The following is a 72,089-nucleotide window of genomic DNA, read 5'->3' as shown; positions in this document are numbered from 1 at the left end:
ATACGTAAATAATTTTTGTTATTTAGATTTTATCTAAAATATTCTAACTAAAATACATAGTTAAATATTTTTGTTTTCTATTTTTATCTAAAAAAATTAAAGTATAAAAACATCATTTTATTACTTTTAAATTTTTACTTGATGTAATTTTTAAGATTTATATTCATTTATATTATACAAATATATTTATTTTTATGAAAAAATATGATGTCTTATTACAAAAAATGTGTTATTATAGAAGTAATAGTATGCTAATGTTTTATTTTAAAAATATAAGTACGCGATTTTGAGTTAAAGATAAAAATATGTTTTGATTTTGATTTTATAATATAAGTACTATAAATTTTATATTGGTCCGATATAAAATTTTGACATTTAATTTTAAAAAATTATTTAGTTTTATCAAAATTTGAGTATATTCATTAATAAGATTTAGGGTTTTTTTGTTTTTTTAATGAAAAAAAAAACACGTTTGACCACTTATTGTTGCGCCGTGCAGCACACACGCAATACTTGACCCTTCGCAGCTATTTGTTTTTCAGAATACTTCTGATTTAAAAAATCGTTGCACGTGTGTTGCGTGACACAACACTGTACATTTGCTTCAAAACTATTTGCATCTTACTTTAACTTACTGCTGTAGTCTGCAGACGTTTAAAAACAAACAGATTTTTTATTACATAATGCAGTCGTTTGGTACACCTCTTCTGCTACAAAGGGTGACAAAGGTAGTTCGCAGACTTCATGCGTTTTTCCTTCGAAAAAACTAACACCTTAAACTTTTCAAATCAAAATTAAAAAAATATATGTTAGATAATAATTAACCACGTTGATACAGATGCGAAATTAATTAACGACATAAATAATATGACATTAATTTCATTTAACTCAATTCATTTAATGGAAAATAAAAAAAAAATTATATTTTGATAAAACGAATTATAAACGGAATTAATGTCATGTTACATTTAATTCAAATTATAAAAATATATAAATATTTTTGTTTTCCATTAAATACAATAAATTAAACGGAATTAATATCATATTATTCATTTGGTTAATTATTTTAGCATGTGTTGTAGCGTAGTTAACTATTAGCTAAAAGACACTTTTTAATTTTGTTTTGAAAATTTTATATCTTATTGAAGAATATATTCAAAATTTGAGAAAAGTAAATAATTTTTTAAAATTAAATATCAAAAGTGTATATCGAATCAATATAAACTTAACGTACTTATATTATCAAACCAAAATCGAAACATATTTTTATCTTTAATTCAAAACCATATACTTATATTTTTAGAATAAAATAGCAGCATAATATTATTTCTATAATCAAATATTTTTTATAATAGCACATCGTATTTTTTTCATAAAAATAAATATATTTCTATAAAATAAATGAAGATAAATCTTAAAACTTACATCATGTTAAAATTAAAAAGTAGTAAAATGATGTTTTTATACTACAAATGTTTTAGGTAAAAATAGAAAACTAAAATATATAGCTATGTGTTGTAGTTTTGAATAATTTAGATAAAGTCTAGACAACAAAATTATTTATATACTAAATAAAATATATTTGCATGATTATTAAAATTTATGAGTTTTTATTTTTATTTATATAAATATTATATTTCATGTAAAAATAAATATATTTCATAAAAATAATTCATGTAAAACATTGTTGTAAAAAACTAATTTCTAAAATCCTAACTTTTATATATATATATATATATATATATATATATATATATATATATATATATATATATATATATAATAACAAATTTGTGAAAAAATAAGGAAATTTTGTAAAAGAATTTTGAATTAAAAAAAAAAGTAAAAAGGAAGGCCGAAAATGTAAAAAGAAAAAAAAAATAGAAACTAACATCATAATATTTCACAAATAGTGTTTGTGCAAAATTTTACAAATATTCTTTAGTTAAGTTTTATAAAATGACAGAATTAGTCATAATTTAAAATTATTTCAAGTAATTACAACAATAGTCAATATTGTATGGCATAATAGGCATGTATAATCCAACTTCAATAAAATGGACAAACTTGGTCCTTGTGTTATTTGGATAGCAGAAGGATCATCCCTAAGACATTAAATCTAGCTACAGACCCGTTAAATACAGTAAACTTTCCTCTTTTTTTACCTTTGTCTTTTTGTTTTTCGTATATTTTTTTATTAAAATGTCTTATAGTTACATAAATGATCCCTCTCACCTACATCCACCCCCATCATCTTTAGTTCAAAGATCCAGCAACCACCATTATTTCCGACACTCCCGCAAGAATGAAGAAATGTACATGGGTTCAAGGATATCATGGATGTCTTCTTTGTTTTCTTTGTTTTATTCTGAAAGTTCAACAACTAAAGTGCTAAGCTTGGCTTGTATCTCATTGATGTCAACTTGAACATCAACATACAAGAACACTTGTGCAACGACGATGTTCTTAGCAGAAGAAAGATCATCAGAGAAGTTTCGAAGCCATATAGAAGTTATACCCTCTTGATGCATGATATTCCTCAATGTTTTCATTGTATTTTGATGAAATATACCTTGACCCATGTATAAAACAATACGTCTAACATTGAGAATTAATAAAGCCAATTAGAAGATTGTTGATATGGAATTCATGAATTGTAAGAAGAATTGAAGAAAATGAAGACGATCAACAACTAATTTCCAGATGAATAACCAGTGAAGAACATCAACAACTGATTTCTAAAAAATCTATTTCAAAATCAAACTTCTTATGACATATTAAATCAACAATAACAATCGATTAATAAATTAAGGACGTAAAACCATATTCAATCGATTTTAGAAGCACATATTTGAGTGAAATTTGAAATATGACTCAAGAACCCAAAAAAAACTCAAGAGAAGAAAAACCCTAAAATTGTTGAAAAAGAAAAAGTTTGATCCAAAACTGAATCGAGCGATGATAATTAGATAAGAAGTTTAATCGATCGGTTGACAATAGACACCGCCACCACTATCCAACCCTCATATTCTCTCATTTTCTCCCCCATAGTCGCCGCCATTTCATCACCATCCACCGCCTGCATCATCTTCGACTACCGCCTCTAATAATCAGTTTCATTTTAGGAGATCTGAACCAAAACAATATCGTTTTTGTTTTTGTGGATGGAAAAACCACCACTACCATCTTTGTTCATATTCTCATTTAAATAAAGTTTAAGGAAAAGTTACATAAATGGTACTTATAGTTGAAGGAACTAACCACATAAAGTAAAATAAAAGAAAAAGAAAAAAAGGGTATAAATGTCATTTTATTGAAATTTAACGACACTTTTGATGTTGTGTGTCAGAAGGACCATTTCTATAGTATCCAAATAACACAAGGACCAAGTTTGTTCAATTTATTGAAGTTAGACTATACATGCCTATTATACCATACCACAGGGAACATTTTGTAATTTTTTGTTATTTCAACTTAATGGATCCAACTAACGGACATCCACGATAAGGAGCATTCGTAAGCAATGTTTGCTCAATAGGGACTATCCATGCAAAAAAAATCACGAGGACTATTTTAGGAACAAATGGAAAAACTTAAGGACCATCTATGAAATTTTGTCTAAAGTTACATAAATTTGTTTTTCTTTGTTCCCACTAGTTTCTTCCTAGCCTGATCTTAATAACATCCATGTTGTTTAAAAACAAGTTACATAAAGTCAAAGTTGAAGGATCGTTGTATATTAATAAAATTTTAACCTAATTTTAGTTTTTGTGATTAATATAAAAGTAATGTCCCCAAATTTCAAAAAAAAAAAAAAAAAAAAAAAACTCTTTTGTAAATAAGTAAACCATGCAAAACATCTTTATAAAGATCAAAGTAATAAATTGTTTTAAAAATCATCAAACCATAGTGTCAAAAATGTATCAAAATTGAGTCATAGAAAAACAATGTATCAAAATCATCATAACTAGTGGAAGTTAGAGACAACATAATCAACTACGATGTACGTACAATACAGTCAAGCTAGAACAATTCTAAAATTAGAGGAACTACCTATAAAACATTTAATTGACAATTGTAAGCATAATTCCACAAAATAACACATTCAACAATACAAATACAATAGATACAAACAAATGTACTTGACTTTAGTGTCGATCCACCTAATCAAAAGAAAACAAATAACTTTAGTACATATCTAGTCATCAACAACGACTAACTGCTCTAGTACAAGTGTAGACATGGGTATTCTAGGCTCTCGAATCTAGTGTCGATCCACCATCAACTCCTCAAACATGCACATCAACATATCATATAATCAAGCATTCAACATATACTAGATTATACTAGCACACTTGTATAATCAACACACTATAATATAACTACATCTTATCATGAAAAGTTTATATATTGTAACGCATAGGATAGTAAGATAACTTATCTAACTTGAAAGTTGAAGGAATCACAACTACACACGCACACTGGCAAGAAACCGAAGCATCCCAAAATACGACCCAAAAATTTTGTTTAACAATTACTAAAAACACTATGATAATATCATAAAATAAAACTCGTATGTCAATATCTCAAAACAGTAGCAAAGTGTTATGAAGAAACTGTATCAAAACTGTATCAAATCATATTTATGAAAAACTAAAAACACCTCCCAGGACAACAGAAGTTGTGGTGTATGCGATGCCATCAACCCGAGCTCTTCCATTTTCTTGCGGAAGTACCTGAAACCAAAACTGAAACTGTAAGCACGAAGCTTAGTGAGCTCCCCCAAACTACCACATACCATACAATACATATCAACACATACTAGGCCTTGCCCACTGCATCAGACCGAAGTCCGGAAACTGCATCGGACCGAAGTCCGGAACTAACCAGGGCCTAGCCCTCTGCATCGGACCGAAGTCCGGAACTACTGAGGCCTTGCCTCCTGCATCGGACCAAAGTCCGGAACTAACTGCATTGGAACGAAGTCCGGAACTAACTGCATCGGATCGAAGTCCGGAACTAACTGCATCGGACCGAAGTTCGGAACTAACTGCATCGGACCGAAGGCCGGAACTGCTGAACATAGCATAGCATAAACATATCAATTAGCAGAAACACGTAAACTGCATACTGCATCGGGCTATAACCCGGAACATATAACACATAAAATCCTATCTGAGCCACGAAGGCATCAAACATACTAAAATCTGCATCGGACCAAAGTCCGGAAACTACTAATAGCTAAACGGGCCGGCATTGTGGCCTTAGACCCGTTCCTACTGGAAGGAAACTCACCTCATGATCTGGCTGCTGAGTGTATGGCTCTGGAAGCTATCTGCTGCTGCTCCGGTATCTCCCCGGCTACAATTCCACAAATACACTCAATCAAATACTAATAACTGCATTGGGGTAAAATGACTATTTTACCCCTGCCTAAAGTCAACTCTCCTGGTCAAAGTCAACTCTCCTGGTCAAAGTCAACTTACAGTTGACCTGAATCGCCGAGTTGGGCCGCCAACTCGCCGAGTCCCTACTCTCATTTCTCAACCCTGCTCACTGCTACTCATCGAGTATGGCATAAACTCGACGAGTTCCCATTCGATGCTAAAACTCAGGCTATCTGCATCCGACTCGCCGAGTTGTATGAACAACTCGACGAGTTGTTCTTGAATCTAAGAAGATTATCTTAGACTCGCCGAGTTGTATGAACAACTCGTCGAGTCCCTCCATTACTGAGTCTAACCTCCGACTCACTGAGTCCATTATACTACTCACTGGTCCCCACTCAGAATCACTCAAAGGGGAAAGATTGGGGACTCGCGACTCGACTCGCCGAGTCCGAAGAACGACTCGCCGAGTCACATGCATGCAGTTACTAAAAACTCGATTCTGCTCAAAACCACTGCATACAATTTATAGATCTGAGTTTCTAAGGCTGGTTTACCACGTAAAGATTCCAACTTTATGTGTGCATATGCATGAAAAAAGATATAAAGGCTAAAAAGGCACTTAGAAGAGTAGATCTAGGGCTATCATGCAAAATGGCTCCATAAAGGTGATAGATCTACGTTTTTGGAACTGAAACATGGCTAGATCCGAAGGCTAATCAATCTAATGTGATCTCTCTACTATGAACAAGCTAAGGAATGGATAAAATGAGCTAAATATGCTTATAAAGGAGAATTAATCATAGAAACAGAAGGAATCCGATTATTACCTCAATAAACTTTGAAATGGGTGCAAGACCTTGGATCTTCTTCTTCTCCTTTGGATCTAGCCTCCTTCTTCTCTTCAAAACTTCAAGATTCACACAAGAAATGCTCAAATACTCAAGGGAATGGTTAGGTTTTGCTAAATGATGCTCTGAGGGTGAAGGAGACGAGTTTGGGGCTCATAAGATGGTTTAAATATGGTGCAAACCCGGGGATTTAGGGTTTCTACCTGGCAGGCGGACTCGCCGAGTCGCCGATATAAACGCTGCTCAAGATCCCGCCTCTTCTCGACGAGTCGGGCAATAGACTCGCCGAGTCCCTCTGCAAACTTCTAAATAAATAATATAAAAAATACATTCCATAGACGGGTCGTTATAACTCTCCCCCACTTGACTCAGACTTCGTCCTTGAAGTCTGCTACGGCTGAATTTGCAAATAACTCTGGGTAGTGCTCTCTCATCTCATCCTCAGCCTCCCACGTCCATTCAGACCCCTTCCGGTGCTCCCACTGCACCTTCACTAGCTGAATTACCTTGTTCCTCAAGGTCTTTGTCTTCCGGTCTAGAATCGCGACCGGTCTCTCAATATAATTTAGGCTGCTATTAACCTGAATATCTTCTAAGGGAACAACTGCTGACTCATCCACCAAACACTCCCTCAACTGAGACACATGGAAAGTGTTCTGGATCTGGCTAAGCTCTGCCGGAAGATCCAACCGATAAGCAACCCGACCCACCCGGGCCAAAACCCTGAAAGGACCAATGAACTTGGGGCCTAGCTTGCCCCTCTTCCGAAACCTGATGACACCCTTCCAAGGTGAGACCTTCAAAAGGACCATATCGCCTACCCGGAACTCTAAATCTGAACGCCTCCTGTCGGCGTAGCTCTTCTGCCGACTCTGCGCAGTCTGCAGTCTACTACGAACCTGCTGAATCAACTCGGTCATCTTGAGCACCACCTTCGTGCTCCCAATGACTCGCTGACCGACTTCGCCCCAACAAATCGGGGTCCTACACTTTCTCCTATAAAGCATCTCAAAGGGAGGTCGATTAATGCTCGCATGATAACTGTTGTTATACGAAAATTCCACTAACGGAAGATACGTATCCCAACTGCCACCGAAGTCTAGGACACATGCCCGAAGCATGTCCTCGAGAGTCTGAATCGTCCTCTCGCTCTGCCCATCCGTCTGGGGGTGGAAAGCGGTGCTGAAATGGAGACGAGTACCCATCTCGTCATGAAACCGCTTCCAGAATCTGGATGTAAAACGAACGTCTCGATCTGACACCACCGATACTGGCACTCCATGACATGCAACTACCTCCCGCACATAGATATCGGCTAACTTTTCCGCCGATATGCTCTACTGGATCAGTATGAAATGAACACTCTTCGTCAACCGATCTACTACTACCCAAATCGAATCTACCCCACATGCGGTCCTGGGAAGCTTGGTGATAAAATCCATGGTGATGTCCTCCCATTTCCACACGAGAATGTATAACGGCTGCATCTTTTGGCCTCTGGTGTTTTGCCTTGACCTTCCTGCAGGTCAGGCACCTCTCTACATACCAGGCAACATCCCGCTTCATGCAGGGCCACCAATACTCGGGTCGAAGATCTCTATACATCTTCGTCGCCCTTGGGTGGATAGAAAATCGAGACTTATGAGCCTCGTTCATCAACACCTACCGTACTCCGCCCCCGTACGGTACCCACACTCTCCCATGAAGGGTCAACAACCCCCAACTATCATAATCAAACGAAGCTACTCGGCCCACTATCCTCTCACACTTCTGCCTCTCCTCTTTGAGGCCCTCAACCTGAGCCTCCCTGATCCGTTCCAACAACAGAGTAATCACTGTCATCCTCAGACATAAGTCTCTGATAGGGGCTGCTATCACCTTTTGGCTCAAGGCTTCGGCCACTACGTTGGCCTTCCCTGGATGGTAAAGGATTTCACAATCATAATCCTTCAGCACATCCAACCACCTCCTCTGCCTCATGTTTAGACTCGGCTGATCCATAAGGTATCTCAAACTCTTGTGATCCGTGTAGATGGTACAACGGACCCCATAAAGGTAATGTCTCCAAATCTTGAGGGCAAACACCACTGCCCCCAGCTCTAAATTGTGGGTAGGATAGTTAGCCTCGTGAGGCTTCAACTGTCTCGAGGCGCAAGCTATCACATGCCCCAGCTGCATCAATACTGCTCCCATACCTGTGATTGAGGCATCACAGTAGACTACAAAATCCTCTATTCCCTCTGGCAGGGTAAGGATCGGAGCCTCGCACAACCTCTGCCTGAGGGTCTTAAATGCCGCCTGCTGCTCAGGCCCCCAACGAAACACCACCGACTTCTTAGTTAGTCGGGTGAGCGATACTACTATCTTGGAGAAATCCTGAATGAATCTTCTGCAGTACCCTGCCAAACCTAGGAAGCTCCGAATCTCGGATGGAGACTTCTGGACCTCCCACTACATCACAGCCTCTATCTTGGCCGGATCTACAAAGATACCCTTCTGGTTGATGAGGTGACCTAGGAACGGCACCTCACGCAACCAGAACTCGCACTTGGAGAACTTTGCGAAAAGTCTCTCCCTTCTCAAAACCTCTAGCACCTCCCTCAGGTGCTCCTCATGCTGCTCATGAGTCTTGGAATACACCAAGATATCATCTATGAATACTATCACAGACCGATCCAGCATCGGTCTACATACGCTATTCATGAGATCCATGAATGCGGCTGGAGCATTAGTGAGCCCAAAAGGCATCACCACGAACTCATAATGACCATAACGGGTCCTGAAAGCAGTCTTTTGGACATCTTCACCTCTAACTCGCATCTGATGATATCCGGAGCGTAAATCGATCTTAGAGAACCAAGATGCCCCCTGAATCTGATCAAACAAATCATCTATCCTTGGGAGGGGGTAACGGTTCTTCACCGTTACCTTATTCAACTCCCGGTAGTCAATGCACATACGGTGCGACCCATCCTTCTTCTTCACAAACAGGACCGGAGCTCCCCAAGGTGAACTACTCGGCCGAATAAAACCCTTGTCTAGCAACTCCTACAGCTGCGTAGATAACTCCTGCATCTCAGGGGGAGCTAGCCGGTATGGTGCCTTAGCTATCGGAGTCGCACCAGGAATTAGGTCGATCCCAAACTCGACATGTCTCTCAGGAGGCATCCCTGGCAAATCCTCTGGAAATACATCCGGGAAGTCTCGCACTACCGGAACATCATCAACTGCCGCCTTGCCCTTTTCCCGGGCATCCAAGACATAAGCTACATAACCGGCGTAACCCTGCTAAAAATAACGCCTCGCCCTCGCGGCTGAACAAAAAGTTGGTCCACGTTGTGGCCTCTCGCCCTGAATCACTAACTCTCCCCCACTAGGAGTGCGAACCCTCACTAGCTGCAACTCGCAATCAATCACTGCGCCGTTGGGACTCAACCAATCCATGCCCACTATAACCTTATTCCCTCGCAGGGGAATAGGGACCAAGTCCACTGAAAACTGCTCGTCGAACAACTGAAGAGAACATCCTCTATGCACCCTGGCGACCTTCACGGTCCTGTCATCTGCTATCTCGACCTCTAGTGGACAATCCAGCTCCCCTGGAGCTCTACTAAATCTCTTGCTAAGCGCTAGCAATACAAACGATCGTGTAGCCCCCGAATCAAATAATACTGTAGCAGAAATGTCGTTCACAGAGAACGACCCTATACAAAACATATAACCATAAGCAATAATAATAATAATAATATAGAGATGAAGGGAAGATACATACCCGTCACCACATCAGGAGTCGCTCGTGCCTCCTCTGCTGTCATCTGAAAAGCTCTACTCTTTGCCACTCGTGCCTCGGCTCAGCCCTGCCGGCCGTCTGTAATCCTCAAAGTAGCAGGGGCAGGTGCAACCACCTTCCCCGCTGCAACTAAACTCGGACACTGGGACTTTTTATGTCCCCTCTGATTGCACTGAAAGCAAATCAGGTCTGATGTTGCAATAACGGTAGCAGGGGCCATACAATCCCTGCTCAAATGCCCAGTCTGACCGCACTTGTAGCAGCCGGAACTCCCTGCCTTGCACACCCCATTGTGCAATCTCCTACACTTGCCACATTGACCGTGGCTCTACTGACTCCTGGATCTGTGATCTGAAACCTTAGGCTTTTTGCCCGAACTACATGTACCCGAAACCGCCTCCGGTTTCCTCTTCTTCTCCATCTCAAGGTCAATCTCCCTCTCCCGAGCCCTAGCAATCATGTCATCCAGCGTTTTACAGCTGGACCAGCTCATAAAATGGCGGATATCGCTTCACAGCATCTCATGATAACGAGCCTTCTTCATTTCCTCATCGGCTGCATACTGAGGAACGAGAAGAGCCCTCTCCCTAAATTTGGCGGTGATCTCCGCCACGGTCTCTATAGTCTGGGTGAGGTCCTGAAACTCTCTGGCTAACTGCTGCACCTCAATAACCGGTGAAAACTCCGCCCTGAATCTGGTGGAGAAATCAGCCTAAGTCATGGCATCTAGCGCTGCATCATCTCCAATGGTATGTCCGACCTCTTCCCACCAATCCCGTGCCCTGTCCTTCAGAAGACAGGACGCCAATCTAACCTTGTCCTCCTCAAGACACCTGCTCGTGCGGAAAGCGTTGGCTACATCCGCCAACCATCTAGTACTCGCTATGGGGTCCCGTGCCCCGTGGTAATTTGGAGCTCCACATGCCCTGAACTCCCTGAACGTAAGTGTGCGCGACCTCATCATGGCCGCCACCTCGGCACGGAAGGTGCCTAATCTCTCATCCATCAGCACTAGAATACCCTCCTTGATCGAACCGAAGATCACAGGAGTCTGCTCTAGTATGATACGAGTAATCTTAGAAGAAAGAAACTCTCTGGTCTGCTCATCCAACTGCCCGGCCTCCAGGCCTGATCCTGATCCCCCTCCGGCACCTGAACTGCCGACTGTTGGCCTCGAACGCAAAACTACCATTCTGAAACAAATCATAGCAACATCAGAAAACTGAAATATCTCAAGGGATCATTGATACCAATACTAGTTTCCTGGTCTTGTCTCATCCTTCCTTGATTCGAGTACGGATCCTATGCTTTCAGTAGTACGGGCCCATACTACCTTCCACATCTATCCGTACTTTCCTCAATAACTGCCTTGACTCCACCAAGTCACTTCTACTACTACTGATCTCTGCTACTCTCATCCTAGGCTTGCCCTAGGGAAATCTCTGACTCCATTCAAACCAGTCCTCAGTTGCTGAAGGCCTCCTTATAATACTAATTAGTCATCACTTGAATACCATCACATGTGATGAGGCTCAGATAATCCTTCGAGTAAAAGACTCATCCCTACAATGGTTAGACTCAAACAAGAGCTGCGCAATAGGGCCAAATCCATCACTCTGATATTATTCAACCCTGATCACATGTTATGTGACGTATTCACCTAATGGCTAACTCCCATCACTCAGAGTCCCTCAAAGCACGAAGCAAGCAGCATTCGGATACAGGAAATTACTCAAGCAAATCTATTCTCATAATGAGATACTGTACTAGCATACAATGCTAAGCTCATACTATTAGGCATAACCTAAACAGGCTATCCTACTACTGTCTACTCAATACTAGCATGCAAATCTTGTAAATCTGGAACACATAAAGTAGGAACATAAGGCATCCTCCTAGATCCTTAGTCCTATTCTAGCATGCAGTTCTACTGAAACTAAAACTGCCAACATAACGTAACTTGTATGGGTAATTTGGGAGTACTTACTTGAGCTCGGTTAATCGCATACGCCACACCATTTTCCCTTTATAAAAACTCTTCTTCTTTCTAAGTTCTTTTTCAAAAATCATTTTCAAAAACAATTTTCTTTTGAAAATCTTTACCGTTTCCTTAGTTTGAGTTCAGACACACCCGAAAGTGTATCCGAATCCCTCAAACCAAGGCTTTGATACCAACTTGAAACATCCCAAAATACGACCCAAAAAATTTGTTTAACAATTACTAAAAACACTATGATAATATCATAAAATAAAACTCGTACGTCAATATCTCAAAACAGTAGCAAAGTGTGATGATGAAACTGTATCAAATCACATTTATGATAAACTAAAAACATCTCCCAGGAACACTGAAGATGTGGTGTATGCGATGCCATCAACCCGAGCTCTTCCATTTGCTTGTGGAAATACCTGAAACCAAAACTGAAACTGTAAGCACGAAGCTTAGTGAGCTCCCCCAAACTACCACATACCATACAATACATATAAACATATACTGGGCCTTGCCCACTGCATCAGACTGAAGTTCGGAAACTGCATCGGACCGAAGTCCGAAACTAACCAGGGCCTTGCCCTCTGCATCAGATCGAAGTCCGGAACTACTGAGGCCTTGCCTCCTGCATCGGACCGAAGTCCGGAACTAACTGCATCGGATCGAAGTTCGGAACTAACTGCATCGGACCGAAGTCCGGAACTAACTGCATCGGACCGAAGGCCGGAACTGCTGAACATAGCATAGCATAAACATATCAATTAGCAGAAACACGTAAACTGCATACTGCATCGGGCTGTAACCCGGAACACATAACACATAAAATCCTGTCTGAGCCACGAAGGCATCAAACATACTAAAATCTGCATCGGACCGAAGTCCGGTAACTACTACTAGCTAAACGGGTCGGCATTGTGGCCTTAGACCCGTTCTTACTGGAAGGAAACTCACCTCGTGATCTGGCTGCTGAGTGTATGGCTCTGGAAGCTATCTGTTGCTGCTCCGGTATCTCCCCGGCTACAATTCCATAAATACACTCAATCAAATACTAATAACTGCATTGGGGTAAAATGAATCTTTTACCCTGGCTAAAGTCAACTCTCCTGGTCAAAGTCAACTTACAGTTGACCTGACTCACCGAGTTGGGCCGCCAACTCGCCAAGTCCCTACTCTCATTTCTCAACCCTGCTCATTGCTACTCGTCGAGTATGGCATAAACTCGACGACTTCCCATTCGATTCTAAAACTCAGGCTATCTGCATCCGACTCGCCGAGTTGTTCTTGAATCTAAGAAGATTGTCTTAGACTCGCCGAGTTGTATGAACAACTCGTCGAGTCCCTCCATTACTGAGTCTAACCTCCGACTCACTGAGTCCATTCTATTACTCACTGGTCCCCACTCGAAATCACTCAAAAGGGAAAGATCGGGGACTCGCGACTCGACTCGCCGAGTCCGAAGAACAACTCGTCGAGTCACATGCATGCAGTTACTAAAAACTCGATTCTTCTTAAAACCACTGCATACAATTTATAGATTTGAGTTTCTAAGGCTAGTTTACCACGTAAAGTTTCCAACTTTACGTGTGCATATGCATGAAAAAGGATATAAAGGCTAAAAAGGCACTTAGAAGAGTAGATCTAGGGCTATCATGCAAAATGGCTCCATAAAGGTAATAGATCTACGTTTTTGGAACTGAAACATGGCTAGATCCGAAGGCTAATCAATCTAATGTGATCTCTCTACTATGAACAAGCTAAGGAATGGATAAAATGGGCTAAATATGCTTATAAAGGAGAATCAATCATAGAAACAGAAGGAATCCGATTATTACCTCAATAAACTCTGAAATGGGTGCAAGACCTTGAATCTTCTTCTTCTCCTTTGGATATAGCCTCCTTCTTCTCTTCAAAACTTCAAGATTCACACAAGAAATGCTCAAATACTTAAGGGAATGGTTAGTGTTTGCTAAATGATGCTCTGAGGGTGAAGGAGACGAGTTTGGGGCTCATAAGATGGTCAAACTCGGGGATTTAGGGTTTCTACCTGGCAGGCGGACTCGCCGAGCCCCGAATATGGACTTGCTGAGTCGCCGATCTAAACGCTGCTCAAGATCCTGCCTCTACTCGACATGTTAGGCAATAGACTCGCCGAGTCCTTCTGCAAACTTCTAAATAAATAATATAAAAACAACATACCATAGACGGGTCGTTACAGAAACAGTCTCAGGAACCACTTAGATACCAATTAAAGGATAAACCTTAGTCTACAACTTATTCCTCAAACTTTGACAAAGTCAAATTAATTAAAGATCTGACGGTTAAATTCAACGATCAATGTCAAACAGGAGTGCGTCGTGACAAAGAGAAGGCACGTTGCACCTACTATACAAAAAATAGTCATGAAATCCCAATAATCATGTTACCTAAAGGCATGTCACACTTTATGGTTTAATAGCCTCCTTCTATTAAGCACTTAAATCTTTATTTTAGAAGCTCAAAAATTTAGATCTAGAATACTTCCATGACTTAATGGATATAATGTACAACTTTATCTATTCTCAAGGCTTAAACTCCTCTAAACTCTCACCTAAACTCAAAAATGAACATTACTCAAGAATTTCCTAATGGAAATGCATTAACAACAAACTTTCCTGAATCAAAACATCTAAAAGACAACAGAATCCAACCATAATGTTATGGAGTTCTTCAAACTCCAAGAACACCATAAGAATGGGCTAAAAGGGAACAAAACTGCACTCAAAAGTCAATATCTAATAAACAAATTGTAACATCCTAAAAATTATAAGGTAAAGTATTCATTTTTAATTCAACTAGAAACACCAATTATCTTATTTCCAATCATTCAAAAGTATTTCAGAATAAAAACATTTATCATAATACAATCCCAAAATCATATAGTTGCAGAAACATGGGTGGATGTGCTATGATCAAGCCGGACCTTTCCCTTTCAAATCGAAATTACCTAAACCCATAACTATAAAATTATAAGCACAAAGCTTAGTGAGTTCCCAAAGTACCATATACCAAAACATACAAGTGTCATGGGCTACCCATGATCTTTCCTTGCAATGTCGAGGGCAAAATCCTAATCATGCATGCAAGTGTCATAGGCTACCCCCATGGTCTTTCCTTGAAACATCGAGGGCCAAAGGAGTTATTGGACAAAGGTTTCATTAGACCTAGTTCATCACCCTGGGGATCTCCAGTATTATTTGTAAAGAAAAAGGACGGTAGTATGAGGATGTGCATCGATTACAGAGAGCTGAACAAGGCAACAATAAAGAATAGATATCCGTTGCCGAGGATTGATGATATGTTCGATCAACTACAAGGTTCGAGCTATTTTTTCGAAGATCGACCTAAGGTCAGGATATCATCAATTGAAGGTGAGAGACCAAGATATAGAGAAGGCTACATTCAGAACACGATATGGACACTACAAGTTTTTGGTTATGTCGTTTGCACTAACCAATGCTCCAGTAGCATTCATGGATTTAATGAACAGAGTTTGTAACCCATTCCTTGATAAATCTATGATAGTGTTCATAGATGACATTCTTATTTACTCGAAAAGCCAAGAGGATCATGGTAGACACTTGCAAGAAGTGTTAGAAGTCTTGAAGAAGGAGAATTTGTATGCTAAGTTCTCCAAATGTGATTTTTGGATTGGAAAAGTCCAATTTTTGGGTCACGTGGTCAACCAAGAAGGGATAATGGTTGATCCAACAAAGATCGAAGTTGTGATGAAGTGGGAACAACCGAAAGTCCCACGGAGATTCGAAGCTTTCTAGAATTAGCTGGATATTAGCGAAGGTTTATCCAATGCTTTTCTTCGATCGCTACTCCATTAACAGCTTTGACCCACAAAGGAGATGCCTATGCTTGGAGTGATAAGAACAGAGAAGCATTCGAGCTACTAAAGAAGAAGCTATGTGAGACACCGATTTTATCTCTACCCGGTGGAGTTGAAGACTTCGCTGTTTATAGTGATGCGTTTGGGGTTGGTTTGGGTTGTGTTTTGACCCAAAGAGATAAGGTGATCGCATATGCATCTCGACAATTGAAAGAGCATGAAAAGAACTACCTCACTCACGATTTGGAGCTAGCAGCAGTAGTTTTCACTCTGAAGATATGGAGGCATTACCTCTATGGCACGAAGTGCAAACTGTTCACTAATCATAAGAGTCTCCAATACCTCTTTATTTGGAAAGAATTGAATATGAGGTAGCGACGCTGGCTAGAGTTACTTAAGGACTGTGACTGTGAGATACTTTACCATCCCAGTAAAGCAAACATTGCCGCTAATGCTCTTAGTCGGAAAGTCATTCTTGAAAGAAAAAGGCCAAGAGCGTTGAGAATAGAAGTTGTCTCGACAATTGTTGGGAGTATAAAGAAAGCTCAAACAGAAGCTTCTGAAAAGAATGACCGAAAGGAGGGACGTTTGGGAAAAACGTTGGTGTTTGGTACAAATGGTCATGGACTTAAGGTATTCCAAGATCATATTTGGGTACCTAATTCAGGAGGCTAAAGAGATCTTCTGATGGAAGATGCTCACAAAACCATGTACTCAATTCATCCTGGCAGCACTAAAATGTATAGGGACCTAAAACCCTATTACTGGTGGCCGACGATGAAGCTTGATATTGCAAAGTACGCGGCGGAGTGTGTGACATGTGCGCAGGTGTAACGCCCCGATTCTCAGGTACTGTCTAAATATGAGTTATTGGATTAGGCCCTACTCGACGAGTTGGTTGATCTACTCGTCGAGTAGCAGCGGGAAGGATCGTAGGTTAAGTAACCTACTCGACGAGTCCATATTGGGACTCGGCGAGTAGGAGCTGGCAGCTAAAACCCTAAATCCCGAGGTTGTGCATCGTATTTAAGGTAACACAAATCTCTTTCAGCATCTTTGCAGTCTCTTAACAAACCCTAATACGTGTGTGTGTGTGTGCCCATTGTGTGTTTGAAGCCTTGGAAGAGGATTTTGGTGAAAAGAGCTTGGGAAGGAAGGAACTTGGGGAAAATCCAGATCTACTCATGTTGTCATCTCTTAGGAAGGTATCAAGCTATTATCCTCCTTTCTATTTCTTTCTAGACTTCCTTGGTTGGAGATTAGGGTTCTTGGTTGGGTTATAAAGTCATTTCCTGGAGTATGAGGCAAGATCAGAAGTTGTAACTTCAGATCTGAACTCTCTATGGATTAAAGGACCATAAAGTTCTTAGCTTTGGAAAGTTCTGAGCCCCTCCCTAAGTGTAAAACCCCATTTAAAGCATACTTTGGGCTTTTTGAGTCATTGGAGCCTTGCATGCGCATAAAGTTTGCAACTTTACGTGATAAGCAGGCCTAAGGAAGTTGGATCTACAATTTGGGGCCTTGACATGGATTGAAAGTTGTCTGCATGATAAAATGATTGAAGAGACTCGGTGAGTCGCAAAGCCGACTCGGCGAGTCACATGAAGATGTGCATTAGACTCGACGAGTTGGACGAATGACTCGACGAGTCCAATGAAGATTGCCATAAGACTCAACGAGTTGAAGAACAACTCGACAAGTCGGATGAGCTTTAAGCAGGACATGGTTGCATGTATATCTGTCGAGTTACAAGGAGGGAACTCGACAGGTGGCCTTAAGGTTTGATCGAGATTCGAAGGAACTCGACGAGTCACCCCGATGACTCGGCGAGTTGGTTGTGCTTCAAAGGACTTGGCGAGTAGCCGAGTAAACTATGCGAGTTGAGGTCAACATGGATTGTTGACCTTGACTAAGGACTTTGACCTTGATCAAGGTTAGTTATTCTGTGACGACAGAGACTTATGAGTGTGTCATATTGTGGTAATAGGTGGTGGAGTCTTTGGCAAGTGATCAGAGAGCTTTGATTATTTACCGAGTTGACATCTACGAGGTGAGTTATCCTCACTATAAGGGGTCTACGACACCAAGGCCGAACCCTTTGAATATGTTATCCTAGTAATGTTAAATGTTGAGTATGAGTTAGTATTGCATGCTAGTGGTTATGCCAGTTAGGTAGACTTGTAGGACTACATGTGATGTTATATGATTATTGCATTCTCAGTAGTTATGTTATATGTTATGTGGGTTGGGTTGAGGTTGTACTGCTCCATGCGGTAGCCAACAAACCTTAGAGTATTCCAGATATGAGTTGAGGGCCCGGTAGGCATTCCAGACTCATATTGAGGACTCGGGAGTATTCCAGATATGAGCTGAGGGCCCGGTAGGCATTCCAGACTCATACTGAGGACTCGGGAGCATTCCAGATACGAGCTGAGGGCCCGGTAGGCATTCCAGACTCGTACTGAGGGCCTAGGGGTAGTCCAGCTTGTAAAGTTGTAGATCCAGTATATGTTGTTCTGTTTTATTGATATGATATGCTAATGTTGATATTGTTATGTGGAATGTATGTGTATCGATATTTTGGGGGTAACTCACTAAGATTTCGGGCTTACAGTTTCCGCTTATTGTTTCAGGTACATCAGAGGATCGCGGCAAGGCGAAGGCGTGATCGTACAACTCCTCCTTTTATGTTGATGTTTTTGGGAAAAACTCTGATAATCAATATTTTGAAAAGAAAGTTGTAATGTTTTGATGAACTTGATATGTTTAAAAAGTTTAAATTGGTTTGAAATTTTGGATGTTACAAGTTGGTATCAGAGCCTTGGTTTGAGTGAACTGGAGGAACATTCGTGTGAACCTAGTCTCAAACCAAGGAAAGGTTTTCAAAAATGTTTTACGAAATTGGTTTTCAAAATAAATAAAGGAGGATGCAGGGTGTATGATCAGTCGGAGCTAGTAAGTAAACCCCAAAATACCATACAATTGTTTGATTATATGATATGTTAGAACATCATGCTAGTACTATCTAAGGATCTTCAGGAATTGCATGATAAAATTGCCTGATTACATGGTGCCTGCTATCCTAGGGTTTCCCTTATATGAAATTAACATCATTACTGTAGTAATTTAGTGTATGCGTCACGGTTATACATAATTAAGATCTTATAGCCTGAGAATGTTTGATTTAGCCTTATGTACTATTCTTGTTTGATTGGGAGCTTAGGGTAGAATTAAATATTTGAAAGTCTATCGGGTCTAACATTATGTATGGCTAGCATACACTAGTGCTGCGGGGTTGGTGGAAGTTTCGTGAGTGGGTAGGTTGTTTGGATAAGTCTGCCAACTTCGAGGCATCTACCATTCCTTTAGGAATAAGGCTTGAGTGCTCGATATGATTATATGCATTGTTAGGGCATTGTGGTGATACTTGGAACAAATATGGGTAGGTGTGGAAGGTAGTATGGGCCCGTACTACTGAAAGCACAGGACCCATACGCGTGACAAGGAAGTCACAACTCCTAGGGTTTTGTTGGGGTTGATCCCCAGTTGTTGTATGAGTTATCTGATACCTTGTGTTGTATTTCAGAATGGTGATGACCAGGGGCTTTGTGACTGGATCCGGGTCGGGATCAGGAGAAGGATCGGGAGAGGGCAAACAAGGGGAGCTGATAGCACCCGAGACGATCGTCCAAATGAGGCCAGATGAGATGGATGATAGGATCTGAGCAATCCTGCATGCCGAGGTTGCTGTGTTGTTCCGGGCTGAGTTGCTGGAAATGTTCGGGTCGATTAAGACCGCCATGGTGGAGTATTTCGATGAGCGTTACGCAGCCCTCACAGCAGCTGCATCAGTTGTATCTACGGTAGGGGGAGGAGTAGGTAGGGGTTTTCAGTACCGGGACTTCGACAACACGAAGCCCACTACTTTTGATGGGACACAAGATCCCATCAAGGCTATGAGATGGATTTCAGATGTTGAGGGGTGTTTATTCACCTGCTCGTGTCATACTGACCAAAAGGTCAGGTGTGCTCTGAACCTGCTTAGGTCCGGAGCCAAGGACTGGTGGAGACTTGCGACTGGGACTTACACTGATGATAAGAGAGCTGATGTTACTTGGGAGCAGTTCAGGGATATGTTCCGCGCTCGTTACATTCCGAGGGTTGAGCGGGAACGTTTGGCAAAAGAGTTTTTAAGTTTGAGGCAGGATGGAGAGTCGATTACGGAGATCACCCGTATGCTCACTAAGTGGGCGATGTACTGCCCAGAGTTTGCTTCCGAGTAATCTCAGATGACCCATTATCTGAGTATGCTCAAGACTGATATCCGACAGTTTGTAGCTACCCAGCGATGTGATACTCTTATGGAGTTGCAGGAGGCTACCAGACGGTGGGAGTTGGAGATTGAGCTGCAGCTAAGGGAGCAGCGGCCGGCCCCGGTCTTGTCACAGCCGGCGTCGAAGTGGCCTAAGACCGTCGATGCTAGGACCGGGGGTCAACAGGGCCGCACTTGTGGGAAGTGTGGCAAGGGACATTCTAGTGTATGTCGGGCTGGTAGTGGGTGCCACAAGTGTGGCAAGGAGGGGCATTACGTGAAGGATTATCGCCAGGCTACCCCAGTCCATGGTATGAGGTTATGTTATCACTGCAATCAGGTCGACCACATGAGGGCCAACTATCCAATACTTGCCGTCAAGCCAGTGCAGGTTGCAGCACCGAATAATTTGAGGATCACAGATGGGAGACCATTCAGGACAGAGCCTCCGAAGGCTTAGGGTCGTGCTTTCCAGCTTACGGCGGAGGAGGCCAGAGCAGCACCAGATGTGGTTGCTGGTATGTTTCTATCCTCATCTTGTTTTATTTATTAGTTATATGCTTATCTGTTGTACCTGTAATTAGGTACGTTTTTGGTGAACTCTTTGCCCTCTTTGGCCTTATTTGACTTGGGGGCGAGTCGGTCCTTTGTGTCTCGGTCTTTTAATACGGAGTTCAGTACGCCTGTGGGCGAGTTGGAGTGTTCGTTACGATTATCTATCGCTAACGAACACGGGATTTATGCTTCTTCAGTTTATCGAGGATGTGACTTGGAGATTTTAGGGGTGTCTTTTCCGATAGACTTAATTCTGATTCCCAAGTGGGAGGTGTGCGTGATTGTGGGCATGGATTGGCTCAGTCAGTTCGGTGCTATGATTGATTGTGAGGGCCAGCAAGGGGTAGTTCGAACCCCAAGTGGGGGAGAACTGATTATATATGGTGAGGGCATCAGAGTAGGCTCAGGTTTTTGTTCAGCTGCCAGGGCTCGGCAGTACATTCAACATGGGTGTACGAGTTATCTAGCGTATGTGGTAGATACGCGATTCAGGGACCAGAATTCGGTCTCCGATGTACCAGTGGTCGGGAAGCTGCAAATGTGTTTTTGGAGGAGTTGCCAGGGATACTTCCGGAGAGGCGGGTCGAGTTTAGGATCGACCTGGTGCCAGGTGCGGCCCCTATCACTAAGGCGTCGTACTGATTAGCGCCGCCTGAGATGTAGGAGCTGTCGTTGCAGCTACAGGAACTATTGGGAAAGCAGTTCATTCGACCTAGCAGTTCTCCATGGGGAGCGCCGATTCTTTTCGTCCGGAAGAAGGATGGTTCACACCAGATCTGCATTGATTACAGGGAGTTGACAAATCTAACGATGAAGAACCGCTACCCACTCCCGAGGATAGACGACCTCTTCGATCAGCTGCAGGGTGCATCTTGGTTTTCCAAGATAGATTTGAGGTCCGGGTACCACCAAGTCAGGGTCAGGGAGGATGATGTGGAGAAGATCGCATTCCGAACTCGTTATGGACATTACATGTTCGTGGTGATGTTGTTTGGGCTTACCAACGCGCCAGCAATGTTTATGGACCTGATGAATCGGGTCTGCAGACCGATGCTTGACCGCTTGGTCATAGTATTTATAGATGATATATTGGTGTATTCCAAGACCCGAGAATAGCATGAGGATCATCTGCGAGAGCTGTTAAGGGTCATGAGGTGGGAACGACTGTACGCCAAGTTCTCGAAATGTGAGCTTTGGTTACGAGGACATCTCGTTAACCAAGAAGGGATTTTGGTCGATCCGGCCAAGATCGAGGGGGTTATGCAGTGGGAGGTTCCGAAATCCCCCTCATATATTAGGAGATTTTTGGGCTTGGCAGGATACTACCGGAGATTAATATGAGATTTCTCCAAGATTGCAATACCCCTCACTCATCTCACGAGAAAAGGGGTGGATTTTCGGTGGGGTCCCGAGCAGCAGGGAGCATTTGAGACCCTCCGTCAGCATCTGTGTGAGGCACCGGTCCTAACACTCCCGGAGGGTGTTGAGGATTTTGTGGTGTTCTGTGATGCATCCATCACACGGTTAGGGGTGGTCCTCATGCAGAGAGAACGAGTGATAGCCTACGCATCGCGATAGCTGAAACCGTATGAGACACGATACCCTACACACGATTTGGAGCTGGGGGAGGTGGTGTTCGCCCTCAAGATATGGAGACATTACCTTTATGGGGTCCGCTGTACCATTTACACAGACCACAAAAGCTTGATACACATCATGGATCAGCCGAACCTGAACATGAGGCAACGCAGGTGGCTGGATGTAGTCAAGGACTACGATTGCGCGATCCTTTACCACCCTGGTAAAGCAAATGTGGTAGCGGATGCTTTGAGCCGGAAGTCGGCTAGGTCTTCAACCCCTGCAGTATGTATGAAAATAGTTGTGGATTCCCCGCTTGTGAGATTGATCAGAGATGCCCAGATAGAGGGCATGCGACCGAAGAATTTGAAGTGGGAGAGGATCAAGGGTGAAAACACTAGGTTCGTGCAGGACAGTCGGGGATTACTGACCAGGTACAGTCGGGTTTGGGTTCCGATGTCTATCGGGATTAGGTAGATGGTTATGGAGGAGGCTCATAAGTCCCACTTCTCCATTCACCCGGGGGCCACCAAGATGTACCGGGATTTGAGTTTGAACTATTGGTGGCCGGGTATGAAGCGCAAGATCGCTTGGTACGTCGAGAGGTGCTTGACCTGCAGAATGGTCAAGGCCGAACATTAGAGGCCGCACCACAAGCTGCAGTCCCTGGAGATTCCCATGTGGAAATGGGAACAAATCATGATGGAATTTATCACAAAACTGCCAAGGGCGACAAAGGGGTTTGATGCCATTTGGGTCATCGTGGACCGATTGACCAAGAGTGCCCATTTCTTGGCCATACGGAAGAGTTCATTGGCTGAGAAATTAGCCGAAGTGTACGTTCGCGAGATCGTATATCACCATGGGATTCCCGTTTCCATTGTCTCAGATCGGGATGTCAGGTTTGTTGGGTTTTGAGCAATCTAACACTTCCTAAGTGTGCATGCAACCCTAATAAACCTTGGATCTATGTTTGTCTAAATACATGCAAAATAATAAATTTTCCAAGGTTTATAACCTATCTAACATGGCATGGGGAACATTTCAACATAAAAGAGTTAGAAGAGATTACATACCTTTTGGTGAGTTTGGTTCTAAGGAGTTTGAGGGACAAGCACCAATAGTGTGAATGCCTCAAATGGAATCACAAAACACCACAAACTCTTGGAAAACTTTGTGAGAGTATACACACTTGTATAAATTCGGCCACACACAAGCACACACACACACTAGTTCACTAGTTTCTTCTTTAGGCTCCATTTCATGCTCCATAAGCATGCTTATATAGTGTGCATGGTTAGGGTGAAACCCTAATAACCCATGTCTTTTCCTTTCCAAGGATCCATGGGTTAAAAGCTCCATGGATCATCCATGGACTTCCACATAAGCCTAGCCCATTAACAAATGAGTATTAGCCCACACTATATAAAACAAATAGCCCATAATCTAATTAGTCTTCCTTTTAATCTCTAAATTAATTCATAATTAATTTAAGACTAAAACTAATTAAATAACGTAACTTCATATTAATATATTATAACTTATAATATATTAATAAACATATGCGTATAACTCTCATAAAATTATCCATAATAGTTTGGATGAGATGCAACCCAAATGGACCATGCCGGTCGGGTCAAGTATATACCAAATAAGTTATGGACTTAGACACCTTATCCAACAAGGTTTACTTCCCGTTTCTGGCAGAAGTTTCATGAGGAGTTGGGCACGCGATTGCACTTCAGCACAACATTCCACCCATAGACAGACGGCCAGAGCGAGCGGACTATTCAGACCCTCGAGGACATGTTGAGGGCATGTGTCATCGACTTCGGTGGGAGTTGGGATTCTCACCTACTGCTTGCAGAGTTCGCTTACAACAACAACTATCATTCTAGTCTTGGCACCCGCCATTCGAGCTGTTGTACGGGCGGAGGTATCGCACCCCGGTTTGTTGGGGTGAGGTGGGTCACAGGGTAATGGGCCGGACGGAGGTGGTTTTGAAGACTACCGAGAAGATTCAGCAGATTAGGCAGACTACAGACAGCTCAGAGTCGGCAGAAAAGTTACGCTGACAGACGCCGATCTGAGTTGGAATTTTAGGTAGGTGACATGGTACTACTGAAGGTCTCGCCTTGGAAGGGTGTGATCCGCTTTAGGAAGAGGGGAAAATTGGGCCCTCGATATATTGGGACATTCAGGATCATTGCCAGAATTGGCAAGGTGGCATATAGACTTGAGCTTCCGGAAGAGCTCAACCGGATTCACAACACATTCCATGTTTCGCAGTTACGAAAGTGCATCACGGACCAGGAGGCGGTAGTATCACTGGATGATATACAGGTCGATGAGAGCCTAAACTACGTGGAAAGACATGTGGCCATATTAGAAAAGAAAAAGAAGATTTTGCGGAATAAGGAAATACCTTTGGTAAAGGTACAATGGGAACATCGGAAGGGATCCGAGTGGACATGGGAGCTGGAGGCAGAGATGCGCGAGCATTACCCGGCATTGTTTATCCTAGCAGACTTCGAGGGAGAAGTCTAGATCAAGTGGGGGAGAGTTGGGACACCTCGATTATTAGGTATTGTCTAAATATGAGTTATTGTATTAAGCCCTACTTGACGAGTTGGTTGATCTACTCGTCGAGTAGCAGCGGGAAGGATTGCGAGTTAAGTAACCTACTCGACGAGTTCATATTGGGACTCGGTGAGTAGGAGCTGGTAGCTGAAACCCTAAATCCTGCGGTTGTGCACCCTATTTAAGGGAACACAAACCTCTTTCAGCCTCTTTGCAGTCTCTTAACAAACCCTAGTACGTGTATGTGTGCTCATTGTGTGTTTGAAGCCTTGGAAGAGGATTTTAGTGAAAAGAGCTTAGGAAGCAAGTGGTTTGAAGCAAGGATCTTAGGGAAAATCCAGATCTACTCCAGTTGTCATCTCTTGGGAAGGTATCAAGCTGTTATCCTCCTTTCTATTTCGTTCTAGACCTCCTTGGTTGGATATTAGGGTTCTTAGTTGGGTTATAAAGTCATTTCCTGGAGTATGAGCCAAGCTCTGAAGTTGTAACTTCAGATCTAAACTCTCTATGGATTGAAGGACCATAAAGTTCTTAGCTTTGGCAAGTTTGATCCCCTCCATAAGTGTAAAACCCCATTTCAAGCATAGTTTGGGCTTTTTGAGTCATTAAAGCCTTGCATGCACATAAAGTTTGAAACTTTACGTGATAAGCAGGCCTAAGGAAGTTGGATCTACAATTTGGGGCCTTTCCATGGCTTAAAATTTTTCTGCATGATAAAATGATTGAAGGGACTCGGCGAGTTGCAAAGCCGACTCGGCGAGTCACATGAAGACGTGCATTAGACTCGACGAGTTGGACGAACGACTCGGCGAGTCCAATGAAGATTGTCATAAGACTCGACGAGTTGAAGAACAACTCGGCGAGTCAGATGAGTTTTAACCAGGACACGGTTTCATGTATATCTGTCGAGTTACAAGGTGGGAACTCGACGGGTAGCCTTAAGGTTAGATCGATATTTGAAGGAACTTGACAAGTCACCCCGATGACTCGGCGAGTTGGATGTGCTTCAAAGGAATCTGTGAGTAGCCGAGTAAACTACGCGAGTTGAGGTTAACATGGACTGTTGACCTTGACTAAGGACTTTGACCTTGATCAAGGTTAGCTATTCTGTGAGGAAAGAGACTTATGAGCATGTTATATTATGGTAATAGGTGGTGGAGTCTTTGGCAAGTGATCAGAGAGCTTTGATTATTTACCGAGCTGACATCTACGAGGTGAGTTATCCTCACTATAAGGGGTCTAAAGCACCAAGGCCGGCCCCTTTGAATATGTTATCCTAGTAGTGTTAAATGTTAAGTATGAGTTAGTATTGCATGCTAGTGGTTATGCCAGTTAGGTAGACTTGTAGGACTACATGTGATGTTATATGATTATTGCATGCTCAGTAGTTATGTTATATGTTATGTGGGTTGGGTTGAGGTTGTACTGCTCCATGCGGTAGCCAACAAACCTTAGAGTATTCCAGATATGAGTTGAGGGCCCGGTAGGCATTCCAGACTCATATTGAGGACTCGGGAGTATTCCAGATATAAGCTGAGGTCCCGGTAGGCATTCCAGACTCATACTGAGGACTCGGGAGCATTCCAGATACGAGCTGAGGGCCCGGTAGGCATTCCAGACTCGTACTGAGGGCCCAATGGTAGTCTAACTTGTAAAGCTGTAGACCCAGTATATGATGTTCTGTTTTATTGATATGATATGCTAATGTTGATATTGCTATGTGGACTGTATGTGTATCGGTATTTTGGGGGTAACTCACTAAGCTTTTGGGCTTACAGTTTCAGCTTATTGTTTCAGGTACATCAGAGGATTGCGGCAAGGCAAAGGCATGATCATACAACTCCTCCTATTATGTTTATGTTTATGGGAAAAACTTTGATAATCAATATTTTGAAAACAAAGTTGTAATGTTTTGATGAACTTGATATGTTTAAAAAGTTTAAATTGGTTTGAAATTTTGTATGTTACAGCGGGTCAAGGCACAACATCAGAAACCATATGGGAGTTTAGAACCATTACTTGTGCCTATGGGTAAATGGGAAGCCATTGCTATGGATTTTGTCACTAAACTGCCCAGAACAAAGAATGGTCACGACATGATTTGGGCAGTCGTTGATCGCTTCACTAAGAGTGCATATTTCATAGCAGCCAATGAGAAATGGTCTATGGATAAGCTTGCGAATTCTTACGTGAAGGAAATTGTGAGGCTATAGAGTGTTCCGTTAACGGTTGTGTCAGATCGTGACAGACGTTTTACCTTGCGATTTTGGAGAAGTCTACAAGAGGAATTGGGTACCAAGTTGTGTTTGAGTACAACTTACCATCCACAGACTGATGGTCAGAGCGAACGAACAATACAAACGCTTGAAGATATGCTGAGAGCGTGTACCTTGGAATTCCAAGGTAACCGGGATGAACATTTGCCTTTGGTAGAATTTTCCTACAATAATAGTTTCCACTCGAGTGTTAAGATGACACCTTATCAAGCTATGTACGGATAAAAATGTCATACGCCGTCTTGTTGGCTTGAGGCTGTGGAAAAGCAGTTTATGGGACCAAAGATAGTCCATCAAACTGCTGAAAAGTTGAAAATAATTAGGTAGAGAATGTTAGCAGCTCAAGATAGTCAAAAGAGTTATGTTGACAACAAGCAAAGACCGATGACTTTTGAAGTTGGAGATTTGGTTTTGCTTAAAGTTTCGTCATAGAAAGGACTTATAAGATTTGGAAAAAGGGGAAAGTTAAGTCCAATGTTTTTTGGACCGTTTAAAGTTTTTCAGAGGATTGGGAATCAAGCTTACAAGCTCGAATTACCCGAAGAACTGAATGGAATTCATAACACTTTTCATGTGTGTTATTTGAGGAAGTTCACGGGAGAAGTTCCCGACATGATTCCACTTTCGGAGTTGAGAATCGATGAGAACAAAAGGTTGATTGAAGAACTAGAGGCAATCGTTGACCGAAATACTAAGAAGTTACGAGGCAAGATGGTCGAGTTAGTGCATGTCCGTTGGAAACATACGAATAGGCCAATCTCACTTGGGAAATGGAGAGTGACATGATGAGTTGCTATCCGCATTTGTTTGTTGATGTGTGATTCTAGGGACGGAATCATTCTAAGGTGGAGAGAATTGTAATGCCCGTGTTTCTGAGATTGTCATTAATAGCGATGTAATAGTCTAGGTTAACCTTTGTAACCCATCTTGAAATAATAAAGATGTATTATTTGAGTATTATGTGTTTTGTGCTTAATTGTGTAACTTAAATGAATTAAGGATAAATATAAGCATCAAAATGAAATGTTAGCTAAACCTGATATCTATGAAGGATGTGGTAGTGGTCATGACGAGGTTTCCGAATATATAAAGAATGCTGAAATCCGAGTTATAACGAAGAAGTTATGACCTGTCAAAGTTTCGCGACAGAACCATCACGACACTAAATGATGTAAAATACAAATTTAAGATAGAGCGATATCTAGCCTTAGTAATATAAATGAAAGTCGTAGAATACGTTAAACCGAGAGCGTACATAAAAAGAACGTCTAAATCTGACTTCGTATGAGGAAGTTATGATTTTTCTAAGTTTCGAATTAGCAATAGACGGCTCGAAGTTCGAATATGAGATCGAGCGATATTTAGCCAAAACTTTCTAAATGCGAATTGAAGATCTCATCAATAGTAGTGCAACAATGGAAAGGCAGACGAAAACGGATGTCAGACGAAGGAGTTATGATTTTCTAACAGAGTTTTTCTGTTTCGGCCTACTAAAAATAATATAATAAATATATAATAAAAATAAAGTCAAAATTAGCCGATGGAGTCTAAACGAAACTTGTAGATCTTGTTTTCACCTACGCGTGCATATAAAGAACGTCGAAAACAAAGCTCGTATGCAAAAGTTATGAATTTATGAAGTTCGGAGCATGAACCCCAAGGTTGTGTCAGAGCTCACGAGGTGAGCATTAGTGGCTCACGAGGTGAACAGATCATTGACGTCTTCCAGGGCAAGTAGCCATGACGAACGCAATGATGTATCGAGCTCACGAGGTGAACCTAGCATTTTTTCCCTATAAATAGAATTCAAGGGGCAACCGAGTTTGGTTGTTCATCTCTTACTCTCCCACTCCCGATACTCTCTTTAAGCCCTATTTTAACCCCCCAAAGCCCCGGTATCATCCCGAGACCCGAAGCGAGTCCCGAAGCCCGAAGATCCCGAGAAGAAAAGAGGTTCCGAGCTGAAGCTCGGCCTACGAGAAGCCCGGTGTGTGAAGAGCTTCCAGTTTCACTGCAGAATACTACTCTTAGAGCCGTGGTGCTGTCCGATCATCTTCTGATCAAGTGAGTGTATATTCTTTTTTCTAACACATATATATAAAGTATCTCCGAGTGAATACATGATGTGTGTGGCTGTGTGTGTGTGTGTGTGTATATATATATATATATATATATATATTATCTGTTACTTGGAATGAATCTGTATATTTGGAACTAGTATTAAATGAATATCTTATCAGTTTTTAAGTTGCATATGTATATTGCTATCTACAAAATGTTAGGTAGAACTTGGGTAGATAGTTGATTTGTGATAAACTGGTGAGAGGCCTCGATGTTGTTGTTGTTGACCTAGTCATATAGCGGAGTATGTATGACGACCACAGACTCTTTCTAGACAGTCATGTGGAACGCTAGCAGGTTCATAACCTGTAGGTGTTGTGAACGATGTGTTCACCGGTGTACTCTATCCCCCTCATGGTTGCCTTTAGGACACATATTGCTGAGGAAACCCCTTACAGTAATGTCCGTCCCGATGAAAATCCTAGATTAGGTCCCTTGTAATAGATGTTGTTTTAGGGACGTAAAGTGAGGATAATGGGAATGGGTAATCGGGTTATTGTTGGTTGATGAAATTAAATATAATTATTTATTGTGGGTTGAAAACCCTATATGCTCACAAGGCTCCAAAACCTGACCCACTCTGTTTATTTGTATTACAGGTAGTGACGCGAGGGCATAAGATGGATAAATCATCAAGTTATTTTGTTTATTAGACCAGTTATTATATGTAACTGTTGTATGGTCTATCTTTTGTTGTTTATGCTTTTGTGTCTATATCAGAATATGACATTCCTAGTTTTGATTATATAATGAAAATACATTTATTTATGAAATGCTTTGGTAAATATTATTTTTATCATATTTTGTTTTGGGAACAAATTCCGCAATTCTTTTAAATCAATGGATTTACTCGGAAATTATTTTAAAATCATAAATGAAACCAGTCTTTTCTGACTGTGATTTTAGGAATAACATACTATTCACCAATACTAACTTTGGTGTAATGTTGATTTTTAGATTACAAAAACTTTACACAATATAGTATATAATTTAGGTTATAATATTAGGTTGGCGATGCCTAAAGTTATTCTCAATTTAACATTAAAACTAACTGTTTACATCAAATATAGTGTAATATTGATCTAACTTAACATCAAATGCTACATTAAATTTGGTGTTAAGGATTTATATAACAAAAAATGTTATACTAATTATTCTCACCAAATATAGTGTTAAAGTTTTAAAACTACAAATTTATTTTTCTAACTTAAAACTTATTATATTACTTTATTATTTGTATAAAAGTAATTTATATTTAATATTTTACTTGTGTTACCTTATATACAATAATTGTGGACACCTCAAAGGCACCTTGCATTAGGGATGATATTTAGAACCGGAAAACCGGACCGGAACCGGAATCGAATCGTAATCGGAACCGTTAGAACCAGAATATATAGAATCGGTTCCGGTTCCAGGTTCAAAAAATGGCTTTATCCAGGTTCCGTGTATTCCGAGTTTGGGTCCATCGGGTCCGGGTAAACCGGGTCTAAAAATCGTAACCGGTTTTTGGAACCGGAACCATTTTTAGGGTTAGAACCGGTTTTTTGTGAAACGTTTAAAAGATGCATATCTCATTCGTTTCGACTCCGATTGACATATAGTTTTTTCCAACATGTAGTTTAGAGTTTGTACATGATTTTAGACTATATATTTGCCATTTTTAGTTTTATATTCATTGACTTACAGTCCCCAAAGTCGATATATCAAAGGTGAAAGTTTTTAATTTTTCCGTTTTTTTTTTTTTTTGGTATTCAGTGAAAATTTTAAAACATGCATATCTAATTCGTTTGAAGTCGAATTGACATGTGGTTTTTTGCAACTTGTAGTTTACAATCTATACATGATTTTAGACTATAATTTTGTCATTTTTGGTTTAACATTCAATGATTTACAGTCCTCCGAAGTCGGGATATCAAAATTGAAAATTTTCAACTTTTCAGCTATTGCTTTTATACTTTGTATTATGTGAAAATGTTAACATATGCATATCACATTCGTTTAAAGTCGGATTGACATGAGGTTTTTTCCAGAGTGTATTTTAGAGTTTGTACATAATTCTTGACTATAATTTTGTTAATTTTGGTTTCAAATTCAATAATTTACAATCCTCCAAAGTCAGGATATCAATATGAACATTTTCAAAGTTCAACCCGCTAAGTAATAAATAATTACCAAAAAATTCCGGTTTTTCCGGTTCTAAACCCACTTTATCCGGTTCCAACCTACCCACTTTGATGTTTCTGGGTTTTCCGATTCTAGACCTACTTTACCCGGAACCGAACCGGAACCTGTTCCTATATACCGGTCCGGTTTCTGGTTCTACAAAATCCAATTAACCGGTTCCGGGTTTTCCGGGTCCGGCTCCATCCGGTCCGGGTTTGGATCCACTTTCATCCATACCTTGCATCATGTACTATTTCTTTATCAGAAATCCCCGTTAGAGCTTAATGCATTTTTGGTTTTGGATTAACGTGACGTTACAATCGTAGGTGGATCGACCACTGCATGTTTCTTGTACCTTCAAGCGAAATTGATACTAAAAATAATCATTCCTTTCACCACATCCATAAAGGATCTGTTGTTTATGTTCGTTTCGTATTCATACTAGGGTTTACTTTCCATTCCTACCCTTAACCAGAAGGGGCCAATACATATCCCATCCGGTTTTCTTTCAAAAATCGTAAATGTCCACTTTCATAACGAATATGACAAATCAAAATATCTTCTTGTTCACATTCAATTTTTCTACATTACAAAAATCGACAATTTATATAATTTTATTAAAAAATCGTGTGTTAGGGAAGTGTTTATGTAATTTTATCTATAAATATCATATTATAACGTGTTAGGAAAGTGTTTATGTTATCATTATTTTTTATACTATTTTTATTAACTTAAAAATAGTGTGAATGATTAAAGATGTCAACTTATAACATAACAAAATAATTTACACACAAATAATATTCGTTTGGAGCTTTGTACACGATCTTATGAAACAACATTCAGCTTAACAAATACAATCAAGAAACTAAGAAAGTGATTTTTTTTTGATAAAAAAAAAAAAGATTATTAAAACCTTATTAGAAAACAATTAAAAAAATTTACATCTAATGAAATTAAAGAATATTAATATATTTAAAAAAAAATTTACCGTCCAAGTTTTTATAATCCAATAAACAGCGGAGAGAAGTTCGGGTCGGGCCGTCCCTTCTTGGGACCACACTCGTGTCAGAAAAGGAAGCTTGTTCCCTGAACCTTATGTTGTCTACTTCTTATTGGGACACGTACCCCTAACACCAAACTGCTTTCCACGTGGCACCCTACGTATCACCACCAAAAAGATTTTATTTCCAAATCAACGGTCACGATTCCATCTTGATGTCAGATTTCTACGTCATACCAACTCTAGCCTTGCCCGGGTCGGTGACGGGCAGCTGCCCGTCCCCACCACTCCTCCAGCAGGTATTATTGGTAATGGCCTCTTCCCCCTTCTTCACAAAAACTTCATTGTCAACAATAAGTTCCTTCGAAAGATTTCTTGTACTTCTTTGTTTTAAGTTTTTATTTAGATTCAAAACAACAGATAGTATTTGGGAATTGTTAAAGTCTTTTGGAGTTTTCGAGAAGAAATTTGTCGTCAGTTTCTTTAATCTTCCTTTTCGATTTTGATATGGCTGGTATGTGTTGTGGAGTTGTTGGTGAAGCGGACACTCCATCGACGGTTGAGCCTAGTGGTGGTCGTCAAGCGAGACGTCGCCGGATGGAAATCCATCAGCTTAAATTCCTTGCCACCACCGCCTCCGATGTAGCTGCGCCGCCCCCGGAGTGCTGTAGAAAGCGAAGGAAGGTGGAAAATCTAGCAACGATTGAAAAGAGTGTTGTGGTGGAGGATTTAAGTCTTCCGGTAGAGTGCGAGAAGGTGGTTCAGCCGTGTGATATGATGCGGAAGGAAGACTGTTGTCTTGAAAGTTCGTCGGAGACGGAGATCGTGTTGAATTCATGCAAGTCGACGTTGGAGACTGTTGTTGAGACTGTTCAGGATGAGGATGAATCTAGGTTTGGCGTTACTACGGTTTGTGGAAGGAGGAGAGATATGGAAGACGTCGTTGCTGTAAAACCGTCGTTCTGTGGTGATGATCTGCACTTCTATGGCGTTTACGACGGCCATGGCTGCTCACATGTAAAATACTTCAATCCAAAATTCTTCAATCATATAAATACGGTGCTATGAACGTACATCTCTTATGAATACTGAAACTATTTGTTAATTTTTGCAGGTGGCGATGAAGTGCAAAGATCGAATGCACGAGATTGTAAAGAACGAGGTCGAAAATGGCGGAGAATCATTAGAATGGAAAGACGCCATGGCGACGAGCTTCACACGAATGGATAAAGAAGTGACAGAGTGGAGCGAAGGTGCTTCGATTTCGAATTGTCGATGCGAACTTCAAACTCCCCAATGCGACGCCGTTGGATCAACCGCTGTCGTTGCGGTGGTGACCCCCGACAAGATCGTCGTCTCAAACTGCGGTGACTCGCGCGCCGTGCTATGCCGGAACGGCGTAGCTATTCCTCTCTCCTCCGATCACAAGGTATTAATTAAATCCTTCTGATTCTGGTTATTTATCCGATCCGGATCTGTCTGAATGCATCTGAAACTTACAATGTTGTTTTTATTATGAACGTAGCCTGATCGACCAGATGAACTAGCCAGAATCGAAGATGCCGGCGGTCGAGTAATATACTGGGACGGCGCCCGAGTACTCGGAGTACTAGCCATGTCGAGAGCAATCGGTAAATTTTCCAATCGGAATAATTTCTGGTTTTACCCTTCAGATTCACAAATTAACCAATGATTGCAGATTGTAACTGTTTCGTGTTCTTTTAAATTTCAGGCGACAATTACTTGAAGCCATACGTCATACCGGAACCGGAGGTAACCGTAACGGAACGTACAGCAGACGACGAGTGTCTAATTTTAGCCAGCGACGGTCTGTGGGACGTGGTGTCGAACGACGTCGCATGTAACGTTGCACGTATGTGTCTATCCTCGCAGACGCCGGCGTCACCTCTGCGGTCGCCGGGAAACGAAGTCAGCGTCGCCGGCGGCGAAAGTTCCGACAAAGCATGTTCCGACGCGTCAATCCTTTTAACAAAGCTAGCTTTGGCTCGACGGAGCTCAGATAACGTTAGCGTCGTTGTGGTTGATCTGAGAAGAAATCTGTAACAGTTCATTTCAATCTTCAGATCTAATCCGATTCCTTTTTTAATTGAATCAATGGATTGTTGTATTAAAATCATCAATCAGATATTGCAATTGGAATACAAGTTGGGTTTTGGATAAGATTTTAGATTCATGAGAAACGGGTGAAAGTGAAGCATGAATTGATGATGGACGTTGGCCGTTGAAGGCGCCGCCGTGGACGGTGGGGCAAGTGGTGGATGGATAGTGGGGTTCCACCAGGGATTCGAATCGTTTGACATGATGATGACTAGGGCAGAAGTCAGCGGCAGGTGAAGCCACGTCTACACTTTTTGTATTTGGTGTAAACAATGATGTGACGTCGATGTGTATGCGCTGGATTCCTATGAAACGCATAGTCATTAAAAACGAATATTAATTTCAACTTTATTTGTTAATTAATACATTATTTATTATATAATTAAGTTATGTGTTAATTACGAAAATGACCAATATTGGAAATTACAACAAAGTATCACAAAATAGAGAAAATACAAAGAATGGGTCAAGAGTGTCGTTAGGAATATTTATTGGAATTATTGGAAATTGTTTTGTAGTTTGTTATGGTTTTGGAATGTGGGTCAAAAGTATATGAAAAGTTATTTTATAAGTTTAATAAATAATAAATTATTTTTATGATTTTTACTAAATGTTAAACGAAAATAAGCCAACTTATATCTACAAAACATGGGGTAAGACGAATGGTTTTCTCTGTTTTTGCAATATTTCTTATTTCTTTAAACAAGTCTTAAAAAAAATTTCAATTTGCAAAAACAGTTATTTTGAGAGGTTTTGGTTTTGTTCTCTAAAATCAACATCAAATATTTTTGTCTTTCCATTATGTTTTATTAATTCGTTTAGTTATTGTTATTATTTAATATAATATTAATATTTATATATTGTTATTACCTAAAATGACCCACTCTTTCGTTCTCTACTGAAAGTGACGGGTAAACTATCTAGAGTCTCTCCGTCATGAATGATAGGCGATAGTTTTTGGGAAATCATATAGGAATGATATAAACACATATAAATATAGTTGTAGTTCAATAGGAGATCGATATAATTTGGAAGAGTCGCAACAAACCAAGTCAAACCTATATGAAAATTTTAAATATTATTATACAGACTTTATGAAATAAATATACTTTTGTAAATCAAACTAATAGACAAGCAAAAAAACCAACAAATAATATTGAGAATTATATGTTGATTAGTTGCAAAAAATAGATCAAACTATTATTAATATGATTATCAAGAAACTAAATTAATCATTTTTATTAGATCTGATTATAAGAAATATAGAAAGAGAGTGTCATGTTATTGGACGAAATTAAAAACAAAACAATAATGTAAAACCGACCTGTTGACGGTTGATCTTCAATGTGGAATAACTGCACGGATTGGACTCCTGTCCTTAAAGGTTTTGAATTCGCTTCTATTGGATGTAAGCAACATAATAAACCTCAAGACTTAATGCATATATATCGATTTTCCAACAACACTGGAAATCGATAAGCACAAAGCGAATACTCGGAAACTGGAAGAAAAATCGCAGAGAGAAAAAGAGAGCTTCGAATTTTCGTGAGTGTTGAATCCGACTCCTAGGGAGCAGTATTTATAGGTGTCGAAACCCTAGAAGGCATGAAGCGGGCCCTCATAGGTCAGCCCTTGGAAACCCTAGGGTGACGACTTGTTTTCCAAGTAAGCTGTTTCCTGATCTTTCTAGAATATCCCGACTTGTCCTCCACGAAGTCAACAATGGTCAACCATTTACCATATCGGTCAAATTGGCTTGACCCGAACTCTTCAAAAATAAAAGTTCATCAGCTCCCAACGACTGATGTGTCATGCGAAGTGCAAAGTACGCCTAAATTGTGCCATTTCGCGCACTCGCAGTGTCGACTAGTGCTAGGCTAGGCTAGGCGCGCGCGTGGACTTGGCCTATTCCTTTGATCCACTAAAGCCTTTGATGGCCTATCAAAGGAATAAGCTTATAAACCCACAAAGGTTTCTTCCTCCCATCAATGTGGATACAAAGGAAATTACCAACTTGCAATTCCTTTATATATATATATATATATATATAATATTCCAAAAAACCCCCACCAAAGTTTCCTTTCACTCAGACAGAAGATGTCACTTAGGTGTCACGAAGATTAAACCCTAGTTTAATGAGAACAAACAAGAAGAGACCGATTCAATGGTATCCTTATAGGTTTAAACCACAAACCTTAATGACCTCTCCGGTTTACTCCCACACATCACAAGTTATCTTTGCGTTCTCCCTAAGCGCTAATATGGCCATGCGCTATAAACCTTTTTCATGACCCTTTAGAAGATAAACCACTTATCTTCCCTTGAGGCGGGACCACCTTTACATCATATAGGCAATGTTTTACAACGTCTTCGTTGCTTAGATGTCTCTAAAACTTTGTTAAGAGTCATAACTCAACCTCATTCTCGACAACGACATACCATCCTACCTCACATGGATCTATCATTAATGATAGTACCTTCTATCGTTAGTGACTTCGTTGTTACCCTTTAAACATGAGAATTAGGAGCACCAAAGTCAAGTTGGGTTTCCATCACTAAGCGATTCTATTATGATTTTAGACCCATGACTCTTATGGTAGATGTAACCAAATCTCTCGTCAGAGGTTTGGTAAACGGATCTGTTAAGTTCCTACTTGTCTTGACATAGACAACCATGATGGTACCACTTTCATTTAGTTGTCTCACAAAATTATCTCAGACCTACATGTCTCAAATTCACATTATATATCACATTATATACTTTAGATAGTGTGGCCTCACTGTCACAGTACATGGGTAGTAAAGGCATTGAAATATCCCACAGACGGATATCCATAAGTAGATCTCGAATCTACTTTGCCTCTTTGCCTACTACTGCTAAGGCCATTAGTTCCAAGTCCATCGTTAAATGAGATATGCATGTTTATTTCTTGCTCGCCCAAGAAATAGCACCACTAGCTAGAGTATAAATCCAATCACTTGTTGATTTTGAATCACTGGTGTGATCTATCCAGCTAGCATCAGAATAACGTTCAAGTATTCCATTAGATGAATAATACGTCAACTCAAAAGAACTTGTCCCTTTTAGGTATCCCAATACTCTACCCACTACCGTTAAGTGCACAGTCCCTGGATTGACAATATACCGACTAAGTTTGCTTACAACGAATGCGATGTCAGGTCGAGTGTAATGTGTAGCATACATCATGCTTCTAATTGCGCTTGAAAATTTCAGTTGAGCCACTGCTTGGCTAGAATTCACATTTAGTTTCACACATGAATCAAAGGGAGTGTTGAAACCCTTAATGTTCTAGTGTTGAAACTTTGTCAGAATTTTCTCTATATAATCAGATTGACTCAGAGAAATCTGATTGCATGTCCTTTTCACCTTGATACCAAGAATTGTATCAACTCTAGAACTTTTCTCTAATTTAGCGCTAGTACTTCTCCTTGGTTCCTCCATAATAGGAGGAGCTGGGAGTATTTCTCGAGAAGTACTTGTAGGTGTTGTATGATTGGAGTTTTCTTCATCCCTAGAAAACTTGTCCTCAAATAATTCTACATCTCTGGATTCCACAACAACACCTGATTAAATATCTAATAATCGGTAAGCCTTGATATTGTGAGAATATCCAACAAATATACTCTTATTAGCTCGTGCTCCCAATGTGGTTTGCTTAAGATTGGGAGTTCGATAATAAACAACACACCCATACACTTTCAAATAGTCTAGGTTACACTTTCTACCTTTCTATAACTCATAAGGGCTTGTAGGAATCACATGACTAGTGATCCTATTATGAACATAGCAAGCAGTCAATAGTGCTTCCCACCCCCAAGATTGTTTGGATTACCCGATTGGTTCAACATACAGTTGACCATCTCACAAAGGGTTCAGTTCTTTCTTTCAGCCAAACCACTATGTTTGGGAATATATGGTGAAGTTATCTCATGTTTGATTACATTGTCTTCATAGAATGTGTCAAACTCTTGGTTGAAATGTTCTCCACCATAGTCTGAGCGAAGAAATTTTGGTGTGTCTTTCAAGTTGATTTTCGACTTCAGCCTTATACCATTTAAATGCATCAAAAGCTTCATCTTTTGATCTCATCAAATAAACGTATAGATATCGATTGGAGTCATCACAAAAATTTGTTGAAATACCTTTTTCTTCCTCTAGGTACTTTGACACTAGGTACTTGTTGGTACCTTCCTCATATGCCTTGTACTTGAGTTCCAAAGCACTCACAGCTCTCTAGGATCTTTGATCAACACATAAAGATCATAGAGCCTATTAGACAATGAATTCTTGATGTGATCCGCACACAATTCCTCAGACTCTCTACACAAAGCCCTTTGCTTTTCTAGATCAGAGTTGACTCGTTGGATTACTTGGATCCACAATTTTCCTTGCCTTGGGAATTGGATTAGCAGGAATTGGGGCTTGTTTTGGCTCCAAAACATAGGCGAGCTTCAGTACATGAAGCATGAACTTGACCTTGTCAGCCCAACGGGTGTATTTTTGACCATCAAATCAGTCATGCTTGGCAAATTCTTGGTTCATGTAGTGGAGACTAGCAGTTAGGATTTGCGTGTCCATTAGTCTGTTGAAATATAAACGCATATAAAAACCTTTAAGATTGTTGTAAATCAAACTAATAGACAAGCATGAAACTTACAAATAATATTGAGAATTATATGTCGATTAGTTGCGAAAAATAGATTCAATTATTATTAATATGATTACCAATTTTCGTCCAGAAACTAGATTAATCATTCTCGATTAGATTTGATTATAAAAAAGGTAAAAGAAGAATGTCTTGTTATTGGACGAAATTAAAAACAAAACAATAATGTAAAACCAACCTGTTTACGGTTGATCTTGAACGTGATCTAACTGCACGGATTGGACTCCTGTCCTGAAAGGTTTTTACTTCGCTTCTATTGGCTGTAAGCAACATAGTAAAACCCCAGGATTTAATGCAGATCTATCGATTTTCCAACAACACTAGAAATCGATAAACACAAAGCGAATACTCAGAAACTAGAAGAAAAATTGCAGAGAAAGGGATAGAGCTTCGAATTTTTGTGAGTGTTGAATACGACTCTTAGGGAGTAGTATTTATAGGTGTCGAGGCCCTAGAAGAAATGAAACAGGCCTTCATAAGCCGGGAAAGCAAGTTGTTTCCTGATTCTTCTAGAATATCCCGACTTGTCCTCCATGAAGTCAACGACGGTCAACCATTGACCGGATTGGTCAAACCGACTTGACCTGAACTAATAAAAATTAAAAGCTCATTAGCTCCCAATGACATGCAAAGTATGCCATTTCGCTCAGTCGCGAGGTCCGCTAAGCTAGACTAGGCTAGGCATGCGCAAGCTTGGCCTATTTATATGATCCACTAAGCTTATAAACCCACAAATGTTTCTTCCTCCCACCAATGTTGGAAACAAAGGAAATTACCAACTTACAATTCCTTTATATATATATATATATATATATATATATATATATATATATATATATATATATATATATATATATATATATATATATATATATACACACACACACACACACACACACATCATGGCACAATGGAGTCACAAAATTGTTAACTCATATACGATAATACGACACTTGAGTTAAACCTGTTTCATATTATATTTATCTTTTGTATTTTTGTACAAATTTATTTTATAAAATTTTATATTTATCCAATAATAACCCTTTCAAAATGCCACAAAAAATGCAATGTCTCTAATCCGTTATCCAACATGACGTGTTTAAGATGACGTTGATCATATTCTATAGAATAAATGTTTTTGTGAAGGCTTTGTAGTACTAAGTGAATGATTCGATCTAAAATTAGGTTGGATATGAGATGAGGTTGTGGCCTTAGCATCTATTGCTTTTATTGTTAGAATCTCTTGAGTGCTTGTCCCTCTGAAAAATAAGCAACATAAGCATAAATTTTTATACATTCGATTAAAAAAAACACGTCGATTGACAAAGAAGAAAAAGAAACATTGAGAATGCCCATCAAACATCAACATCGTCTTGCGATTTGGTTCTAGTTCCATATATGCTTTCATAAATGTATAATATTACTAAAGCAATCAAGTCCAAAATACCAAACAAGAAAACATGACATTATCATAATAAAAGATGGAAGGGAAATAAAATGACAATATTCTATCATTATGCGACATTTATGGGCTGCACATTTCAACTTGTTTAGACATTTCTCACTGGTACTTGATTTTAACTAGTCTAGGGGGATGTATCCAGTTTTTTATGTGGTTGTAATTGTTCATTACATATTGGAACATTTATGACATGTTTTGTACAAAAAAATAGAATTTAATATAAATGTAAAGATGGAGAGTAAAGCAAGGCAAATGGAATTGATTTTACTGTTTGTTATAATTTATTTTATTATGTTTATTGCTTTTCAAACAATATTCATTTTATAATAATGCATATATTATGTACATCTTAATTTGTTAAATTATATACTAGTTATGATATTTGAAAACTTTGAATTTATAAGAAAATAATAAAAATAATGATTTATTATAATGAAATGTTTTTTATCTTTTAAATTTAAATAAATAATTTAAACTATTTAGCTTTAATTTTGAGAATTTTGAAATTAAAAGTTAAGTTTATTAATGAAATTAATATTATATTTATTGTAATTATTACATTCAAATAGTATGTGAAATTTAATAAAATAGAAAAATTCATAAAATGACATGTGGAAACAAAATTAATTCAAAATAACCACAAAATGACATTTGATAAATTGAATGAGAGTGTGACAAGTGACAAAAAACACTTTCATTTATTAGAGATGATTTTTTATGTTTACACTTTTTTATTTTAACAATTAGTTTTTACCAAGTATTTTTTATAAATGTCAATTATCGTATCTTATAAATATGTGTGTGATCATCCAATGCTAATGTTAAAACCCCAAAGTAGTTTTTAAACATCTAACGATATCTTTAAGACCAAGTTTGGAAATATCTCAAAACAAATACATAACAAAACCATTAAGAATAGAAGTATGAAATTTTGTTAAGATATTTCCTTAAAATTCTATTTCTTTTCTTACCAACCAGTTATAAAGATCAGAATTGATGTGTGTGATGATGCGGGAAATGATTTGAGAAGAAGAACTCCAAGTATCAGATGCCTAATTGCACTTTACAAGATAAGGTTAGCAAAATAGCATCAATTTAGAAAATAAACTATGATTTGCTTTTCAAAGAACCAAGAAGGAATGACCATTAACATATTGAATGCTTGAATGAGGATGCAATGTAGTGCCCTTCTGTTTATAGGTAAATGGTGCACAAGATAACAACCTTAGTCCCCCAACTGTTTTGTGAAAATGATTGAAAGAGAACAATGAAGTTTCAAAACAGTTGATTGTTTCAATACTGCAAAGTTTGTGACAAATGCTCATGCTTGAGTTGTTTGAAGGTAAAATTTCTTTAACTTCATTTTGACTTGTTTGGTTGAATCTTTTGGATGAAAATTATTTCTTTTTTTATCTGTTCTAAGAAGGGTAATATTTTGTTTATAATACTTTTTGTGAGAATTGGTAAGATAATTTATTGTTATTTTGTGAGCTTTGAACATGATTATTGTTGGAAATTTAGTATAATATTTATATTTTTTACTAACTTTGGACACATATAAATATATACATATGTTGTATATATAACGAAATCTAAATGGGGTTGTGTTCTACTCCATGAGGAATTAAAAAAGATATATTATATGTCCAAAATAGAGTATAAGTGAATGAGATATCGATACTCAAACATGGGTATTTAAGATTAAGTTTAGCGAAAAAGAGGAATGTGGGAATGAGTCCTACATTGTTAGAGAGACCAAACTCAACAAGGTTTATAAGCTTCATTGCATGGAAGGCTTACAAACTTGTGTCTATGGTTATGCTACAATTCCTACCCGCGTGCAAGGGGGGTGCAAATCTTGGTTTCATAGACCAAAAACATTGAACTTGTGCATGGGCGCGACCTGCGGACACAAAAACTACTCGGGCGCATGCTACTCTCATTTTTGCTAAACTTGACAGTTTTGGTCCATAATTTTGAATTCTGTAAAGGATGCATTAACTGCGTAATTAATGACTTTATTTGACAGTTGTGAGATCTATTTTTGAATTCTATAACGAATGCATTAACTGCGTGAGTCTCACAACTGTCAGATATATTTAACATTCACAATGTTAAGTCATGAATTTAGATATTTTTATTTTTTTTTTCAATAAAAAATAAGATCTAGAACTTTAAAAAAATATTTGGTTCCTTGGAGAACCAATAATTATGCTTCTCTATTGAACTTTTCCACAAACACACACACACACACACACACACACACACACACACACACATATATATATATATATATATATATATATATATATATATATATATATATAGAGAGAGAGAGAGAGAGAGGATAATGACTTAAAAATGTAATATATTTTTCGATTTATATATATTTGGTCACTAAGTTTTTTTTTGTCCACATTTACCCATTCAACTTGTTAAAATGTACACATTCAGTCTTTATGACCGGTTACTCTAGGTTAGCTGGAAAACTTATAATAATGAAAAAATATTTAAAATACAATGCATTCATATATGTTTCATCAAGTATTATATATAAAAAATGAACATATTTAAGGTCAAAGTTGAAGAATAAAGACTTCAAAAGTCAAAAGTGGACAATAAATATTGGACGGAGGGAGTATATATGTATATGTATATATACATGTTTGTGTGTATATGTATATGTATATGTATATATGTGTAATTATGTGTATATGTATGTGCATATATATATATATATATATATATATATATATATATATATATATATATATATATATATATATATATATATATGGGTGAGATCGGTTGAGAACTCATAGTTTCCCGAGAACTCGAGAACTAAATGTGAAACATTAGATCAAAATTAACCTATTAAGGAGATAATCGTCATCATACAAATATCATTTAATGTTTAATTTTTCGTGTTATTGGAATATTAATAAAAAGGTCTAAAAATTAACATAATAAATCATTTTTTATGATTATTTTTATAAAAAAATAATTTTTTATTTTTTTAAAAAAAGGCAAATTTTTTAATTTTTTTTTGAAAACTCAAATTTAAAAAAATCTTAAAAAATCATTTTTTTTTTTTAAATGTTGCACTTTTACCCATCATAATTCTAGGTATAAAATACATATACGGTTTAAAACAACTAAAACATGTATATTTTTGCTCATCCAACATAGATCTCACGAACACAAATAATATGTACACATAGCACATAATTTATATTAAATACTTCATATCTATATATAAGATGAAAGTAACTATGCACTCACTTGTTAAAATAATGATTCCAAATTCGGACAGCGTTTCGCTTCTCAACAATATAATTTCTTCGACAAAACCTATTATTATTACCATTAGATTTTAATCTATATAAACGTTTAAACAATATTTTTCAACCACTATGTACAGACAGGGCCAACCATAAAACACCGTAGGGCATGACCATTTTGGCATACAACACTTTTGAAATCCAACAACCATATGCGACCCTTTAAACCAGATTCTCCATACCGTGAGTAATTAAAAAGATATTATAGATATTATAATGACACTTATAAAAGTCATAATAATAGCCCAAATATTTATTATAAGTTCATAATAACAATACTACTTTTAAATATAAGCTATATTTAAAATAGGGTAAACATAACTTACTTATAAGAGAGTTTTAGCTAGGATTCAGGCTCTGTAGGGGCAAAACTTCATCGCTGAATTTTTCTAAGAAAGATTATTGCAGTGCTTCAGTACTCACCTTACTATACTAAAACTACAGAAAGAGAAGTCGAATCACCAGAGACCGAAATGCTCGGGGGATAAGAAGAGAAAAACTCTTGAATCAAGAGAATAGTGGAAAAAATATGAGAGCCTAGATGCTTTTATTTATAGTAATTGAATTTTCAAAAACCATCATCTATATTTATTTAAATGACTAAACACCCCTTTATAATACTATTTTAAATAGAATTAATGATATTTGTACTAAACTAATGTCGAAAGTACTCAACACTAGTCTTATAACGACCGCATCGTCGATAGCTTTCTAACGATATATACAAACGTATATATATGATTTACACTTTATTTTAATACGTTAATGTGCTATTAAAAATTATAACTCGTTCATACGAACTCTGTTTTTGATGTTCTTTTATATCCATGTATAGCTATCTACAACTTTCGTTTAGATTCCGTCGGCTAATTTTGAATTTATATTTTTGTCCATATTTTTATAAAATTAAATAATTTTGCTAAAATCTTAACTCTCTTGTACGGACTCCGTTTTTCCACATCATTTTTCTCAAAATTCATATTTTAAAGAGTACTACGGTTTTCTTTTTGGTTGCATTAGCTAAAACTCAACCATTCTCTTCGTATCTTTTTATGTCATACATTCGTTGTGTGTGGCTGACTTTTATATCTTATAAAAATCATATCTAATTCATACGTATTCCAATTTCGACAAAATCTATATTTTCGGGATCGGGACGACATGTACTTCCAAAATGTTTTATATATATATATATATATATATATATATATATATATATATATATATGTGTGTGTGTGTGTGTGTGTGTGTGTGTGTTTGTGTGTGTGTGTTTTGGCGCACTTGTTTTTACAATTTACGGACGATTCGACTGATTTTTTTTCTATTTTATTATGTTAAAATAATCGTGAAATATATAATATTCAAATAATTCTTATTTATTACATCAAATAGGTTACAATTGTTAACTCTAACTATTACTTTGGTTAATATTATTTATTATATCTTAATTGACCAGTCCGAATCTGGGGGTGTTACAATTATCTCCCCCCTTAGAATGATTACGTCCCGAAACCATAAAAAAATAGGGCTTGTATAATGAGTATTTACTTTCCATCCTAGGTGGTAATCGTAACTCTGATGTCATTTCAAATGAGTATTTAACTCTAGGACTCCTTGACTGTTGGCGCTGCACAATCTTGCACCCGCTCTTTATCCTATGTTGAACTTTTAATCTTAACCTCCAAGTTACAAATTCATTCCTTATTGGAGACTCCTACTCTTTCTTAAACAATCTTAAATTAAGATAAGTTCTTTACGTCGATTACCATAACAGATCGATGAGACATGTTCTAATGAGATCTCGTCGTATGATGCAATTCTTAGACTCAGGTCTTTTAAAGTCAAATTCTAGAATGAAATATACATTCCTTCATGTTCTAACGTGATATAATCACATTCTAGCATGTAGCACTTCTAGCTACAAGCTTCTTACCTTAACAACGGTTGCGATACTCCTATTAACTGCTTCAATTGTCTTTCACTTCAATCTTCTGACTTAAGTCGGATGCTATATCGATCTTGGTACTTTAAACCACATAACATATTCGTCTTAGTCGGACTCGATTTAATATGACCATTAGGGTCAGTATAACAATCATCTTTTTAGTCATTACCGAAACAATGGTAACGACATACACGAACAAAATGGAATAAATTACTAGCTTCTTGGTAACCTTGTGACTTTCCCTGATCCAAGTGCGAGTCTTGTGCTTACGGTAGTATAGGCCTCTACTACCATTCACACCTACTCATACTCATCCCAAGTATTGTCTCGCAGTTTTTCCAAGTTATTATCACAAACACTTTTAACACATACAAATCTGTCCAAACAATCATAAAATTTTCCTAGACTCTACTAGGATTTCTTCTATGCGTATCTTCAATCATCAATTCTGTTAGAACTCGGTTGGTGGTGGAAAAGCCATACGATGGGACAACTTCAGGAATTACACCAATCGTTCCATCATCCTATCAATCGAAGGTGTACTTTAGACGTACCATACTCCTCTAAATGTAATGTTATCTTATCAGACATATTCTAAAAGCAAGATACCACTCTTATGATATCTTCCGATAGGTGTCATTCACTATCATAAGCCTTTTCATTTCCACCATTTACTCAATTCTCCACGAGTCTTCACCATGATGCTATGTTCACGGAAACATGCATTTAGTGAATCAAGACGAGAATATAGATAAAGAAGGTTTAGATGCGTAATCCTCCTTATTACTCTAAAAAGTTACATGCGAGTTCTAATACCGTATTTAAACATTTAGAAATCTGAACACATAAAATTTCCAGATCCGGTCGGTAATATTCCATAGATCCGATCAAACGATAGCATCATATAGCATCACAAATCATTTAGCACATAAAACCATTTTAGGCATCTTCCTTAAATAAGCTAGTGATTGTGTCTATTCAGGTGTGCTAACTAAAATATATTAGACACGCTCCTCACGATCGTCGCTTATCATTCTACGTTTAAGTCTAGAAATAAATCCTTATTCCCAGTTCGCTTAAACTAATGCTCTGAAAGCAACTGTGACATCCCCAAATTTACGGTCATTTTAAATTTTTTTTACTCTTATTTTAAAATCAGAGTATCATTTTTAAAGAACAATGTTGCGGAAATTTGTTCCCAGAAAACATGATAAAGGTTTTATCAAATCATTTCCGAAGAAATGTATTTGTTTATATTAAAACATTGGGATATCATCGTCAATACAGAAACATAAACATAAACAATATAGAAACATAAGCATAAACATACCTTACATTCTTTTGCACTAGTGATTTACATATCCTTTAATCTCTCAGTCTAATGTAGCTTCGTATCGACACCTATGATACAAATAAACTGAGTGGGTCAGTTGGGAAACTTGGTGAGTACATAAGGTTTCCAACCCACAATAATAAAGTTATTATGTTTAATTATCAAACAATAAACCCAATTACCCATCCCCATTATCTTCTTTATTCTTAAGTATCTTCCCTAAGAACCATCTGTTCCGCATTATTTATTCCTAAGGATTGTCCTAAGGATTAGGCACATTTTAAATATATTAATTTGATATTATAGTGTTTATAAATTCTTTTCATGAGATTTTATTATAAAACTTCATAAATTTGAGTTTTTGTGATTTCTAGGGTTTTAAGAAATTTTGTAAACCATTGGTTATCAAAATTAATTGAATTTTAAGACTTTAAACTACTTTAGAGATTTATAACTCTTACTTAAGTTAGAAATAATGTTTGTAATTTATTTTTGTTGGTTTATTGACATTTCTATGTAGTGGATCCGAGATTCATATGAAATTGAAGAACCAGGTATACTAGTCCTAGTTTTCAACTTTGACTTAAGTTCCTATGAGACTTTGACTTAGTTTCTACTGCTTGGTCAAGTTCATGAATTTTCTACATGACTCATGCAAAGATTATCGAGTCAAGTAGTGACCCAAATTTGGATAGGTGTTATTGTTAAGTAGTTGTAGAATTAACATACAAATGTGAAATCTAAGTACACTATCCTTCGATTCTACTTGTTTCCAAGTTTCTAGTAGGTTATAACATAGTTCCTAGTTACAAAGTCTAGTATGTGTCATGCCTATATGTGCAACTAAGTTTATTCAAAGCTACAACTATCTCAAATTTTGACAGTTGTCACATTCTGTTATGTTGTCACTTCGAATCTTTCAAATGAGAAGCTTGATCTATAATTCAATTTCCTTGATGAAGTTGATCAAGGTCTACGTTGTCTCTGACTTAAATCTCAAGAAAAACACCCATGTGATGCAAGTGTGATCATTGCCTATGGCTAGAATGTACTTCTTATGATGTAAGCTTGCCACAGTTGATGTACCACAAAGATCGATATGAAGTAACTCCAACGATTCATCGATAGATGAATCAAGGATTGATGGATGACTTCCTTCTGTTTGCTTTCCTCACTTACAAGCAGTGCGTAAAGTGTCATTGTCAAATTTGAGGAGAGGAAATCCTCACACTATTTCTCCTGTAACCAAAATTTTGATATACCGAAAATTAAGGTATGTAAGTTTCCGGTGCCATAGCCAACTGACCTCGGAGACTCCTTTTGACAGAAAACATAGTTGTAGTTTACGAATGACTAATAATATGTGTAATGGGAACATTGTTCCTGTAGCTTTTGATTTAATTATACATCTTGATCTATCTTTTGTCATGATGTAGTTGTATTCATCATCAAATTCAAGACGATGACCAACTATTTAGAGTTGTCCAACACTAATGAGATTTTGTTTTAATTCTTCAACATTAGCAACCCTTTGAATTGAAAAGTTTTTATTTTTCGTTACATCATAACCATGAATTGTTCCATTTGTATCGTTTCCAAAAGTTACGTGACCACCACGTGTGATTACCCTAAAGTCACGAAGGTATTCCAACCTTCCCGTCATGTGTAAGGAGTAGACACTATCGATTAACCATTCTATTTCGTGATACTCCTTACACATTGCCTAAATTATTAGTTAGTTAATTTGGTCACCCAAACTTTTTTGAGCCTCGCAACAACATAATAGGATTTCTTAACAAATTTGTAAAATATGCAGTGTTGGATGTGGTTGCAAATTTTGCCGATGAATTTTTCTTTATCTCCTTTATTCTTCCAAATCCTTTTTGAGATAAAATCCTTCTTCTTAGATCTAAATGCATTTTTCCTAATGGGTGGATATGAGGTAAAAGTGAGTTTCTTTTCATTTATCCATAATGTATGTCTGGGTCTGGACTTAGGAACATAATTGATGTGTTTCTTAAGATTTTTTTTTTTTTTTTATTTATTTTTTTTTTTCATTTCAGACTTTCTTTCTTTTTTTGATTAACAACTACGGTGTCATCTACAATGAATGAATTGCGTTTTTGTTCAGGTTTTTTGTTCTGAGAAATAATAACTTCGATGCTGTAATTATTGACTGGTTTGGGTTGACATGTTTGAGATCTTTCCGGACTTGGTGACCTATTGGAACTTTTGAAGTTTTGTTCCCTATTTAACTTCTACGAAGTGTTAGGTTTGTCAAATGTTTTTGAGCATAGTTATTTTGAAAATATTTACCTATAGAAGAGTCTTTTGAAATTTTTTCTTTGAAATTGATGACCTTTTGTTTTCATAACCTTGAGATTCGACTCAACTTGACTTTTCTCAATGCGAGATTTAATTTCAACTTTTAATGCTTGTTTTGCTTCATCTTTTGGTGACAAAATGTTAGATCTATTTAGTTTAGGTCTTTTTTTGCTTTTAAAAAGCGTGGACTTCGGTATGGATCAAGGTTAGGAGTCATCAGATAAATATAGAGATCTTGACATGTAGAGAAATTTCCTATATCAACATTGTCCATTCTTACTCCTTGAGGAAGAGCTTGAATCTTAGTGGTTGATTTAACATAAGTCTATGATTAGACTTTTGTTGAGTGAGATACCACAGAGGATGAAGTAGTCACTTTTTCAGGGACATTTGTTTTGATTAAGTCAGGTCCTTCTAAGATTATCTCTTCATCAACATGGGAATTTGGGGAAATGTTTGGTCCTCCCAAAATAAATTCTTTGTCCACCTCAGATTCTGATCCAGAATGTATTTTTCCAATGACTGGTATGGAATAATGATTGTTAAAGAGTCTTGATGTTTATGGTAGAATTTCTTCAATGACAAAATTGTTTCTTAATGCAAGAAGTTTTCCAAAATAATATTGGATATCTTCAGGATATGCCTTTTCATTGATTGGGAAGTGAAAGGTCCTTTCAGGTAGGACATAAGGATGTTTGACATCAAATCGTGGTGAAGATTTCTCTCCGATGTTGTATCCATTTGACTATCCCCAATTATAAGTGTTGTCTACAAAACCATTATTCATTGAGTTTTCAATTTCTTCACTTTCATGAAAAAGTTTTTCTATTAATTTGTTTAAACATACAATTTCATCTTGGGATAGATCTATCGATTGAAAGCAACATCTAACTAAGTCTTACTAAGCAACCTATCATCTTTTTCTAGTTTCATATCCGTTTCTAAGATAGTGACATTAAGCTTCTTGTCTTCCAACCTTCCTGTCAAGTGGTACAACTCTTGGGTCGTTATGTCCTTTTCATCTAAGGCTTTGCTATAATCTAAAAGGATGTCAACACATGTTTGAGTAAATTTTTCTAGATGTGATTCACAGTTATGCATGTTATAGTTGTTTGACTGAATCATAAAATTTACATGTTAAATGATGCCGATGTTCCCTTCCTTTGCCATGAAGCAGTCGTTCTTCTTCAGCTGTCTGTTGTCCTCATTCTTTCTTGCAGCCAAACACAGCTTTACTCGTTTCCTCTTGTTGTCATTATCTTCATCTTCATCTCTCGAGGACCATACTTGATGGTCTTTTCTTACTTGTGTCACAAATGCTTTCTCAATCACTTTTTCCTTGTCTTCAGCCACTTGATCCATTCTCAGATAGAATGCTTTATCTTATACAAAATTAATTTTGCAGTCTCTTGCGAAATGATTTTCTTTGTGACACTTATGACATATGAGGACTCCTTCATTCTTCTCTTCGGTGACATCTGTGGTGTCAAATGATTTGTATTCTTTTGGTGCTTCATTGGAGTTAGTGAGCATCAAAGGCGTATTCTGAGACTGTGTTTAGTATTTGGATTTCTGGGATATCTGGAGGGATGATGATAGTGTTGATGAGAGCTTTTTTGAGGATTGTGGTTGCAGTTAAAAGGAGGTATGGTGAACTTTAGATTTTTACGGTAGTTGGGTGGAGAGAGGTTGTTGAACTGTTGACTAAATAGGGCCAATGCATGTTGAAAAGCTTATTTGTCATCATGTTGTATCCTTGGTTCATATGATTACAATGTGTCATCGTATGGGGTTTGTTATGATGAATCTCCGGTATGAGGATAGTGAGGAGGTTGGTTGGAAGACTGCGGTGAGTGAGCGACCAAGGCAAATGGTCCGTCAAGATCCATGCAGTCCTTCATCACTGTAGACTCTTTAGCTTGTAGTTCACCATAGAATTTGTTAACGATAGAGTTTTGATCTTGCTATCACCTTGAGTTAACATCTTTGCTATGGTCCACTGCTTTCCTAAACCATTCTGGAACTACAGATTTGTTTCATGATCACTTTGAGTAATGCTGACATTTGAGAGTTTGGTGAGGATGATGTTGAATCTTTTGAAAGAGTCATCAATACATTCACCAGGGAGAGCTTTGAAGCTGTTGAAATCGTTTAAGGCGGTGGTCAGCTTCTTGTATTGAGCTTGCTCTGTTCCTTCATACAGATTCTTTAGAACATCCCAAATTTCATTTGCATATTTATAGTTAATAATAAGACCAAAACTGTCAAGAGGAACTCCATATGAGATTTCATAAAAAGTAATTTCGTCTTTCTCCATCTTTTCAATGTCATCGTTTGTAAGTATGGTCATGGCAACTTGACCACCTGCAAGTCTGTTTTGAGTTTCATCAGTGACAATAGGTGTAAGGATAGGTACACATGGTCCTTTTTCTAGAGATCTCCAAACTTCCTTACCACATCTCTTTAAATATCTTTCCATATGTTGAGACCACAAATGATATTCACTTGCAACAAGTATTGGAGCTCAATTAGAACCTCAAACATTGTTAGATACATTTAATGAGTAAAGTTGTGATATTTTCCTTGTTTGAAAAAGATGAGCTAAGTGGTATAGAATGCCTTTTAACTCATAGTTTTTCTTTATATAAGATTATGGATTTTCAAAGAAAGTTAAAACGCAACCACTTTGACTTTGATACCAATTGTTAGAAAAAAACTATAAATGAAGATGAGATTAGGATGTGGAATGAAAGTTAGGTGCTGTTTTTTTTGAAGCAAAAATTAATGAAGTCTGCGGACCACCTCTGCAACCCTATGAAGTAGAAGAGGTTGACCAAACGGTTGCACTGACTGTAATAAGAAACATGTTTGTTTTTTTAACATCTGCATGCTGTTGTAAATATTAAAAAATTAAAACAAACTGCCAAAATAGATTTTCAATACCGAAAAATTAATAATGTATGATATTTCAGCAAGAATTTATGATATTTCAGCAAAAAATAATGATATTTTAACAAAAGATAAAGATATTTTAGCATAAATAATGATATTTCATCAAAAAATTATCATTATTCAATATAAAAAATCGAAAAAAAAGAATTCAACAAGAATAAACAAAAAAAAAAAAAAAAAAAAGCTAAAATAAGATTCCATCATCATATAATCAAGATTTCAATTAGAAAAAAAAAGAGGTTGCAAGAGACAATACAAGTGTTGCGCCAAACAGAACACATGCAAAGATTTTTTACTCTGAAAAAACTTCTAAAAAACAAACAACTGTGATATTAAAAGTGTTGCACGTGTGCTGTGCCGTACATCAATAAGAGGTCTGAAGAGTTTTTTTTTACAAAAAACAAACAACACCTTAATCTCTAGGATCTTATAAAGCTCAAGACTAATAATAAGTAAAGGAATTTGAGAAGGAAACATGATCACAATATACTTCACTAAATATACAAAAACATACAAAATACTTGTTTAATCATATCTAGGTTTGCATTCAAACACATGACATTATAAAGTGAACAATGAAGTAAGAACAATGAAGAACTTAAAGATAATGATAAGGAGATTTCTATTTCACTTGAATGAGTTACAAGGAAGATGAAGATCAGACACACTTTTAAATGATTACAATACATGTCTATTTATAGGACGAAGTGGTACATACCCATAAATAAGATAATACTAAAGTAATGTCTGATTAAGACGTCCATGTGTCCTATGCTTGGACTGTGAACACCAACTTAACACACAATATCAGAAATGTAATCATTACTTACTGACATTGCGGTATCCACAAAACAACAAAAGCTTTAACTTTTCGCTTCTTCATTGACTCCAATATCCAACTCTACAGTCAATCCTTTAGAAACTCAACTCTTCGCGAACATATCTCTCATTGAACTCTTCGCTACATCAAAACAAGTCTTCGCTTCCATTTATTCTTCCTAGCTGCCGATGGTCACATTCATGTAACAACAATATATAATGCCCGACCTTGAGATTTTGGAGGCACGTGTAAAAATTAAATTAAGGACCCATACATTTATTGTAAAATATTATTAAGAAAGTTTCTTACCACTAAAGATAAAAAGAATCCACTACTTGATCACAAATCAAAATTCTATAAAAAAATGATAATATGTTCTCTAGGTTATTTTTTCAAAGATTTAACATCATCAAAATTTATAGTACTATTATCGAATACATTTCGTTCAACTGGATGGATTTTTTGTTATGACATTTTCGCATTTTTTCTATAAGATATACAATTGAATTATTAATTTCATTCTTGTTGCATCTAATTAAAATCGTGACACTTTTCATATACTCAATTTGACCTTACCGACCAAATACATTTTCAATACTTGAGTTAGGCTTTGGAGCTTTAGTTTCCTAGTGTAAATGTTTATATACCGATGGGAGATTCTAAATGATATTGATAACATATTTAACAAACATAATTTTTTTTGTTAATAATATAAATGAGATCTGTAATATGCAATTATACTTTAATTAACATATTATTATTATTTTCTTCTAATTCTTTTTAGTAATATAATATTATAGACATTTGTCAATCGAAGTCCCTTTACGATTAGAGGTCCCGTGCGACCGTACACCCGCATGACCACCAAGGCCGCCACTAGTACATATGTACGCATTCATTCTTGTGTGTGCGCACATATGAATAAACCAAAATGTTCTATTCAAATGCTAAGTGCATTAAGACTACGATCTTTAGTTTGAATCTTTCAGTTTTGTACCTAGAACACGAAGTTGGTATCTTTTTGATCATCTAACGACTGGTTCGTGATATATACACATGCATTTGGTCGAAACATACTTGAAAAAAAGTGAACAAACACGATTTAACACGAAATAGAAACCGACTGCTTCAAAGTGTCGGTTGTAAATAACATAAAATTCTATACCTTCGACTTCCACTCTATTCCTTTATCACTACTATAGAAAAAGGCATCGGTGCCTCGGTGGCGGATTTATTAGCGAAGGGAATATGTTGCTTAAAACCCTACCTCCAGGCTACAGTTCAGCGATAAAACTAGTTTTACAAATTGATGCTTTCTAAATAGAAACATGAAAACAAATGGATAATTAAGAGAATCGCGTCTATTTATTTCATGTAATTGAAATTGCTCTTAAGATTATACCCCTTCAGTTTATTCTAAGGATTACAAGTAGTTATTAATCAGACTTTCTTTTTGCGTAGAAAAGACCAAACATTTGGGGAAGCGGAGCAAATCTTTCCGTTGAAGCGGTAGCGGTGTGCTGCCAGCTGATCATGGTAATTACTAGGCGGTGGTGGCGGGTGTTGTGGTGGCCAAAGAAAAGCCCCCATTGCAAACTCCCTCTTGGACTCCAAATCACGGTGGCCACTGGCGGACAGACCATATTGAGCAAGTAATTGGTCAAGCATCCACTCTGGTAGTTCTTTGTACTCGTCCTTTGTGTACCTTGGGTAGTGGAGTGGCATTTGGAAATTAGAACCACCACTGCCACCGTCACTGGTGGTGGCAATGTTCTTTCTCCTGCCGTCCATTGTGAAGGTCAATTTGGTGGATTGGGGTGTTTTATGGTGGTGATGGTGGTTTTATATTTGGGATATGGCCTGACTCACAAAAATCGTGTGGTTTACCTTCCCATGCAATACTTATAGGTTCTCCTAACGTGATTTATATTAAGGTGGGGACATGAAATTGGAACAACGTTATTTAAAAGGAAAAATAGAGGATTTTTTAGTGGTGGAGTACGAAAATATATGAAGAAGGCATAAGGGATCGTTGATTATATTTTTATTTATCGATTTGAATACTCTTTATATTATTATATTTTTATTTATCGATTTGAAAACTTTTTAAATTATATTAGATGTGTGCATGCTTAAAGTGGGGTTGATAAATAACTATTTTGATGAATAAGTTTTTACAAAAAAATAATTATTTAATTTTATTGTTAGTTATTATGTAATAAAAAATTATCAATTTTAAATAAAATATTTATGTTTATACATTATATTGTATATTACATCTTTATACATTATATTGTATATTACATCTTTATACATTTGATGTAAAATAATTAATAACAATGTTTGGTTTAAAAAATATAAATTAAATTAAATACATAATTTAATATTTTAAAATTTTCATTTTTCTTTAAATGGAATTTCTTAATAAATTTTTTTAACTCAAGTGTTTAAACTTTTGTCAAGTATTAATGATTTATTTATGCATAATTGATTTGTAAAAAAAAACTTTATAACTTATACCTTTTAAAATTCAAAATATTCAAAATATGAGTAATATGCTTTATAAAATAATATTGCATTTTGATCTTAAATTTTCAATCACATCTAGTATTTTAAAGAGTAAATTACAATTTTGGTTCATATGATTTGCATATTTGTGCATGTTGAGTCGTATTTTTGAAAAATTGATGCAAATTGTTCTCATGGTTTCAAAATCTAAAAACGTTAGTCCTTTAGGCAGTTACCTTCCATATCCCTCCCTTAAGTATGTATGAAATGATAAAAATGCCCATGTGTTGTCATTTTTAGTACTTTACAACAATAACAATAACAAAACCCAAGTCCCATCAAAGTGAGGTAACAGGTTTTTATTAAGTGATATATTATTATGTGTACATTATATGTATATTATATTTCTGTATTTACCCTAGTCAAAAGATCTAGCTGTACACTCCTAGATAATCTCTAAGTTAGTTTGTAATCTTGGCTATATATGCCAATCGTATCTTGTACTCTAAAGACAATTTACAATATACAACAAAGCATTTGATTTATATGGTATCAGAGCACTCCTGCTCACACGAGCCAAATCGTTCCTGCCCTAAAATCAGTCAACAATGGCTTCCAAAACTCCCGCTCAAATCACTGCCTCCACTCATCTCACAATTAAACTTACGCCAAACAATTACCCGGTGTGGAGAAAACAGGTTGAATCAACCTTAATCAGCCTTGACCTAGATGGTCACCTCACCTCAGCACCACCGGCGACCACCCTCACAGACAGAGACGGAAAAATCATCTCAAATCCAGAGTATCGGCCATGGTACTGCAAGGATCAGATGATCTTCAGTGCAATTTTAGGGAGTTGCTCAGATTCAATCCAACCCCTGGTGTCATCTGCTACAACAGCCCGTGAGGCTTGGAATCGACTCAGTTCCAGTTACGCCTCTACTTCCAGGTCACGCATCATCTCCCTTAAATCTAAGCTTGTGAAAAACCCTAAAGGATCCCGATCGATCACAGAATTTCTCCAGGATATGTGTGCTATCGCTGATTCCCTGGCCCTTGCCCAGAGCCCCGTCACCGAAGAGGACCTCATGGTCCATATTCTCTCACAGCTTGGCGACGAATATCACACCATTGCTGCTGCTCTCAAGGTACGAGAAACTCCAATTGAATACTCAGAACTGTTTGACAAGCTTACTGACTTTGAACGTAGCCTCAAAGAAGCCCATCCTCCCTCCGATATCCTGCCTACCACGGTCAATTACACTACCCGCAATCAAGGATTCCACAATCGATCATCCAATACCAACTCTTCCACTCGCCATACTCGATCTTCACCGCCCTTTCAGTCTCGTGGCACTCAACAGTCTCAATGGCATAACAACACCAATCCTGGTGGTAACCGAAACACCAAAAACAACCAGTTTTGTCAATTCTGTCACATTCCCGGTCACCTCACCAAGGATTGCCGGAAACTAGCACGCTTCCTCCGCGACAACAACATCACAACTGACAGCCACAGCCATCCACAGCCCACTGCCAATGTCACCACATCTTCCCCAGCCTCTCCAAAATGGATTTTTGATACAGGGGCATCCAATCATGTTGCTTCTGATCCTACATCCCTTCATCACGTATCGGAATACGGAGGACCCGATGAGATAGTACTTGGTGATGGTACCTGCTTACCTATTACACATACTGGTCACTCATATATTCACACATCTCACAAACCATTACTTTTATCTAATGTGCTTCATGTCCCTAAATTAAATAAGAATTTAGTTTCTGTTGGTGAATTATGTGACACTAATCTTGTTTCGGTGGAATTCTTTCCATCTCATTTTTATGTGAAGGATCTGGACACGGGGGCGCGACTCATGCGAGGAGACAGAACTGATGGCGTTTACCTCACTCGGTTCCCCAAAACACGATCCATTCATGTCACCTCCAAGACCTCACCACTTCTTCTTCATCACAAACTTGGTCATCCTTCGCGTCAAGTCTTCAAGCAATTAGTCTCTAAGTTAGGTTTTAGATTTCAGTCTGAGTCTAATGTTCATTGTTCATCTTGTTCAATTAATAAAAGCCATAAATTGCCATTTGGTCAAAATTCCTTTGTTGCTACAAAACCACTTCAACTCATTTATTCGGATGTATGGGGACCGGTACAAAAGTCTGTTGATAAATTTTCTTATTATGTCATCTTTGTCGATTATTTCACCAAGTATATATGGCTATATCCTTTGACTCACAAAAGTGACGTTGCTCTCATCTTTCCACAATTCAAAGTGTTAGTTGAAAAATTCTTCCAGCTACCCATTGTATCCTTATTTAGTGACAATGGAGGTGAATACATAGGTCTTACCTCATACCTTCAACAACATGGTATATCTCACTACACAACTCCACCCCACACTCCTGAACAAAATGGCATTGCGGAAAGACGTCACCGGCACATAGTTGAAACCGGTTTAGCACTCCTCCATCATGCTCACATGCCATTAACCTTCTGGTCCCATGCATTCCAAACAGCCATGTACCTTATCAACCGCCTTCCAACACCCCTTCTCCGAAATAAATCTCCCTTTGAATGCCTCTTTCACCAATCACCGAACTATCATAAACTACAACCCTTTGGTTGCCTATGCTATCCGTGGCTCCGTCCCTATACCACCTCCAAATTACAACCACGATCAGCCCCCTGTCTATTTCTCAGGTATTCATCATCTAAGTCTGCCTACAAGTGCTATGATACTCAAAACAAAAAATTATACCATTCCAGACATGTGGAGTTCATCCCCACAACCTTCCCTTATACCACCGAAAACCTTCCTGAAACACTCCCTACCCCTAATACGCTACTCAACCCACTCACACCTGAACAAAATCTTCTACGTACTACCAACCTGCCCACCTCTTCAAATCCAGCACCGCCAACTACATCTTCCCCTCCTCTATTCACTACAACTGATACTCTCCACCCAGAACCCATCACCGACACAACTAATCCACCCGACGAGGAACCAGCCACACCCACCCAACAACCACCGTCTCCCAGCACCTTCAATCCACCATCCCCAACAGCACCGCCACCTCCTACAGCCTCAACGCTTCCTTCTCATCGGCCTCGAAAACCCAACACCAAATATTACAACCAATCATTTGTTAACTCCACTACTTTACACCCCATTCCAAGCTCAATCGAACCAACCACCCATACTCAAGCCCTAAAAGATCCCCAATGGCGCACTGCCATGGACCATGAGTTCAATGCTCTCTTACAAAATGGTACCTGGGAACTCGTCCCCAAAGCCTCCCACACTCCAATCGGATGCAAATGGATTTTCCGCATTAAACGCAACCCGGATGGTTCCATCTCCAAATACAAGGCCCGCTTAGTCGCCAAAGGATTCCTCCAACAACAAGGAAAAGACTACTTCGAAACCTTCAGTCCGGTCACTAAACCTGTCACAATACGCACAGTGCTATCCATTGCCCTCTCCTCTAACTGGAACATCCGACAACTAGACGTTAATAATGCTTTCCTTCATGGCACCTTGCATGAAGAAGTATTCATGACTCAACCTCCTGGTTATATTCATCCTGATTATCCTACTCATGTTTGCAAACTCCGTAAATCTCTCTATGGGCTCAAACAAGCACCTAGAGCTTGGTATCTCGAACTCACATCCTTCCTTGTGTCGTTTGGCTTTCACAAATCCAAGGCTGATCCATCTTTGTTCTTTATAAATCCGGTCCCATCATTAGTTATCTCCTTGTGTACGTCGATGATTTTGTACTTACCGGCAACAACAACTCCTTTCTTGACAAGTTCGTCTCCGCATTATCCAATCGGTTCTCCATAAAAGACCTCGGTGCCCTTCATCATTTTTTAGGCGTTGAAGTCATTCCTGTCTCTACTGGTCTCTTTCTTTCCCAACACCGTCACATCCATGATCTCTTACAACAATTTCACATGGATGGAGCTAAAGAAGTCACTACTCCGTTAAACTCATCAGCTCATCTCACCTTGCATGACGGCTCCCCCAGTACAGATCCGACACCGTATCGCCAACTTGTGGGCTCACTACAGTACCTTGCGTTTACACGTCCGGATATCTCTTTTGCGGTCAACAAACTATCACAATTCATGCATGCTCCTACTGACACACATTGGCAAGCTTTAAAAAGAGTTCTTCGATATCTCAAAGGTACAATTTATCATGGTTTATATCTTCACAAGCAATCCAATCTCTCACTTTCAGCCTTCTCGGACTCCGACTGGGGTAGTATTGGGTGTGGTGGTCGCTCCACAACCGCTTATCTTTTATTCCTTGGCTCCAATATTATCTCCTGGCGATCTGCAAGAAAAAAATCCGTATCTCGTTCGTCTACAGAGGCAGAATACAAAGCCCTTGCCAATGCTGCCTCCGAAGTTATGTGGGTTAAAAACTTATTAACTGAACTTGGTATCTTGCTGCCTCAGTCTCCTACACTTTTCTGCGACAACACTGGTGCTACATATTCATGTGCGAATCCTGTTTACCACTCAAGAATGAAACACGTGGCCTTAGACTACCGCTTCGTCCGTAAACAGGTACAAGATGGCTCACTTCATGTTCGTCATGTCAACTCTGTCGATCAGCTTGCAGATGCTCTAACGAAACCTCTCTCACGGGGTCCATTTCAACGACTACGGTCCAAGATTGGCGTATCCAATGGATCCTCCATCTTGCGGGGGCGTATTAAGTGATATATTATTATGTGTACATTATATGTATATTATATTTATGTATTTACCCTAGTCAAAAGATCTAGCTGTACACTCCTAGATAATCTCTAAGTTAGTTTGTAATCTTGGCTATATATGCCAATCGTATCTTGTACTCTAAAGACAATTTACAATATACAACAAAGCATTTGATTTATAGTTTTTTGGTATTTTAACATTTCTATTTTCTCAAAGACTATATCCATAAAAATTGTAAAGAATCCTTAAAAGCTCTCGGTATCCTCAAATATGCTTGTGATGTTATAGGCTAATGTTCTTGGCATGTAAATGTTGCGACAGTGGAGACTTTGTGTTTGTTGTTAGTTGTTATTTTTGTTTGGTGATGACTGAGCTGCTATCATTGATGTTCTTTGCACTCTTTTATTTTTATTTTCACAAAATGATATCACCATGGCTATCATTCATCCAACTAGCTCACTTCTACCTTCAAGCTTTAAGTGTAAATCCTTTTCCGTTTGATCAATGCTAGTTGCTATGAATTCTTTTCCCAGCATATGTCGAACACTAAATCTCAATGATCAACATTTAAACTATCGTCACAGTATGTTGCTCTTTAGATCTTGAATTCAACCCATGTTCGAATTGATGAAAGGGCTAGAGATTTTGCCTCTTTGACACTTTAGTTGTCATTTGGTTTAAATAGAACTTGATCTCCATAGAGAAACAATTGTTGCCCATTGATTCATTGATAGGCTTAACTCATGCCATCAATATACATCCGATCGCTTTTGTGACGCTTGAAATGCTGAACATCACTTAGAAATTGTTTAATGATGCTTCTTCAGTACCTAATGTCATTAAATATTGGATGAACAATCAGACGAATATCTGAACATTGATTATTTTCCCTGTTGATTTAGTTGACTCGGGTAGGTACACGTATAACTAATAAGAAAATACAAAATCTCCAAAGAACAAAACATATGTTGTTTTGACATTTCATAGAAACTTAACGAATAAGCATTAACAGTAGCTGGTGATTGGTTAAGAGACCAAAGATTATGGATTTGAAAAACATGAGGACCATCACATCAATTTAAAAAGAAAAAACAGAAACAATCTTGTAGAAAGATGCAAAACTTAGGTATCAAAATTATAATATTCTCTAATTAATTTAATAATGAAAGGAATGCTGACCACATGGGCTTGTCCTTTTGGATTTCCATATTTTTTAAACGGAAATAATCTGTTGCAAAATACATTGGATTGCATGGTCTAAAAGTAACGGCTTCTAAAGAAAATGGAGGTTTAGGTGTTGGGTCGCTTAGAGCACAGAACCTTGTGTTGAAAACTAAGTGGTGGTGAAGATCGAAAATGGAGCCAAATAACTTATGGAGAAAAGTGATTTACAACATTCAAAATATAATTAGGAATTCGGTCACATAGGTAACAAAAAAAAATCAGCTCTTGGTGTATGGTGTGACATTTCTAATGAATAGGCCCATCACAACATACATTTAGGCCTAACCCATCATACAATGAGCCCATACATACCACTCATGCAATGGGCCCAGCCCAACATATATAATACAAGAGTCACAAAAAAACATATATAATGCAAGAGTCACAAGAGTCACAAAGACACTGACATTGTGGTAAAATTCAGAAGGAACATATCTCTTTTATGTGGATCAATGTAATAAAAAGCAAGTGCATTTGTGTCATTTTCTTGGACGTTTCTCAAACGCTATCATCGAAAAGGCATTAACGTATAACACATCTTCATCACTGTTAAAAAAAACAAGTAAATGAGGAATGTAAAAGGGCACAATAGTAATTTTCTTAAGGACCATCAACCAAAGAGTTTAAAGGAAAACAAATCTTTTTTTAGCCAAGGAAAGCTGGCATGTGTATTGTCTTTACGTGCTTAGTATAGCTATAGGTCAACTATCATTCAGTTTTAGTCAAAAGGGTAGTTCAGCGTCAAGAACAACAAGGCTGCTTCTGCATTTATTCATGCTAACAGGGGTATTTTGGTCAATTACGTGTGCTGTACAAAAATCTCTCAAGGGGTAGTTTGGTCATTGCATAAAAAAAATTCTTCTTTTCGAGAAGAGCATTGGTCGGGTTATCTTTCTAAAGAAAAAGCACACAGGGGTATAATGGGAAAGAAACAACATTATTTCAAGAAAGGCGCAGATATATAAGCAGGGGTAGTCTTCAATGAAGACGTGTTTGATGGAGTCATGGATGATTGCTTTTGACGCTAATCTATGGCTCATGTTGTTGATCCACTTTCATGTTGGATCATATCTCTTAGTGTTGATAAGATTTTCTCAACGTATTATCAAATATGCATGTCCGACTTCAAGCTCCAAAGAATGCATGTTCATTCGTATTTCAGATGGTGAATCTTCAAGAAATCTCAGTATAACTCATATTCTACAATGTTCGCATTAACTCAGCTTCACTTATTAGCTCCATCAGCGCCTTTTCAGATGGTGAATCTTCAAGAACTTTTCTCAGCGTAAATGGATGGCTGTTTCAACTTTCAATCATTCCGATTCTTGTGAGCTGTGTCATGGGTGAAATTTCGTGGAGGTATTGTCTTACAAGAACAAGAAGATCAAAGAAGATCAAAGAAGAAGTGTAAGAATGGAACTTTTTTTATGGGTTCGTCAGTTTGTTCAATCATGCAAAAGAAAGTTTGGATCGATCTATTGTTTATGAGACCTTGGTTGCATTTATTATCCAAGGGGATCCTATCACTGACTGATTTAATACAAGTCAAACAAAAGGTCATTAATGGTAGTTTGGTTCGATTAAGGTTCCTTTAATCTATATAAATATGAAGTACAATGAGTTACTTTTCACGTTGATCATCTGATTATGCATTTTTCGAGTATTGGGATACAAAACAAAAGATGGATAGTGTCATATCTTCAAGCGTAGGTAACAGGAATTGTGTTTGGTTGTTACAAGTAGGAAAGAGAAATATGGTCAGAAGCCTTTCAGAAAAAGGCATTGTGAAAGAAAGACTAGTCGAACACCTCATATACAACTTTTTGTTTTAAAAAAAATTATTAGTTAAATTGTTTGTATATATATATATATATATATATATATATATATATATATATATATATATATATATATATATATATATATATATATATATATATATAATTCTTCAATTTATTTTGTTTAATTTTCATCTTTTATATTTATTTTATTTTTCTAGTTATAGTTTACATATAAAAATTAATATATAAATACATAATTAAATAAAAGAAAAAATAAAAGACAAAATTGCAAAAATAGTCCCTACGGTATGCAAATTTTTGGGTTTAGTCCAAACCTCTAGTTTTTTAATTCATAGTTCTTTTGCAGTAATTTTGTACGTGGAATTGGTATCCAGACTTAACTTCCGTTAACTTGTTGATGTTAACCCCCTCATGTACCTCTCACATGAGGGTATATTTGTATTTTCACTTCTAAAAGATTATTTTTGCATTTGAAAAAAAAATATATCCCTCATAAAAAAAATTAATGCTTATTTATTTTTTTAATAATTAAAAAATAAAAGAGCTCTCTCTCTCTCTCTCTCTCTCTTTATATATATATATATATATATATATATATATATATATATATATATATATATATATATATATCATTTATCCTCATGGAAGTTGTCGGAGGGTGAAATCGTGCTGGAGATAACTTCTATCATAAAATCCCCGTTTTTCTAAACCTGCAACCGAAGGAAAAACACACAAGAGGGGTCGTTTAGTGGTGTATCAAAAATTAAAATAGACGAAGCAGCAAGAAAGGTCGTCTGGTGGTGGATCAAAAATCACAAGAAAGGAGAAGAAGGTCCATCTAGATCGACGACCCTTTGTGGGTTTACTCTTCATCACTGGCGACAACTGTAGTGGTTGTTGTCATCTGTAACACTTGGTTCGGGTATTGGTTGGAAATTTGCAAATTTGGGGAGGTTTTATGCATGGACTCCGCGAGTTGGGAGATCAACTCATTGAGTAGGGTCGTGACATCTTGGACGCGGGTCGGAACTGACTCGACGAGTCGGAAGGCCTAACTCAGCGAGTCGGAGCTGTTTAGAGAAAACCCTAATTTCGGGGTTTGCCCCTATATAAACATCATTATAAACCCTAGTAGCCTCCCTTAACACCATAGAAGAATGTTCACGGCCACAAACCCTCTAGTGTGAGAAGTAAGAACAATTGGGAGCTTATCTTTGAGATTTTGGGGAGGATTCCAAGTTTGAAGAAGAGGTATCAAGGGAGAAGTATTAGATCAAGCATCTATTTCGTGTTGGGCATATGTATGAGGTATTAATCTGCTACCTTAAGCCTTGATTTCTTTTTGGAAGTTAAGGCCAACCTTGAAGAGATGGAAGTAAACTTAGATCTAGACCTATCATAAGGATATGATTCCAGATTTGGACCTCCTTAGGTCCCAAATATCATAAAGGCACACCTTTTATTAAGCTTATTCCCTCTCCATGCATGCAAACCTTGTTTGAAGGTTAGTTTTGGTGTTATGGCCATGTAAGGCCTTGCATGCATGTAAAGTTTGCAATTGTACGTATTATCTACACTAGTAGATGATAGATCTGAAGTTTAGGACCTTGAGTCCCACTAGAAAGGGTCGTAAACATAATGGACTAAGGGGACTCAGCGAGTCGTGCAAGTGACTCGGCGAGTCGAGAGGGTTTTCTCGTTCATGGTCAAGGGTTCATGACCAAGGGTTCTCGGTCAAGGGTGTTCGATTGGTAGTTTACAACCGTAAACATCAAGGAACTCGATGAGTCTCGCGGGTGACTCGGCGAGTCGATGAGTTAAGCAGGGAATCCGATGAGTGGCTGATTGCACTCGACGAGTCAAGGTCAATATAGACTGTTGACCTTGACTACAGGCCTAGACTTTGACCAAGTTTAACCCAGAGGAGCATTAGGGGCTGAGTTAAGATTATTTACTTGTTGGTTATAGGCAGTTTGGGAGGAGCATCGTAGGACATACCTGATTTTAGTTGCTAGTTTAGCTTTGTGATGTGAGTTTTCTCACCATACCAATGAGTCTAAGGCACTAAGGGCGGCCTATTTTATGTTAGTTGGTTTACTTTCTATGTAGAGGTGTGATATGTATGTATGCATGATATGTAGTAGAGATAGCCTTTATGGCTAATGGTAGAGATAGTCTTATGGGTAATGGTAGAGATAACCTTTATTGTTGATGGTAGAGATAGCCTTGTGGCTAACGTTAGAGATAACCCTTGTGGCTAATGGTAGAGATAACTTCATAGCTAATTGACATGTGATATGTGGTAGAGGTAGTTGCTATAGCTAATCGATATATGTTATGTGGTAGATATAGCTTTTATAGCTAATGTGATATGTGGTTTGTGTGGGGTATGCTCTGGGGGACTCACTAAGCTTTCAGCTTACCGTCTGTGGATTTGTTGTCACACCCCAAAACCAGGAACGGCAGAAACGTTCTGGGGCGGAGGACGTCATGTATAATATCAACAACAATGTAAAGTAGTAAACAAGCAACAACATCATCCATTGCATTAATAATATAATTATTATACAAATGTGTTCTGTCAAATTTTGATAAACACTAAAGCATAAATCAAAATGAAAGATAAGCCTTGAACAAGCTCCATCTTCCTTTCTCCTTGCATCGGTACCTGTCTATGATGACCTGAGGATACAAGTAATTTTGAAAGCGAGTATCAGCTTTAAAGCTGGTGAGATCATAAGTATTTAGTGTCTTAATTTGTATGTGAGAAAATGTAAGTATATGTACTTAAAAGTATTGAAAGTGTATATGAACTGTAAGTGTTTGAAAAACCCTAGAATCCCTATGATTCCTATTAATAATAAAAGGAGTCTTCTACCAAGACCTAACTGTTCTGAATGTAGTCTTCTACCAAGACCTAACTGTTCTGAATGTGTGTGTCTCTTGTAAGAGGATGTATTTTCCAAAGTATAACTATCATTATTCAAAAATATAGTTTGTACAATAATGTTTAAGTGAGGTTATCACTAAAAATATGTAATGGAAAATCAATGTAGTACTATGGTGTAGTGTCCAACTACAACCGTACTTATTACCTTAAATCTAGGGTAATACTTCCAAGTACTGTAATATTTAATAAAAATAACTACATCGGTACTCAACTGACTTATTTGAGGGATAAGGTATAATGTGATGTCTAGATCCCAGACTATACGCTCCCCTATCAAAGGGATTTTGGGACCTACCCACGACCCCTGCATGAACGCAAGCCGTGAGCATCTACATTACCGAATGATCATGTATACTCGATATAACTATCACAATTGTGGTGTGATTCATCAGTATAGTTAGATCCTGAACTGGTTCCGTGCTATAGCACGTAATGACGTCTGTTCTATGTATATGTAAGTGTGATCATGTAATTGTACTCAAGTAAGAGCGATCATGTAATAGTACAGTAGTGTACTGTAATGTTCTAAGTGTGCTAGCTGTAATGTGTGTTCTCTCTATCTAGCAAGTATAGTAATGTAATCATTCTAGTATAGTTGTATATGTTCTCGTCCTAGTATAGCTGTATATGTAATGTACTGAAAAGTTCTAGAAAGTATTGACTCATGAATGAACTGACTCATTGAATGATATCGCGTTCTAGCAATGGTTCTAGTATCTTCCTGAACTACCCATATGGTAGCTTTCTAGTAATCTAAGTGTACGTATGGACATGGATGTATACCCTTGCTACCCAAGGGCATAGGATGAACTGGAAGGACCTTTTATGACTATATATGTGTACATGATATATAACTAATATTTAAACGACCTTCGGACGAATACCCAAAATCCCACCAGACCACATCTCAAGGCGCGAAAAGGAAATAGGGTGGATAGCCTTCCTAAGTCTTTTAAACATTTCTTATATAAGTATACATATAGAGGCATGCAATTTATAATATAAAAGCATAAATAAGATTTGTAAGACATTTGAAATATAAGTATTATTTTAAGAAAAGATCGACTTGGTGTCAATCTATAAAACAATTTGAAGGCATAAGTTTAATAAAACAGTTTAAGTATAGTGAAACATTTGTTTGAAACACAGTTGTAAATAAGTTTGAAAGAAAATGTACGGAGTAAGCTGTACAGTGTAAAAAGGAATTTAAAACATATAAAATGTTATAAAAAGTCATTTGAAGGAAACTGTTTGGTAAAACGGCTAATGAGTAGCCAAATCATTTGATTGTTGTATATTAATCACATGTGATTGATGTAAAAAGTAATATAATCCTACTTGCTAATCACATGTGATTGACATAATAAGTAGCATGATTCTACTTGTATCCCCCCCCCATAAAACATTTAAAAAGAGTTTAAAACATTAGTTAAGGGGTATGAACTCACCTGCGGTAAGTGACTGGAATTGAACGGACTGTTATCTTATGGAAGGATCGGACAAGTGCTTGGTGTCAAGTGGAGACTTAGACACACACAATGATCCTAATTACATATGAAAACATATGTATATAAATAATTAGTGATTATAACACTATTTATACAAGTAATAACATTTAAGCGCGAGGATAACACTTTTGGCCAAGTGCTAGGAGGCTAAAGGGTTGCAACAAAGGAGTGCAATGCCCCTAATGTGAGTTTAAGGTCAAAAGACCATATTCATTAGAGTTTACGGCCCAAGGAAGTAAGTTCCTGGCCGTAAACTCCCAACCAAGGCTTGGGATGGTACTTTCAATTACTACAACCTTAGTGGGAATTGTTTCAAGGCATATACAAGTGTTTGGGCACCATATTGACTCCTTTGGGGAGTTTACGGCCCAAAGACCCTTTTCCCTTGGAGTTTATGGCCGTAAAATCCCTTGGGAGGGTGATTATGGTGCCTTCAAGTCTCTCAAATAACTAGGAACAATTCTAAGCTTTTGTACTTGGCCTTAAGAGGATTTATGGCACCATTTGGTACCATTTCTTGGAGTTTACGGCCATAGAACATCTTGGGCTGTAAACTCCCTCAAACATGGGGTTCTAAATGTTTTAGCTAGTCCATAACTCATCTAGGTACTTGTCAAAATTGTCCCTTGGCCTTAGGAAGTGTTTAGGGTGTCCTTTGACCCCTTTAAAGGAGTTTACGGCCCAAGAATTTCTCTTGGCCGTAAACTCTTCAACATATGTGCTTTCCTTATGTTTTCTAGGTCCTAGATACTTTAGGGTATTTGTCTAACATGAAGTCCAAGCCTTTGGGGGTGATTAGGGCACTTTTAGCCCTTGGAAAAGGGGTTTACGGCCCAAGAAATGTTCTTGGCCATAAACTCCTATAAACTTATGATTTTGAAGTGTTTTGATGTCTAAAATAGTCACAAGCATATGAGGGTTAAAGTCCTTAGGCTTAAGGGGGTGAGTTAGGGCACATTTGTCCCTTGGAAATGGGGTTTATGGCCCAAGAAACCCTTGGCCGTAAACTCCAAAATCCTTGTGATCTTGGATGATTTTGGACATGTAACAATGTTATAAAGCATATAACAAGTATTAAAACACATCTAGGGAAGTAGAATCACAATCTGGGATGAAAACCCAAAGATCCGTGAGAGAGAAATGGGCTTTTCTCTAAATGGAATTCAACTAATGAACCAATTTGGTTCAGAATTCTATTTATAGTCCTGAGATTTTTGGCAGAAAATATTTCTAATCTTGGAATGGATTCTAATGATTCTAGGATAATGGAATTTACAGTGTTGCACAAAATCCTAGTGCAACCACTCTCCTAATACCCCTTTTTGGTGTAAAACCCTAAAACTGCCAAACTTATATTCTAAGTCTGAATTTTCATTGTAACTGCTCTACTTCTATTGGATTGAAATGGTTTGATTAGTATGGAAAATTTCAGGTTGTCACATTTGTTCCAGGTACATCGGAGCCCAAAGGCAAAGGCAAGGCGTGATGATGCGGCAATGGCTTGGAATACATTAGTTACTAGTTATTCAAACAACTATACCTGCATTTGTAGTTGACGAATTATCTAAGTGGGAGATTGTTGGATTAGGGTGTCTAAGGTCTTAACTAAATTTGTATAATTAATTGAATAATAGTAAAGTCCTTTTTGGGTTGCCCTCATAACTGGGAAAATGACATGGATTGATCATAAGAGAGAAATAATTAATATGTTAATATATTATGAGATTGATATATTAGTCAGAAATGAAAAATTATTAATTTAGAATTAATCATAATTAATTTAATTAATTGTGTTGGATTAATTAGAATTAATTGTTGAGTCTAAGGGTAGAATGTATTTGTTTAATAGTTGAGCAATGAAACATTCTAGAACATCCTTGCTAGGGACGGTTTTAGGGAGCCTCCTACAAGGGTTCCCGAAGTTTTCTTGGTCACCAAGGAAACTAATAAGGAAATAAGGAATATTTTATGAATCTTTAGGATTCAAATTAGGGAATCCTACAAGTATAAATACGGACCTCCATAAGACTCAAAGAACCCTACAACTTTAGAACGAATTTCGAAATTCTCCTCTCTCTCTCTCTCTCTCTATTTTCAATCCTAGGGTTTTTGTGTGATTCATTAGAGGCTTCCGCTTTAAAAAAAAACTTTCGATCTTTGTTTTTAGCTAGGTTATTTAGTAGTTTCAAAGTATATTGCTATTATGAGAAAATATATAGAATTGTTTCTTGGATTGCATGCACACAAAATTAGTTATGTGAAATTCCGCAAGTACATAGAAGTAATATAGAAAACCCATCTTAATATTTCTCATAGGACTTTTGAAGATTAGATGTCATTGTAGCAATCATAATGCAAGCGACTTTAGTGACATCGTCAACATGTTGTTTGTGCTCATCAAGTTCCTCATGAGTAGCAGCTACTTCATTGATTTCTAGAATAGGGGTATCGAGAACATACTCCTTGTTCTCATAACGAAGTGTTATCTTCAAATTTTGTATTTAGTCCATATAGTTTGGACTAGTAAGCTTGTCTTTTGAGAGGATAGACAAAAGTGTTAAGTTTGAGTTATGAGTGGGTCGTGGAGGAGGAAGAAGAACATCACTATTTCCAAACATCTAAATAAGAGATAAGATTTTAGTTAGTTGATTATTACTTAATATTTTAACAGGAAATCTCCGAAAAAGACCCAATAATTTGGGAAAATTTTTAATAAAGTCCAAAAAAAATTTAACAGAAAAGTCTCGACTATTAATTTTTGAATAGAAAGTGATGGGTTTTAGCCATAAGAACTTTCCTATGTGCGCATGCAAAACCCTAATGCTCGGATCTAGGCTTTCTAATTAAACATGCTTTGAATCCAAGACTTCTAATGGCTAATTAGGTTAAATAACAACATTGAAATAGATCCAGAATCATACATTTGGATTCCTTGTTGATCTTGTTGTCTTGGAGCTTCTAGAGTCACAAATATCACTCCTCTAATGGCTTACAAACACCAATAGCAAGCAAGATGATTTAGGAGAGAGGAAAGGGGAGGAATTCGACCAGAGTATCTCTACTTTAGATGGTGTGTTGAATTCCCTCACCCCTAGGGTCTATTTATACTTGTAGACTCCTTAAGGTTACAACCTAAACCCTAATTAGATAATCTTCTCTTAAGGCTATCCAAATCCATTCCATAGATAAGTCTTTGGACGATTTTAGCTATCCTATATCTCATAGAATTCGTCCAAAGCATATCCCAATGGATTTATAGTCTAAAGTTTAACTATCAAACAATTGACAGTTTATACCCTCTTATTTAATTAATCTCTTTAAGTCACCAAATTAATTCCAATTAATTTATGACTTATATTAATCAAATAACCATATATTATTCCTTATAATATTTACTCTCTTTTTAACAAATCATCCATCAAGTTGTTATGGTGAAGGCAACCCAAAAGGACCATACACAACCGGATCAAATACTTGCCTATTATAGTTGCAGCCTTAGACACTATTCCAACAGAAAGGCCCAAAAAACAACTAATTTATTCATTTTAACTGTTTTTGTCATGTTCAACAGGTCAAAAGACCAAATTATTAATTTTTGCAAACTAATAGGAATTCTTTTGCAGATTTTGACAAAATTTGTATAGAATGTATAAACGTATTTTTTACATATTTATGTGTATATATATATATATATATATATGTTTACGTATTTTTTATGTATTTTAAATGTATAAGCGTATTTTCTAAAGTATTTATATGTATTTTTAAGTATTTTACATAATTTTTTATTTATTTTTATGTATTATGTATTTGTATGTATTCTTACATATTTATGTATTTTTGTAGTTTTGTATTTAGATGTTTATGTATTTGCATGTATTTT

The 72,089-nt window shown here is 37.6% G+C and overlaps 1 protein-coding gene across 1 annotated transcript; it reads left to right on the top strand.

The window, feature by feature from the left end:
- The first annotated feature begins 32,819 nt into the window (after positions 1-32,819).
- Positions 32,820-34,944, top strand: LOC145015267 (protein phosphatase 2C 37-like). Its single transcript, XM_078973720.1, has 4 exons — positions 32,820-33,497; positions 33,595-33,909; positions 34,006-34,111; positions 34,213-34,944. Exons 1-4 carry the CDS (start codon positions 32,988-32,990, stop codon positions 34,542-34,544), a joined length of 1,263 nt encoding a protein of 420 aa, XP_078829846.1. The 5' UTR covers positions 32,820-32,987; the 3' UTR covers positions 34,545-34,944.
- The last annotated feature ends 37,145 nt before the right edge of the window (positions 34,945-72,089 follow it).

Source organism: Lactuca saligna, chromosome 9 (genome assembly GCF_052625555.1).
Source record: "Lactuca saligna cultivar CGN05327 chromosome 9, ASM5262555v1, whole genome shotgun sequence".
In the NCBI taxonomy this organism is placed as follows: Eukaryota; Viridiplantae; Streptophyta; class Magnoliopsida; order Asterales; family Asteraceae; genus Lactuca; species Lactuca saligna.
This window is presented reverse-complemented; position numbering and strand designations above follow the sequence as displayed.

What these genes read in the sequence shown, in the direction of transcription:
- LOC145015267 (XM_078973720.1), top strand. Translation starts at nt 32,988, where the DNA reads ATGGCTGGTATGTGTTGTGGAGTTGTTGGTGAAGCGGACACTCCATCG. An exon ending in CTCTCTCCTCCGATCACAAG is followed by an intron (nt 33,910 to 34,005) that starts GTATTAATTAAA and finishes TTATGAACGTAG; the next exon opens with CCTGATCGACCAGATGAACT. An exon ending in AGCCATGTCGAGAGCAATCG is followed by an intron (nt 34,112 to 34,212) that starts GTAAATTTTCCA and finishes TTTAAATTTCAG; the next exon opens with GCGACAATTACTTGAAGCCA.